Source organism: Ostrea edulis, chromosome 8 (assembly GCF_947568905.1).
Source record: "Ostrea edulis chromosome 8, xbOstEdul1.1, whole genome shotgun sequence".
Classification (NCBI taxonomy): domain Eukaryota; kingdom Metazoa; phylum Mollusca; class Bivalvia; order Ostreida; family Ostreidae; genus Ostrea; species Ostrea edulis.
This window is the reverse complement of record NC_079171.1, coordinates 28,801,691-28,853,192: the sequence shown is the minus strand read 5'-3', so window position 1 is coordinate 28,853,192 and position 51,502 is coordinate 28,801,691. Positions and strand designations below refer to the sequence as shown.

Here is a 51,502-nt window from a genome sequence, read left to right as displayed (position 1 = left end):
TCATTTTTACACATACGAGGGACAAAATGGCGTTCAGTAACAGTCAGACTGCTAGCCTTGAGTTTGACAAAAACTATCATGAAGTTAATAAGTTTTAACTACGGAACAATCAGGCACCTACCGTTAGGTTGTTTGGAAACAATTTGCCTATACAATTAATTTTTTCTTCAAAGATATTATTGATTTCTTCTGTAAAATGTATTAAAAATATTGAATCGTGGTGTACAAGTATTGCAATACGTATCTTATCGTGAAGGTGGTGTACTGTCTCAGTCCTGATAAATTGCAATTTGTATTTCACAACGTTGAATTATCACCACACCTTGTATTGTAACCAATTTTGTGACGTCAGAAATCATTTAAAGTGCTGATTAAGTCCGCTACAAGTTAAATCACAACAAAACAAATTCTGGTTTTAGATACATGTACCCTTTATATGTTGGTTTACACACACATTTTCATTTTGTATATACATGTACTGTACCAATAGGTGTACATGTACATTTACTCGGCGTCCTGAAATGCACTTGAACGTCTAGTCAGGTATTGTTATGTCTTAATTTAAACCTTCTCAATGAAACGAGACGGGCACCCCGGATTGTTACCTTTGCACGAGTATCTAGTTGCAAATATGCAATTATTGTGCACATGTAGGTCAAATCCGGCGAGATTTTAATAACATGTCGTTTCTCCAGTTGTTGTGCGTTTTTGAAAAATTGGTGTTTGGGATGTGCTACAGACAAATAAGTAAGGAATACTTTAAGTATTAAATATTGACAATCTGCCCTACTTGATTAATTTTACTGTGCACGAACAAGTACAGGTTATATGTAAGATTTAAACGCATAACATTGTATGCATTTACTGTAGTAGGAGTTCTTTGTAAGGTCGACGTTGATGTGCATACCATATATTTTGGAGTCTACATGTATATTTGTATATATTTCTATGACTATGTAATTAAGATGGGACTTTGGAATACACAATCATGATTAATTGTACCATTTCTCTTTAAGCACAATTGTCACATAGCTTTGTTTCAACCGTACTTTCCATTCAGACGCTGTGAAAGATGTCGAATCCACCCATTTATTTTATTTTAATCGTTATGTGTATTATCTTATTTTTACAGATGAGTGACGCCGCACGTACCCAGAGCAATGCTATCCAGGTATATTTAACAAGGGTCGAATTTAACTTTACATTGGTGAATGAAAAGATAACTGTTTGGAGTAGTATTGATTTATCATTTGAAATACTTTAGGAAGTTTGCTGATATGGTTTAAATACTAAGTGCTTATGTAGGAAAAGCAGACAAGGTATGTCCAAAATTGTGAATTTAGCAAACTCAGAGTATTGCCTCTAGGGCAGGTCCAAATTAGGCATATTGTATTAATGCTACATTTATTATATTACCTAAAGCCCTTCATCACTAAAGTTACTTTCGAGGCCATTTTAAAGAAACGTGTTCTTAAACCTTATGCATGTACCTTTATGTTAAATAAATTTCAAAGGCCTTGGAACTAGTGATACATATAATTAATACTCAGGTGAAATCAGGTCTGTGTATTCCTGTGAACCTCTTGATTTATCCATTGTTTTACACTACGGATGTTAGTCAGAAAATATCTCTCGTCTTTATGAACCCGGTTTTCCCGTATTTGCTTTTTACGGTACGGCCAAGAGAGCTCAAAGGTGCCCGGATGTCGAAAGTATATAAAGTATGAAAACAAATTTATAGTTGTGAGTTTTTGTTCCTTAGGACCTACTACTCATCAATTGTGGAAAAGACCTTAAGTGTCGCCCATGACCTTACAGCCATCCTAAATCAGACCGACTTTTCACTGGATCTGCAACAATATCTGTCAAAAACTCACCCTCAGTATCACAATGTCTTGGAAGAGATACAGAGGGATATTTTGTCAGATGGAGTTAGTGTTCTCGTGGGCGGTAAGTCTGTTTACCCGATTTACTGGTAATGGAACATGTATTTATATGATTGATTGCATCTAGACCATAGGCCAGTAACACATTACCTCCCCCTCTAGGGATTTTTCTATGCTATGATTTTTTTGAAAGTGTGTATAAAGTAAAGGTAAATGAATGTTGTTTGATAAATTTATGTTGGAGCGTTTTCAAGATATGGGTATTTGAATTTATAATTTTTTTGGCAAATTCAACATGACTGTTAAGGTGTTCCATACCGCATTAAAGACGACACATTGTAAACACAAACAACGGGATAGGGACTTCCCAGAGAGGACATTTGTGAAAAATATGTATTAGAAATAGAAGACAGTGTATTATGGAAAGTGCTACATATTTTTAAATGTCTACAAATTCATGTCTTACGAAATTATACAGTGTATACTACATTCCCAAAATAACATGTACCAATTAACATGTTCAATACTAAATAAACAGTATGAAAAACGGTTCATTCCTAGATACTAGAATCCACAGACCTTATCTTTATATGATAAATATGCAATCTTGAGTTAGTAAATATAACTTCCAACATAAAAATCGTTGTCCACATTTCCAAGTCTCACACGATATATCTAATTATGGAAGCCCATAAATATATATAATCAATAAAAAGGAAGCATATGGATTACTTTTGAGTATACAATGCAAAAATGGGGGAAACCCTGATAAATAATGCCTCGACTATTGAGAATATGACATATTACAAACAATAAACTAATTGATGAATAATTTAGATTAATGAATTGTATTAATCTACAATTGTAAAATACATAAATATATTGTCATATGTAATATTGATCACCTTTTCAATTTTCAGCTTACTTATAAAGATGTCACATAAAACAGAGTCCCATGAATAATAAAGGCATAGGTTGTTTACTAGCTTCAAATTGTGCCTTGCATGGTTTCTATCGCTGGTGTTATAATAATTTACAAATATTAAGAGCCATTCTCTGTAAGCATCAAAACATGTGGAAAACGACTGACTCGGAGTTTGACGAAATTTTACACAAAGTATACATACTTCAGTCCTTTAATCATGACACTTTTAAAAATGGGCTTTGACTCGTGTTTCCATGGCAACAAGACATCCGATTTTGTGCAAAGACGTGAGCCTCAGTAAATATTGAATTTTCCTTCATAAAAATGTGTATGTTCATTTTTCATTTAATTTCCATTGTTATTTAATTAAGCTATGTTGTGTGTAATTTTTAAAAATAAAATTGATTTGCTGCAACGCCATAACATGAAATATATGCCCTCAAATACCCCAAAATCCCACTGAAAATGAGAGAAAATTGTTTCAATTTTGTTCAGAAACACAACCACTGGTGGATTGTTCTTACATTGATAAATGTGTATCGCATCTACTAGAATAACATATCAAAAAATTACAGATATCATATTTCATTTAAGAAAATAAATTGATTTTAAAATTTGCGCGATTGCGAAAATATGCGAGTTTTTCCGAAATCTAAATCACCTCGACTCTTGACTGCAATGCGTATTCCAAGTATATTCATGATCAAGACAAGTTACGTCCCTTTTCTGAAGTGAAAGTAGAAATTCGTGAGTGATGATTTGGATATTTTGAGCTGGTTTAAGTCTTTAAATCAACTAGAATTTTATATTTGATACTTAAGTGTTTGTCGGAGACCGTTATGCTTTCGATGGGTAGCTTTCAATGATGATGTATCAGTGGATTTACGCTGCGATCGTGATTACAACAGGGAGAACTTGTATGCAAAAACTTCCGAGAAGATTAGCCGAAAAAGAAACGCACAGGTGGCATTGAATGTGCTCAATGCTGTTGTCATAACAATTCAGATCCGTAAGTACTTTGCTATCATTCATTTTGCCCCAGTTTGTAAAATAACTAGACAATAAACAAATATAGATCTATCCAATTCCATATGCAATTCTGATTCACCGTTGAATATAAACTTCAAGCAAAATCTTGTACATGAGAAATGCCTGTGCCGATAGGTGTTTGTGAATAAGATTTATCACATTAACTCTAACGTTTGTAAATATTCATAAATCTGTCAATTTAATTTCATTTTGAAGTTCTGATGTTATTTAAACTTATTAATCAGCAAAAAATATTTATTATTGTTAATATACATTTGTAGCTCTGACAGTCAGGGGTGCAGATTCAAGATTGGATGTTCTAAATGAAATTAAGACAGAAATATTTTCTGTGAGGAATGTACAAGACTCAGCATCATCATTATGACAATACAGTTGTGGGTCATTAAAATTTAAGTGGATCCAATATGGCTGGAACTTGTTTAAAGATTGTTAAGCTGGAATGTGTCCACTGAGAAAATCACAGAGGCTGAAGCTGTTGGAGAATATTTGAAGACCTGTTTTTGAATTTCTCATCCCCTTTCATGGAAGGAACTGTACTCAGATGAACAATGCAACTGTATATGTCCATAGTGTACAGAAAAATACTGATATATATGCAAAAACAAATATAGTGTGTTAGACATTGTTTACAAACTCATATTTAGATAAAGCTTGAACATATAATTGAAGATTGTTTAATTTATTTTCTGCACTGACTGAGAGCTTCACAGACTGCAATTTAAAATGTACAATTTCAGTCTGATAGAAAACAATCAGGATAAGTCTGACAGAAACAGGACAACTTTAAATTCATATTCTTAATATAACCAAGATGGACACAACATTTCTTTTAAAAACAAAATAATACCCCACCCCCACCCCGAATTGGAATTTGGGCAGTATTTTTGTAATGCATGCATCTTATAAGTCATTCATCTACATGTATGACACATAAACCCATATTATAATTTTGATACAAAACCAAAACCTGTTTTTAACAACAGCAATCCCCCACCCCTGTAAATTGTGTTGTTATAAACAATGGATGTTTTGGGAATTTTAATGGGCATTGATTTTGCATTGCAAATCTTTTTTAATGCCATCATCACAGAATCTAGTATTCATGGAAATGAGTGAAATTATTTGCAACAAAGTAATAGAAAAGTGCACTAATGTACTTATGGAGAAAGTACTGACACAAGCCAAACTGCCATCCATATTCAGTTGTTTTTCCCCCTACTAAAGTTGGATTAATCGAGAAATAAAGAAATGAAATGAAAGGGTGGTGTACTGGTGTAAGTAGATTATGACCTATGCAACATCATCTTTCTGGTACCTTGCAGCTTTAGTTGACACACAAAACAATTTAGAAATCGTTAGTACATATGTATGTGGGTAGCTTATAAAAATCAGTGTCAAGAAAATGTTCGGAAAATAATGCATACCCAATCATTAATATACAACAGTTACATGTAGCTGTTACAGTTCCTATTTATTGTTTCCATGGAGACAAAACAGACAGATTACCAACATTTTCATAACAGGACTTTTGGACTAACTATCTCTGGTCAAAACTGACTCAACTGAGTATAAGTAGGTAAAATACTTGTAGTTTAAAATGAAAAGAAATCTAAATCGCCAACATAATGTTTCCATGGAAGTAGGTTTCCATAGCAACTAAACTACAAATTGAATTCCTTCTTAATTAGTATATTTTAACCAGCCTATGAATACAAAGATAAAGTTATGATATTATAGAATAAATCTACTGAAGTACACGTACATTAAATTGTTTTCAATGATTATGGTTGCTGGCCCTATCATTTCCATAGTAACACATTTTTCTTCATATTTTCCCCTTTGTAATAATTAAATTCAAATGATTAAACAGAGTCATATAATGCTTTTACAGGAAATACCTAGAGATAAATATGTAATTTTATCTTGTAAAAAGTAAAAATTCTATTCAATACAAAGTAATTCAAAAACATTAAAAAAAAATTAATTTTCATTTTAAATGTAATAATCTTCTACCAATGCCTTTTGACTTCAAGATTTTTTTTAAATGTTTGCTACACCAACTAATCCAACTTATGACTAATCCATGGAAATTATGAAATTGTACTTTATAACAATTATTAAGATTATGACAGAACACTTTCACTTAATAATAGGCACACACATTTCTGCTTCCTGACACAAATCAGTTTTATAGTCAGCACTTTTCTTCAAAACTTAAAGGAACCATATATATGTATCTTATAATGGTTGCTATGGTAACAAAAGAATTAATCATTTATATTGCTAATTTAAGCAGACTTTTACATAAATTTATATGTTCAAATATAATATGACAATAAGTTTACACTATCACATGGTAATAAGCAGAGCTGTAATGCTTTCTGATACAAATTAGCATACTAGTTTACTTATTAAAACCTTGTTATAAAATACTGAAATATGGTTCATATGGCAACTGAAATATTTCATAACATGAGAATTCATGATATTTATCATTGTTTATGCCAAATTTAATAGATTTTAAGGATGTTATATTGATAAATTATTAAAATTTCACTCATATATTCATATTAGGAAATTTTTCATATTACCATGGCAACATATTTTTCAAGCTATATAATTTTATTTAGCAAAATAAGACATTTGTCGTGTTTTTTTTAATATTTTACACATAATGGGATGAATTAAATAATATATAACTTTCATTGATGTGTGTTGTTGCGTTTTCTTGTAAATAATGTCATAAAATGGCTTAAAAATGATTTTTTTTTCAAAAATAGTCAAAATGCTAAAACATTGATTTTTCAACCTCAGGAACAATAGGTAATCCAATATTGATTTATTGATGTTTTATTAAGAATTTATTATGCTGAACATAATCTTTAAACAAGCAATAGAGAAATTTGTGCATCACTAAAATTAATTTATGTTTAATCAAAAATAGGCCAAAATTGAGCATTTTTAAGAATCTTGGGAGCTGTTTTCACAGTGTTCTTGTTACCATGACAACCGTACCTCAATTTCGAATTTTGATACCAAATTCTATGAGAGGGTATCAAATAATCACTATATGCCAAATTTCAGCAAAATCGGTGAGGGTACCTTTCCACCCCTATAATAAAAATTTTGATGCTTACAGAGAATGGCTCTTAATCAGTTACTAGAAGTAAAACTTGAGCATTGACGAAGTTGCGCCGAGTCAAGTGAACTGTAAGACTAAGAGACGTTCCCCCAACCTGTGTTCACTATCGACACTTTCCCCCGTCCATAAATGTCTGTTCTGTAATGAAGAAACTCAAGTACAAGAGAAAACCACAAACTTGTTAAGTGTGTGACAAAAACAGTAGAAGCCATTTTGAAAAAAAAAACTCTGCATACAATAAAAGTGACTATAACACAATAAATTAGTTGGTTGGTTGTATATTGTTTAACGTACTGCTCTAGAATTTTTCGCTCATATGGAAGCGTCACCATTGCCGATGAAGGGCTGCAAAATTTAGGCCTATATACTTGGCGCTTACGGCCATTGAGCAGGGAGGGATCTTTATCATGCCACACCTGCTGTGAAACGAGACCTCGGTTTTTGCGATCTCATCCAAAGGACCGCCCAATTTAGTCACCTGTTACGATAAGCAAAGGGGTACTGAGGACCTATTATAACCTGGATTCCCACGGGACAATGGTTTTCTTGCCCCATTATTTGCCTCTTACGGAAAACAAAAGGTACCGAGGACCTATCCCTTCTAACCCAGATACCCAAGGGACAACTATAAGTAAAGTTCAGTATATTGATTTGGTTGCTAAAGGGGGAAATGTTTTATCCAACCTGTAGAAAAACATACACTAAGTCCGATGATCTAAACAAGTCAGAACCTAAAATTTATATAATTCTTGAGCAACATGGAAAGGCATTTGATTTTATCCGAATATGTGGAGATAAATATCGTGTAGAATTATGTGGTTGAAAGTATGACAAAGCTCAAAGAGAGATACTTGTCATTTATCCCGATTCATATAACAATGATTACAAAACTTGAAACCTAAATAAAAAACACAAAGAAAATTTGGTAGCAAAATTGAATTTCGGAAAACTCCAAAGGCGAACTTATACAATCTGCATATGTTGCTACTAAATTGAGTCTACATTTGCGTTAGCTCTTTCAAGTCAAATAAACTGCTATGATCATCAACAGGCAGATTTCTGACTGCCACAAAATTGTCATGCAATAACTTACCATGGCCACCTTTCCATCATCTCTGAATACATGTGTATATAATATCTCATTGCATGTCTCTCTCAAGTCGTATCAGACAACCCATCTTATTTTCAACGGCAAAAAGGTTTCCCAAATCGTACTCTCATGACATATGTGTCTCAGCTGTGGTTGTCAAATGGATATTACCTAAGCACCTCACGTCTAAAATGACTATGCACCATCTGACGAGAAGTACTAAGTTAATTACACTATCAAACATGTTATGTCACTGTAGATTGATTGGTTGATTGTATCTTGCTTAACATCCCTCTCAAGAATTGCTCACTCATACGGAGACGTCACCAAGACCGGTGAAGGGCTTCAAATTTAGGCCTTTACTCGGCGCTTACGGCCATCAAACAGTGAGGGTTCTTTAGCATGCCACACCTACTGCGACACGGGGCATCCGTTTTTAAGGTCATCTCCGAGGACTCGTGACATTCACACCTGATGGCGAGCGTTTGGCAATGGAACTGTCACTACCTGTTTTAACAACTTGGGTTTGTCGCGGCCGGTTGTAGAAGTTACTCACAGACTCAAGAGTTTGAAACTACCATTTGCAATGCGATTACAAATTCTGGATTAATATTGCATGCAAGAATATCTCTTACTAATATCTCAGTAATCCATATACCCCGCTTTAATGTCAAACAACTTGATATATAAACAAGGGGTTAAGTTCTTTAATGCAAAATATATTTTTGCTAATGTCCATATGGAGTTTGTAAAATTCCCGAAGTTTTTCCATTTTTAAACAATACTTTAATTACAAATTTCATGAGTTTGCCCCAAAACTTGAAAAGGTCCCCTTGCATTAATGTCAAACAATCTTTTTCACAATACAAGGGTTACATACTTTCAAAAAATAATTGTTTTCAAGGGTCCATATTATTTATAAATGATCTGAAGAACTTTTCCTTTTTGAGGCGATTTATAAAGAAAAAATCATGTTTTATTTAGCCCCAGAAGTCGTAAACGTCCCCAATTATTTATGCCAAACATCTTGTCAATCATCGGGTTACGTAAGTTTACATAATACTTGTGTGTAAATGTCAATGACATCTATATCGGATGTGAAGAGGTTTTTTTTTTTTAGTTTTTGGCTATTGTTTTTACAAATTTTTGCTTTTTGCCCCCAAAATATAAAGATCTCAATGTTAACAATGTAAAACTTATACGGTACCAATTTTCATGCACCAGATGCGCATTTCGACAAATAGTGTCTCTTCAGTGATGTCCAACCGAAATGTTTGAAATCTGATTTATAGTTAAAGGGTTACAAACTTTCAGAAAACAATTTCTTTCAAATGTCCATGTCATCTATATAGGATCTGAAGGATTTCATTATGTTTCGTCGTTTTAAAAAAAAAATCATGTTTTAGCCCTAAAACGCGTAAATGCCCTCACTTATTTATGTCAAACAACTTTACATATAAACCAAGGGTTATATTCGTTCAAAAAATACTTGTTTGCAAATGCCAATGACATCTATATCGGATCTGAAGAGTTTTTCCAGTTTTTGGCTATCAATGTTACAAATTTTATGTTTTTTGCCGCAAAAACTCGTAAACGCCCCGACGTAGAAATGTCAAACAACCTGAATTATAATCTACGGACTATGTACTTTCAAAAAATACTTGTTTGCAAAAATATCTAGGGGGTTCCCCATTACCTTTACTAGCCCATGGTCTAATCTTGCTTAACGTCTCGCTCGAGAATTTTTCACTCATATGGAGACGTATTTATATGAAAAGGTGAAGACAACGAACAATGATGAATCTCATAACTCCCAAAAGGAATACAAAATATATAGGGCTCACGGCGGGTGTGACCTGCTGGGCAAACACGGACCCTGAATATACTGGAGGTGGGATCACATGCCTAGGAGGAGTAAGCATCCTTTGCAGACCGGTCATGTATATGTAATACCTTACTAGAATCCTCACCCAGGGGCCAAACATTTAAGAATTTCGGTAGAATTTTCGTTGAGAACATTTTGTATCATAACAACATGAAAAACATGCGCTTCCGTATGACGTCATTGCATGACTGTTATAAATAGATCATGGAGCTACTTTAATAAAAAATGTAAAAGTAACACATTATCCCAATATTTAGATATTGGTCTAACTGGCGATAATGACGGTAAAATACCCATATTAAATCAGAATTACTGATAGAATCCTACCACTTTCAATAAGAAATAATTATTGAACATTTAAACACGAAACCATCTAGCCCATGCGCCCATATTTTACATTTTGCACTAATACTATGCAGTTTTCTCTTAAAGTTTTCTTGACAGAGGAGTCTATCAGTAATTGCCGTGTACATTAGTTTATGACCTTTCAAACGGTGTATAAAAAGTCTCTAAAAATATGAGGCCTGATGTGCTACTTTTGCAGTTTTATTTCAGTCTGTGACAGAGGAAAATCGGATCGACATGCTAATTGGAATGTTTTCTCCGTTAAACAAAATTGTCAATGAATGATATGAACATACCTTCTTAATATCAATAAATTATCAGCGTTTCACATATATATTCCATATACAGGGATTTCAACAGTCTCGATTGAAGTCAGCATTTCGCAAATTCTATGGTCGTTATAACGATCTAGTTCGTCAATACAACCTCGCATTGGGTCAAATGCTGTCTGACGTGTTTCATACCGATTGTTAAGCCGTTCTTGGCACACTGATTTTGACTGCGGATAACTCCGTTTACCTGATCAGGATATGGGGCTCACGGCGGGTGTGACCGGTCAACAGGGGATGCTTACTCCTCCTAGGCACCTGATCCCACCTCTGCTGTGTCCAGGGGTCCGTGTTTGCCCAACTATCTAATTTGTATTGCTTGTAGGAGTTATGAGATTGATCACTGTTCGTTATCTTCACCTTGCATCCCATGTCATATATTTCAAATACTCCATATTTTGTCGATATTTGCATGCACACATAAACAAATTCCTTGCATGTGTCAACATCATTCGATATATAGTCATGACGTCATCAGTTTACTTTCATATCGATTAGACGGAAATTACACAACAGCAGTATAGCATTTCCAATTTCGTTGGATTTTAGTAGCTGCATGGTTTATTTTATGCATAAATAAAACTTAAATAAAAAATAAAATCGGAATTTAATATATACTTAGTGATATTATGACGTCACATTGTTTCGTGGATTTTATCCCAGTAAAACTTTTCATAACCTGCCTTAACGTACCCGCGTAGTTAGTGTTTAAAATTGAAACATGGACTCCTGAAAGGGCAAACCTACCATAAACAGGAAAACTTACCGCATATTTTGTTTTATAAACAAGTGAGCGATGCGAGGCTAAACATCAACTTTTATCCAGATTTTGTGGTGATTTGATCACAATAGACTCCTACAGAAAAATGAGAAACGCCGATATTGTGATTAAAGCTGGAGACGCCCCTGGGGTCAAAGTTTTCAAACGAGGAAAACAGGTTCATGTCCTGTCCTGTAGGATTGAAAATACTCAAAAGGATGAGCATAAGGCAATTAAAGAACATTTAAATTGCGTAGCGGATGATGTATCAATTCTTCGAGGCTGCTATGTTGAAATTTTGAAAACAGAAAAGTCAAAAGTACGTATAGTATTTAATAATTATGATGATTCACAAACTGCTAAACAAAAAAGTGATTAAATACAGTCTGTAGATACACAAAAATAGACCGTGCTGCATGTACCTAATATTTATCCTCTGTGATTCCAGGTGAATGCGACGTTTCTAGATGTTCCTGATGATTTAGGCGGATTTGCAATTATAAAGGATTATTTGAGGCTAACAACCTGTTTCATTTTCGTCGTGGATATCAACAATATTAACGATATTCAGGTGAATCTTTATTGGTACACATTTAAAAATATCTAAATATGGATTCAAATGATGTTTCAAAATTAGAAACTAGATTTATTGATGAAGTTTCTCTGCAAATTTCACTGTTACACTATTGGAGCTTCTAGAATAAATTTAAATTTGCAGCAGTTGAAAATTTAATGATGTTCCTATGCTTCACGTTTTACAAGCATCTGTTAATGTTCCCAAAAATCCATGCCTCAATGCGAATATTCATTAGTTAAACGGTTATGAATATTTAGTATATCAGATAGGATATCTCGTTTTAGAGTCACATGATCATATCAGTCACGTGACTTGATATTCAGTGCAGGACAGATCAATCGTTCTAAAATTTACTGACAAAGATGACGGGAATGACCTTAATATTTCGGAGATAACGATGACCAACACATATTACTTATTGTTAAAATTATAAGACTTTGTATGTTCCTCTTTAAAAATCAAACATGACATATTTCTCCTTAGCTGGTCTTACACCTGTGTCAAGTTGTTGTATACCTACGATGAGTTCTTTGAATTTTGTATAGATGCGCATCCATCACGATTTCCGAGTATATTATCAAAATCACCTTAGTGCAGATTTTTGAAAAGTGAAGATAACGAACAGTGATCAATATCATAACTCCTATGAGCAATATAAAATAGAGAGTTGGACAAACATGGACCCCTCGACACACCAGATTTGGGGTCAAGTGTCCAGGAGGAGTAAGAATTCCCTGTCGACCGGTCACACCCGCCGTGAGCCCAATATTTTCATCAGGTAAACGGAGTTATTCGTAGTTAAAATCAGTGTGTCAAATCCGTCTAACAAGCGGCATGAAACACGTCAAACAGCATTGGACCCATTGTTGGGTTGTATTGGCAAATTAAATCGTTATAACGACCATAAGATTTGCAAAATGCTGTCTTTAAACGAGACTGTTGAAATCCCTACACCATTAACTTTGTCAGTCGCCTGCCTCGATTTAAAAACTGATCATACGCAGAACAAGCTCTTGCGTATCGAATCCGTTGAGAGATAAAAACACCACATGTAGGTGATAATGGAATTTTGCTATATAACTATGAGAAGTTCATGATGGAGAAGTTGAAATCATCCCGTTTGTCATGAATTAAAACCATAGACTTACACGATATCGGTATAAGCAGAAAACAGCCATTTGACAAGCCGACTTAAACATTGATAACGGTAGTGAATAGCGACAGAATAATTGGACATTTTATCCGCAGTACAGTTATAAAGGCTTGTATTTTGACATCGCATTGTGTTAACTGCACTTGGGAAATTTTCTGTATCTTTCTATGATTTTTGTTCGGAGAACTTTATCTACACTGCAATTCCTAAAGTTGCTGATTCATAAAAGGATTGTTTATATCTGCTTTTCATAAATCTCCAGAAATCAAATAAGGTCCTAGGCAATATTATATGGAAACTGAACAACATTACGCCATTTCATGCTGACAAAGTCATAGTTGTTCCGAAGAAACAATGGAGTAGAAAATGTGAAACGCTTCCTAATACAATCCGCCCACCGCGTCCCAGAACTGAAATATCTACCCTGGCTATCACAGACGTGATGCCTTTCATCAAAGTGGAAAATGTATTTGATCTACATTTCCTCAAGGTTTGTAAATGAAAGAAATAGTGATGTATGAATACATATAATGCCATGTAATTGGATTCATTTAATTCATCTGTTTAAATTATATTATCATCCAATGTTTTTTTTCAGGACATTACTCAGTTTGATAATTTTGCCGATCGAATCAAGAGAGAGGTTCTATTTGGTGAAGACGAACAAATGAAGATCCATCTTCAGTAAAGTGGTTCATTATTATTACAGTGATATTTCAGACTGAGAATGGGATTGAAACTTGAAATTATGCCATCTTGTTGACTGTAAATTGACTTTACGAGTTATCGTTCGTAAGTCAACAACATATATCACAGAAAATTCTCCAAGACAAAGTAAGAATACAAAAATATTATGTATTGTTAGATTCCTGCGTGGACTGGCATGCAAAGCTATCAAAAGCATATGTGTAAAGGAAGGACTCCTTCAAGCAGACAACTCGATATATGAAGAGAAAATACAGAAAGTCTCCAAGACATTGTCTGATATTCAGCAAGTATATTCTAAAGTAGGTTTTGATAACACTAATTCAATTCAACATATTACATTTCAATACAGTTATAGATAATTCAAGGAACTTAATCTATTCTAAAGAAGGCCTTTGATAAAGTTACATGTAAAACCAATCCACATCACTAACTTGCAGTTCATTAAGGTTATACAAAATGGAAGGAACGCGTAGAACAGAAATAAAAACAAAACATACATGTAGTAGGTCACTTGAATTAGTTAGTCTGCGTCCGTCGTCGTGCGTCATCTGTTAACAATCGGACATTAACAACTCCTCCTTGTTAACTATCCTTCCAGGTATGCAAAATGAAGGGAACGGAAAGCAGAAATGAAAACAAAACTTAGTAAATCACCTGAGTGACTTAGATGATGTATTGTTATTGGTCTGCGTCAGTCGTCGTCCGTTAGCAATTCAACATCATTAACTTCTTGGCAACTACCCTTTCATTTTTTTTTTCAAATTGAGTATGAAGCATCTTTCGGACATAGTGGACGTCAATTGTAAATTTCAGGATTCCTGCCCCAAGGAGCTCAGAGGTGATACAAAAACTGTCCAAAATTTCTGAATTCATTTTCTTTACATCTGCACATCTATTTAAAAAAGAATAAATGTATAGTCATGTAGAATAGGAAGGCATCTACCAAAATTGTATTTCATGATCCCTGCATAGAGGCTCTGACTAGAGAACAGGGCCAAATATGGCATATAGTGTGTATATGTAAAAGGTATATGGTACCAATTTTGATGCACCAGATGCGCATTTTGACAAATAATGTCTCTTCAGTGATGCTCAACCGAAATGTTTGAAATCCAAAATAACTATGAAGTTTTGGAGCTAAATATAGCCAAAAACAGCGTGCCAAAAAACATCGTAAACCCAATTTATACTAAATTGAAACCAAATGGGCATCTAGAAGGAACAGGTAGTCGTTTATTAAAACTGTAAATTTTATGATCCCAAGAGTAGGGGTTTTGGTACAATTGTTGGGCCATATTGAACTTTCCGATAACTACCCTTCCAATTCTTTTATAAGTAGTAATGACACATCTTTGGGACAAGGGAATATCAATTTCAGGAAACATGTATCCTAAAGCCTTAGAGGTAAGGGTTTGGTCTCCAGGGTAGAATTAGAATAGTCAAAGTAATTATTGATTTTATTATTTCAAAGACCTCTTTAATTTTACTGATACTGCATAAAAATCAAATGTATATTGAAAACTGTACCAAAATTGTGCATTTTGTGACCCGAGGTTTCTAAATCTTGGGTGATGCCCAAAATAATGCTATAGTGTAAACACATTCACTGACACGTTCTACTTGAATGGTGAGTGAACGGTGAATGCAACTTAGTGAACAGTGAGCAAACGGAGCGTAGAGTGAACGGTGAACACAAGATGAACTGGATAAAAAGTTAAGTATGCGTTTTTTATTTGAAGCTCAGCAGGAGATCAACTGCAGATATTCAAAATGTTCTTATTGAGGTGACAAAAATGGTGAGGTAAGAAAAGATAAATGGTTTTTAAGCGTACCTTATTCTGATCGACGGCGTCTGTTGCTGTCAGCATAAACTTGTCATATTTTCATCTTTTTCTCCAGAATCACTAAGCCAATTTCTATTCAGAAATAAGATATCATTTTTCAGTCTGAAGGGCGTCATAGTAAATTTGATCACTTACCAACTTCATGTCATGTCCCAATAACACTCAAAAATGATATTTTATTTCAAATCATTATATTTCTATATTGATTTGTGTTCTTACCTAGCTTCCATGGTTATCAAAATAACGATCGTACAACCCAAAATATATGATTCGTTAGATTTTTATCGAAAAAATAATGAGGAACATTATCTAAGAGAATATAAGATATAAATATTTAGTTTAGAAGGTGTTACACCTCAAATCGTCGCCCGTCCCAAATCTTCGCTGGCGACGATTTTTGGGTTTCTTATGAAACACCTCAAATTGTCGTCAATCGTAAATCGTCCCCTCACATCTCAAATCATTATCCTTTTCACCTACCGTCACCATATCATACATATGGACTACCCATGGGATGAAGATGTTCCCTATCGATTTTGGGGTCAAAAGGTCAAAGGTCAAGCGCACTGGACATTGAAGTAGTAATATGGTTTCCGGGCTCTAAAGCGTTATCCTTTCCACCTACAGTCACCATATCATAGATATGGACTACCCATGGGATGAAGATGCGCCCTATCGATTTTGGGGTCAAAAGGTAAAGGTCACGTGTACTGAACATCAAAGTGGCAATATGGTTTCCATTTAAATTTGTTAACGGCTTTTTTCATCGCATGGAGATGCTGTGTTCCTAGATACCTTTTGGATCGTAATACTGAGGTTTTACCTATTACCAACACCCTTTGGGAGATTGGGGTAGGCGGGGGGTGTTCTTAGTGAGCATTGCTCACAGTACCTCTTGTTTTTTTTAAAATGATTTATTATGATCGCAGTATTTGTTATTGTTGTTTTGGTTGGTAGTGGTGTTGTTACTAAATTGGAAGAGTTGTATTTGTTGGTGGTGGTGGTATCATTGTTTTTTATATGATATTTTTAGTCCAGTCCTCCAGAGAGAGAGAGAGAGAGAGAGAGAGAGAGAGAGAGAGAACAGTAATCAATCTCATAATATGTCATGTCATATAAGGAAATACATTGGGAAATGTATGATTTATTGATTGTATCTTGTTTAACGTCCCTCTCGAGAACTTATCACTCATTTTATGGAGACGTCACCAAGACCGGTGGGCTTCAAATTTAGGCATTTGCTCGGCGCCTAGGCCTTTGAGCAGTGAGGATTCTTTAGAGTGACAGGAAACATCCATTTTAAGGTCATTTCCGTGGACTCGTGACATTCACACCTGATGCCGAGCGTTTAGCGATGGAACTGTTACTACCTGTTTTAACGACTTAAGTATGTCGCGGCCGGCATTCGAACCCCGACCATCCGCATGTCGAAGGACTGTTCTACCTCTAGACCACCGCTGCAGTCTTCACAAATGTATATAAAAATCATCCTTGGGTGAAGAGGATCCAAGTTTATTCAATTGAATAGCCATGTCCTCTTCAATGGGAGGATAATAAAGGAATGCTAAAATAGACCGGTGTGATTTAAAGCTTTTCTCAAGAACTACTGGGTCTGAAAAGTTGAAATATATATGAAAGTTCCTGATATAGAGTAGATTCAAGTTGTTCATTTTGTAATACCCTAGGTTAGGCCACAATTGGGTGTCGCAGTTTTTCATAAACAGGTGAAGATAACGAACAGTGATCAATCTCATAACTCCAGCAATGAACTGAAAAAATAAGAGTGAGCAATCATTGGCATCTGGACATACATGTACAAGTAGTGGGATCAGGTACATGTACCCATGAGGAGCAAGCACCTCCTGTCGACTGATCACACCCATAGTGAGCACCAATTCGTCATCAGGTAAACGATTGATAAATAGGAAAAACTACTATGGAATCACTGGGCCAAAAAAGCGGAATTTTCGTACATAAATCAGAGTTTGAATCCTGGTCCACGGTGATAGGATGGGCCTTAAAAGAGATTAAAATTTTATCTCCTGATATGTATGCATAGGAAACATTTCAAAAACCACTGGGCTAGAAAAGTGGAAATACTGACATATAGTAGATTTAAGTTTGTTCAAATTATAGTCACGTGGGTAGAGAGGGGTCACCATAGGGAATCAAAATTTTACATGCTGATATATTGGAAAACATTTTATTCTTAAGAACTAGTAAGTCAAAAAAGTCTAAATTTACGTGAAAGCTTTCTAAAATAGAGTAATTCACTGTTGTTCAAATTATGGTTCCCAGCATAGGGCTTGGCCACATTAGGGGATGAAAGTTTGATAAGAAAATATACAGGAAATTACTAAAAAATTTTAAAAGAAATAGCAAGGCGACACTAATTCAAATGCAAATATCCCCAAGTTATATGGATTTAAGTTTCTAAAATTCTAAAGAATATTTTAGGCAGGACTTTCATAGGTATTTGACCTTGTGACCCCACCTCTAGTATATCCATGTAATCGGTTTGCCCAACTCTTTGTTTTGTATTCCTTATAGGATTTACGAGATTGATCAATTTTCGTTATCTTCACCTTTCATCTAGACAAGTGAACAGTTTTCGAATTTGACGTAGAACAATATATATGTAGCCAGGGGATGCTTACTCCTCCTAGACACCTGATCCAGTCACTGGTGTGACAGTGTTTGCCCAACTATCTATTTTGTATTGCTTGTAGGAGATTGGTCACTGTTTGTTATCTTCACCTTTCATGTACAAACTACAAATTTATTAACACCCATTTTATATCATCTGCATGTAATTGACACTTTATGTTTACAGATATATTGGACGAATACATATTAATGTTCGCTTTGCATCTTACGAAATGTGAATAAAGATGTTCCGCCAAATAATGTCATATTTTATATTTGGTATATGTGTTTATAGTACAGCAGAGGATTATGACGTGACAGAACCGGAAGACCAGTCGATAGATATTCAGATTCCTCCAGAAAGGACTGTAAAATCCCCTGAAGGAAGGCGGGAAATATCATCAAACAGAGTTGTGGACTCTGCGTCTTTGGATGAGTTATCAGCATTAGATCTTTCAGTCGTCGTTGATTCAGATTTCGTAGACCCCGTTGAAGACAAAGCAGACGTAATCCTGAACCCAGAGAGAAAACAATCTAGCGATACCATGGAAGAATGGAACGACTCTGTAGAAAATGTTGCAGATGCAGTATCGCAATCAGTGCTGGATCTGAAGCAGGCCGTGGAACTAAGCGAGACAATGACGCAGTAAATATTAAATGATTTTCATATGCCGCTATTACAACCTCTGTGCAATGATTTTTTAAAAATGTTTTAATTTATGATTTATTTAGAGAGGGGACTCCTAATGAAAAGTTTCAATTACTTTCGGCTTTTGTAAACCAAAATTACTAATGCGACTTATTGCAATCTGTCCATCGTACGTTAACAATTGCACATTCTTCACTTCTCAATAACTGTTTATGTAAATGTTTAGAAATTTTTTAAAGCCTCTTTTGAGGAAGAGGAACCCAGATTGTTAATTTCATGATGTTTACTTTTCGGGGCCCAAAGAAGCTGGACGGAAATTGTTTAGAATTTCATATTTCTCAAAGTAGAGGAATTCTGACCTCCAGTCCATAAATGATAATATAATCAAGTCCAAATTTTGATTACGTATATCATAAGATTAACTTAGCACATATGTTTTTTTTAAGGACTGGTTTATAAAAAATAAAAACGCAAACATATTCTATTTGTTGATGGAAATTATTACAAACTCAGTGGGATTCGAAATTTCAACTTTCGTCTATTCTCAGTTTCCGGTTTTAAGGCCAGGCCTTGAAAAAGGCAAAACTATTTTATAAAGGTACAACTACATTTCTTAGAAAAGCGTTTGATTTGATTTGCATTTTTGCAATAAAGAAAGATAATACTTTGCTACCAGGCCTTATTGTGTCATGCACGGTAAAAGGTCCCTGCAACCGACTTGTATGATAATGTCGTTTTTCGATGTGTATTACATTCATAGAAAATTACAAGAGGTCCATGGACTACATTGCTCACGTGAGTCACTCTGGCTCTCTCAGTGTTTGCCCAACTATCTATTTTGTATTGCTTGTAGGAGATTGGTCACTGTTTGTTATCTTCACTTTCCATGTACAAACTACGAATTTATTAACACCCATTTTATATCATCTGCATGTAATTGACACTTTATGTTTACAGATATATTGGACGAATAAATATTAATGTTCGCTTTGCATCTTACGAATTGTGTATAAAGATGTTCCGCCAAATAATGTCATATTTTATATTTGGTATATGTGTTTATAGTACAGCAGAGGATTATGACGTGACAGAACCGGAAGACCAGTCGATAGATATTCAGATTCCTCCAGAAAGGACTGTAAAATCCCCTGAAGGAAGGCGGGAAATATCATCAAACAGAGTTGTGGACTCTGCGACTTTGGATGAGTTATCAGCATTAGATCTTTCAGTCGTCGTTGATTCAGATTTCGTAGACCCCGTTGAAGACAAAGCAGACGTAAACCTGAACCCAGAGAGAAAACAATCTAGCGATACCATGGAAGAATGGAACGATTCTGTAGAAAATGTTGCAGATGCAGTATCACAATCAGTGCTGGATCTGAAGCAGGCCGTGGAACTAAGCGAGACAATGGCACAGTAAATATTGAATGATTTTCATATGCCGCTATTACAACCTCTGTGCAATGATTTTTTTAAAAACTGTCTTTATTTGTGATTTATTTAGAGAGGGGACTCCTAATGAAAAGTTTCAATTACTTTCGGCTTTTGTGAATCAACTCTTGACCATTGAGGACATTGAGAAGGAGCTTGAAGGCGTTCAAGATAAAGCGGAAGTACTTCCTGACATAGAAAGGTAGTAGTACAAACGTTAATGTAAATTATCAGAGGTTCAGTAAGGGTTATGAAATATTTTTCTTCCATGTGTGTGTGTTACTGCTGTGCTTCTAAATCACCCGAATTACTAATGCAACTTATTGCAATATGTCCATCGTACGTTAACAATTGCACATTCTTCACTTCGCAATAACTGTTTATGTAAATGTTTAGAAATTTTTAAAGCCTCTTTTGAGGAAGAGGAACCCAGATTGTTAATTTCATGATGTTTGTTTTTCAGGGCCCAAAGAAGCTGGACGGAAATTGTTTAAAATTTCATATTTCTCAAAGTAGAGGAATTCTGTCCTCAAGTCCATAAATGATAATATAATCAAGTCCAAATTTTGATTACTTATATCGTAAGATTAACTTAGCACATATGTTTCTTTTGAAGGACTGGTTTATAAAAAATAAAAACGCAAACATATTCTATTTGTTGATGAAAATTATTACAAAAGTCAGTGGGATTCGAAATTTCAACTTTCCTCTATTCTCAGTTTCCGGTTTTGAGGCCAGGCCTTGAAAAACGCAAACTTATTTTATAATGGTACAACTACATTTCTTAGAAAAGCGTTTGATTTGATTTGCATTTTTGCAATAAAGAAATATAATACTTTGCTACCAGGCCTTATTGTGTCATGCACGGTAAAAGGTCCCTGCAACCGACTTGTATGATAATGTCGTTTTTCGATGTGTATTTATTACATTCAAAGAAAATTACAAGAAGTCCATGGACTACATTGCTCACGTGAGTCACTTTGGCTCTCTCGTTTTTCAGCTTTTTTATTTTCAAAAGATTGCTTTGAACAATTTGTATTCTCATAAAATTTTGAATCTATATTGTGGCCTAATCGAAGGCCCAAAGGATCACAACATAACTGAAAATGAATTCATGAAAAGTGAAGATAACGAACAGTGACCAATCTCATAACTCTACAAGCAATACAAAATAGATAGTTGGGCAAACACGGAACCCTGGACATTCCAAAGGTGGGATTAGTTGCCTAGGAGGAGTAAGCATGAAAGGTGAAAATAACGAACAGTGATCAATCTCATAACTCCTATAAGCAATACGAAATTTATATTTGTTCAAACACGGACCGTCCCCTGGACTCACCAGAGGTCGGATCAGGTGCCTAGGAAGAGTAAGCATCCCCTGTCGACCGGTCACACCCGCCGTGAGCCCTATATCTTGTTCAGGTAACCGGAATTATCCGCAGTGAAAATCAGTGTGCCAAGAACGGCTTAACAATCGGCGCGAAAAACGTCAGAAAGCATTTGACCCAATGATAGGTTGTATTTGCAAAGTAGATCGTTATAATGACCATAGAATTTGCGAAATGCTGACTTCAATCAAGACTGTTGAAACCCCTGTACCATCAACTTGTTTGTCAGTAGCTTACCTCGATTTAAAAACTGACTATACGCAGAACAAGCTCTTGCATATCGAATCAGTTGAGATATATAAACACCATATGCAGGTGATAATGGAATATTGCTACATAAATATGGGAAGTTGACGATGGAGAAGCTGAAATCATCCCTTTTTCATACAGTTGAGTTGTGAATTTTCCGTTAATGTCTATTTTCAAGAAAATATCGAAGTATGAGGCAGAAGTGGACGACTCTGTGGTGTCCTTTATTTCGAGCTCACAGGGATATATCAAATCGGCATATGAATGAAAATTATTATTGTTAATAGACAAAACGTCATCGATATATCGAAATGTTGAATTGAAGGCTACAGCGAGATATTTTTTCTTCTCATGTAGAAGGTTTTGAATAAATTCTGCTTCAAACTAATATAGAAACAGTTCAGCTAAAAAAGGAGCACAATTCGTGCCCATGGGAATTCCAACAGACTGTAACATATAACAAGAGATGCCCCAATACCAATATGACTAACACGATCATGCTGTTCTTGATAAGACCAAGGGCAAAAGCTAATGGTATGATATCTTGCCATACGAAATCTATATACATGTGCCATATATGAAAGCTCTATATCTTAGATAGTTCAGGAGATATTGAATAGATCATCCAGGTCAAGGTAATATACCAAAGTATAACAAGGTCGTCCCACAAAGAATATATACACATACTATGACAGATTTACCTTAAATTGTTAGGTTATATTATGTTTCTAAGAAATGTGGGTCAACATCAGAAGATAAGATACAATTGTATCACAATTTTGTCTTAAAGAATCCATATACAAAATATGAATTATCTACCTTGAATAGTTCCGAAGATAAGGACAGCAGAAATTATTCCACATTTGCTTCGTGCATAGATATTGTGTTGAAAATAAATATTAACGGCAAATGAACAATTCAACTTTATGTTGAACGGGATGATTTCAGCTTCTCGATTGTCAACTTTCCATATTTATGTAGCAATATTCCATTAGCACCGGCATAATATTGACGATGGAGAAGGTGAAATCATCACGTTTGTCATTAGTTTCGCAATCGCCGTTAACATCTAATTTCAATAAAATATCTAAGTATAAAGCAGAAGTGGACGACTATGTGGTGTCTTTTATTTCCAGTTCACTGGAATATATCGAATCGACATATGAATGAAAATTATTGTTAATAGATAATACCGTATAGTGGGTTTATTCCGCGGGTCTAAAATTTGGCGATTTGCTAGCTGAAAAGGTACGCTAATAATTTTAGTGGAATAAATTTTGGTGGACAAGGAAGAGTTTTCTCTCTTTCAAATACTGAAGCCGCAATTGAAAGCATATCTGGCGATTAAAATTTTGACGGAAAGCTATCTAACCGCTAAAATAAGCCCAAATTATAACCCCGCCGAAAAAACTCAGGTATACGGTACGTCGTTGATATATCTATGTCGAATTGAAGGCCACAGCAAGAGGTTTTTTCTTCTCACGTAGAAGTTTTTAAATAAATTCTACTTCATAGGAATATAAAAACAGATCAGCTAACAAAGGAGCACAATTCGTGCCCATGGGGATTCCAACAGACTGTTGGAAGACCTGATCACCAAAGATCACGAGGATATTGTCAGTGAGGAACTCCAGCATATTTTTTATTTCAACTTCAGAGTACTTGTGCGTGGAATCAGAGTGGCGTTTATCAAAGTAATTTTTGGAATACCGATCACTACATATGATGTAAAACTTATACGGTACCAATTTTGATGCACCAGATGCGCATTTCGACAAATACTGTCTCTTCAGTGATGCTCAAGCCGAAATATTGGAAATCCGAAATAACAATTATTTTGTTAGAACTAAAAAGAAAAACAGAGTACCAAAGACTGGAGTCTTGAGATTGATCACTGATCGTTATCTTCGCTAGTTCATATTAACGATGAGTACAACATGAAACGGAATTATGTACTTTAATGACGTTTTGTCATCGGGTGGGAGGATATGAAGTACTTGTGTTCTTTCCATTCTCAACCCATGTTGATGTCACTGCTCGTTATCACATCTGTCAATGCCGACATTTCAAAATTCTTAAAGAACGCTTTGGAAATTCTTTTAAAAAGTTTAACTTTGCTTTAAAAATGTATGATGAATTGTTTTTTACCGCTTGTAAAAAAAAATTCAAAGTTAACAAAGTATTTTCTTCTGATTTTTAGTGTTATCGTAGCTACATTAATCATTCTAATTCTTAAATTCTGTTCTGTTTTCCTTTCTACGTTTTAGCAAGAACATGCGGTATGATATGATTCTTTGGAGCCCTTTCTGACATTGATTTGAGGCAAAAATAGATGTCAATAAGTAATTTTATATTTCAGTACCCTTTTCATTACAATATTAAAATATTGAAACATCATCTTTACCATTATAGTTATTGTCTATTCTATATTTTATGAAAGCTTTGTCGAATCCAAAATCACCTTCTCAGAGGGACAAGAAAGACTTAGCCGTGTATACGAATCATTGGAAAAGATCATTTCGTTAAAGGAATATGACACTGCCCTGAAGCAAGAACTGGAACTTGTGTGCCCTAATCACAGAACGGTTCTATCGACAAGAGCTAAAGATCTCAAAAGAACAGACTCGTCTATAGTTGTTGCAGGTATGACAAAATGTCAGGATACTTTATCACACACTGTCATATGTCACAGGTTTGAGAAAACATTAGATCAGTGAACATGAAAGATAATCGGGGGGTGGGGGTGGACGGAATTATTTTTATCTGGAGACGATTTGATATAATAGAATGCAAGTTGTGCATCCCTGGTATTTGCTGTAAATATTGCTACCTGACAAGGAAGTCGTGTAGAGAATACATCATTAATCACTACAACAAGTACATGTACCTTTACATCAACGTTGGAACTATCGGTGAAGAATTCAGAAGTAGAATCTTGAAATAGTTTTATTTGGTTACGGTTACGTTGTATTTATGATATGATTTTGCTCAGGATAATATCCACAACTGGTTCGAAGATAAGACGAACTGGAGAGAATTTTCACAAAAGTTGGGACAATCGCACGGCAAATGATCATTTGCTTCTGTACACAGTTCATTTGTTGACACAGGGCTTGTAGTATAAAGAATCGATAGATAAACATATATTGAAGTTGTATTTAACCAAAGAGTATTTAATATCAACACAAGGATATGTTTGATATGTTTATTTGAACTCTTGTATTAAAGGTGAGACAAATGCAGGGAAAACGACTCTTCTCAATAAAATCATGGGGCGGCCTATACTCACCTCAGACCACTTATCGAACACAGGGCGAGTGTGTCGTGTTCGAAATTCACAGAAGAAGGGGATCCGTCTTTACACAAAAGATAACCAAATGATTCAAGAAATCTTGATTGACAAAGCGACGGAACTAAAAAAAACATTAAGGAAGTACTGTGAGAAGAATGAAGAAATGTCCCAGGAAAATTTTTATTACGTCGATCTTCTATTCCCAGTGGATGTTCTGAAAGTAAGTATATGTCAGAATGTTGGTACAGTTTTCACTTTTCATTTCATGTCTATCACATTGACCTACTGGTATACACTTTTACTTCGTTAAAACGTAACATGTCATGGTAAGCATATTATTGTGAAGAACATGAATGAAGGAAACACATATTCATAATGTGACAAGTTACTCCTCTTAGTAACAAGATCCCTGGTATGTCCAGGGATCCGTGTTTACCAAACGCTTTATTTTGTATTCTTTATAGGAGTTCTGAGATTGACCACTGTTCATTATATTCACCTTTCATTGATCACTGTTCGTTATCTTTACTTTTCATTGATCAGTTTGTTATCTTCACCTTTCATTGATCACTGTTTGTTATATTCACCTTTCATTGATCACTGTTCGTTATCTTCACCTTTCATTGATCACTGTTCGTTATCTTCACCTTTCATTGATCACTGTTCATTATCTTCACCTTTCATTGATCACTGTTTCTTATCTTCACTTTTCATCTGACCTTGGATAACCTTCAAAAGCGTTTAAGAATTATCTTTAGGACCCACTTAAACACAACCAAGGTGATTCGGGTCAACATAGTGACCCCCTAAAGCCCATGTTGAAAGTGTCTAATGATGTTTTTTTTTTTTTTTTTAAATATTTCAGGAAGTTAAAATCATATTTTTTGGATAATATTATCCAATCAATTCAACATTTCCGTATAAATATTTGCGGGGTACAACGTGATTTCTATTTTACACTGTTGTTTAAAAGTATAAAATCTTCTGAACATAAGTGAGATACATCATACTTGTTCATAGTATCTTCACTGAAATTTTCGCATGGATTCGTCCTCCTTGAAACACCTCAGAAATGAAATCATGATATATTCACTCGAAAAATACCTTGTAGGGGGACGTTGTGATCGTTGACACGCCGGGAATGAATGAAGAAGAGAAGGTTAAATCCATGCTGGAGGAATACCTACCAAACGCCCTGTCCTTTATATTTGTACTGAATGTGGCGAATGATGGCGGCGTGCAATGTGATCGGGTACAAATGAAGATTTTAACCTGAATCTAATCAACTCGTTTTACTCAATGAATAAATATAATCAATTTATTTCAAGTAAGACTTTGAATGGTTAAGAAAAATAGTTGAAGTTAAGTTGCGGTCGACTTCGTGACTAAAGAAGCGATTTGCTAGGATTATTATGTATTTTGTAATTCTCTCTCTCGTTGAAAGATTCCCAAACTACTGCAACTTATTCAAGAACACAAAAAGGACATGTCGTGCTTTGAAGAACAGGATGTGTTATTCTTGATCAACAAATGGGACACAGTTGCCATCTCTGATCTTTTAGTGGACTCAGATGACGAAGAGGACGAGCAAGAATTGCAAATGAAGAACGAAGTACATAGAAATGAGGAACTAGACAGAATCTGGAGGACTGTTCTGCGGAAATTAAAGGACGTCTGGCCTCTAAAGGACGACTGAAATGCATTTCGAATGTCACTTAAAGAACAGGTAAACAAATAAAAGACATCTGGACTCTAAAGGATGACAGGAATGCATTTCGAATGTCCCTTAAACAACAGGTACAACGTGCTATCTCTAGTCGATTGCTACGGTAATTACCTTAGTAAAACCAATGCAATTTCTCACATTTAGCAATATTCAAATTTGACCTTCATAATAATGGTTTCATATCTCGGAAATGATTCAGATTGCAAGTACATTTTCTGCATATGATCATCGCATCAGGTGTGGCTTGTTAACAGCCAGTTTTAAAGTTGGAACAGCCTATTGAAAAAAAAAACGGTTGCTTTTACAGGGGTTTGAACAATCTCGTTTACAGCTTATATTTTGCAAATTCTATGGTCGAGATAACAATATAATTTACAAATGGAGCATGCCGCTTGGTAGAATGGTGCCTGACGTGCTTCATACCAATTGCTAGACCGTTCTTGAAACACTGATTTTGACTACGGATAACTCCGTTTACATGATCAAGATATAGGGCCCACGGCGGGTGTGATAAGTCAACAGGGGGTGCTTACTTCTCTTAGGCATCTGATCCTAAATCTGGTGTTCCCAGGGATATGTGTTTTCTCCTACTCTTAACATTGTATTCTTTATAGGATTTATGAGAGTGATCACTCTTCGTGATCTTCACTTGTTCATCGATATAAAATATTTATTTTGCAAATCTTTTGTAATCTTGAAGATATATTGTTATGGCATATCAATGGTAAAACCAAACATAATTTCCCCTTCTCTGATTGGGTTTAAGGTAAATTTAAGGAATTCCCCATACCACATCTTAATATTGAAAAACCTTCAGATTTATATCAAAATTTGCATGTATTTTGTCGAGGATGTATATTGACCGAATTCTCTCTTAGCGGCCTTTCCCAGAGTACAGCTACTTCTAAAAATAGAACACATCACTTTAAAAGAAGCAGTGTGAACATAATTACATTTTAAGACACTGTCTTTATTTAGACATATTTATAAAAATATGTTTCTTTCATATAAATTGAAGAAAATGTATTGCATTTGACTGTTTTCAATAATGTTTCATCTACTGAACCATACTCTTGGTTTCAAAGTGATGAAAATGCACTATAGTAGTATAACTACGAGTAATCATAGCCTACCATATCCGGAAAATTATGTTTTCAAAAACCTACATATTTTTGAAACTTTTCAATATGTTTTACCTTTACACTCCACCAATCATTTGACATAAGAAGCTGAGTATCGGATACTTTGAGAGTCCAATGACCCCTCTAGGTTAAAAACCTTGAACAAACACATATTGGAAAATGGTGTCTAAAATTCCTATCTCTGCAAACATGTTTCATTCATCATTTACATTATAAATTACCATTTCGAGAAATATGACAGGGTAGTTTTTGAAAAACAGTTTAAAACATTAAAGCTTCAAATAACTAAACACCGCTTTCATTGATTGTCATAAGCTTTAGGGATCGGGCAAATCCTAACTTTACTATGGAGCTTACTAAATCATAAGCTTTAGGGATCGGGCAAATCCTAACTTTACTATGGAGCTTACTAAATCCATAGCCTACGTGACATGAACAATGACATGACGTCACAATAGATGACAAAATAAAAGTATGTCGTCAGATCTTGTTGGAACAAAGTGATGTAGATCAGAATGATTTTTATATTTTTAACGCTCATTTAGAGAATGTTGACTTATGCTCAAGTTACAAATTTTGTGAAATTCGAATATTTTAAAACACCCGAATTATGCATTCCTCCCCCCTTGGTAATTGTGTCGCCTGCGTTACACGCAGTGGCGACATATAGGGATCACTATCCGTCGTCTTGCGTCGTCCTGCGTCGTCGTCTGGCGTCGTCGTCACAAAAAATTTCTGTCACAGTTTTCTCAAGAACCACATGGGGCAACTCCCTGATATTTGGCACAGAGCATCAGTGTGGCCAACTGTATTGTGTAAGACATTTTCGAATCTGTCGCTTATCAACTTCCTGTTTGCCGGGACTTAGAATTTTTTACAGCAAAAACATTTCTGTCACACTTTTCTCAAGAACCACATGGGACAACTCCCTGATATTTGGCACAGAGCATCAGTGTGGCCAACTGTATTGTGTAAGACATTTTCGAATTTGTCGCTTATCAACTTCCTGTTTGCCGGGACTTAGAATTTTTTACAGCAAAAAAATTTCTGTCACACTTTTCTCAAGAATCACATGGGGCAACTCCCTGATATTTGGCACAGATCATCAGTGTGGCCAACTGTATTGTGTAAGACATTTTCGAATCTGTCGCTTATCAACTTCCTGTTTGCCGGGACTTAGAATTTTTTACAGCAAAAACATTTTTTGCTGAAGATTTTATTTTATGATTAACTGAAGGACAGTATTTTTATGTACAAAAGGACAGTATTTGTAATTCCCATACTGAAGGACAGTATATGTGATTTCAGAACAGCACTAATTATGATTTCTCTTGAGAAACAGTAAATTGGATATATAAAAAGACAACAAAACTAAGCAGTAAACCCAACAGATAATTACTTATGGTTATTACCATTGCCTTGAAGAGCACAGTAACAGGTTGATACATATTTTCAAACATATGTTTTCATTCAGTCTACATTTAATAAATGTCTTAATTTCAAACAGATTCTCCCACAAATTCCATTGCATAATAATGTCTCATCTTTCAATTTCAATTAAGTTATCGTTAAAGAATGTTTAGTAATTCTCAAAACCTTTAAAAGGAGTATTAAACTGACAAAAACCATTTGAATAATTTACTTTTTCAACATTATACGATATATATTACATATAGAATGAACTAGCAGGCGACACATGTCTTCCGGGGAAGACTTAATACTGCGTTTTTAGTTCCTGGTAGGTTTTAACAATATGATACAGCCATGCGATGTGAGTGTTAACGACATGTAACTACCGCGTGCATTCTGATATGTTTTAATAAAACATCAGTGAAGGTCATGTCCGGCCAGAAAAGTGTTTTAGATAAAAGAAAATTACATTACAACATCTATGATCCATACTGTACGGACAAGAACACAAACGTACGACACCTAGTCCTAGAGATAGGGTCTAAATATGTGACAAACCTGTCAGCGTATGATCTAAATTTAACACCCTGAAATCATTAGACACAACAGAGATATGCACATACATGTACATGTATATGCACATTTATTATGGATTCGGAAGGCCTCGAAAGCGATGTTTGTCGTGTTTACAAATACTTGAAACATACGAACTTTGCAATGGGGGTTATAATGTCATATAGCTTTAAATTATGCATATATGTTTTTTTTAGATCGTGACGACATATGTATCGATCGTATTCTTTCAGGTTTAAATAAATTACAAAGAAAACATAACAAAATATGTGACTGTCAGTACATGCAAGGTGAAGAAAACGAACAGTGATCAATGTAGCAAACACAAATATGCATTTTGTTGTAGGAGATTCGACATTTCTCCACCTCATTAATGATCAGAAATCACACAAAAGAAATGGCCTACAAAAGATACATTAAAAGTTTGAACACGATTTAACATCATAATATGTAATATTGGCAGAAATCTCACGGGGATTACTAAACGACTGTGTGTCATAGCGCAATGTGTTGAAGAGTTAACGACTTATCAATGTATATAACTATAACCATCTTTTCCCGAGCGTTGTTTTGTACAGAACCGACTAGTTTGTATTATTGCGATTCGTATGTTGTGTTTTAACAATCAGTCCTAAAACGGTCTACAAAATTTACCAAATTGCCATGTGGTTCGTTGAACGTGTGATAACGTTCGTGACTCGTGAATAACGTTTCTAACGTTATTTGACGTATGGGGAATTACCTTAAGAATTGCTAATGAGTCACATTTAGTATTAATATTTATGAATCTTCTTATTTAGGGTCCAAGTGATGAATACAGTCGATTTAAAACGAGGCTTACTGATATGGTAACAAAGACCGCAAACAAAAGGATGAAGGAACATTTATGGTGAGAGAAACACTGCACTGAACTTTCTGACATTTTGAAGTTTTCAATTTACGGTCCATACTATATATGTTGCCTTAGATTTACATATTATTGCATTATCATCAGACGATACCTAAAGAAATTATCAAATTTGTTGACAATGTCAGGCTACTTCTGCTAAATTAGTTTTCGCATTTTTATAAGAAGAAATCAATCACATAATTGTTGTTTTATATCGTAATGTCAATGATATGTTTTTTTCTTTCAGTTTCCTAATTGAATTTGCTCATAATGCAGAAAGAGGAATTAAAGCTAGGCTGAGGATATTTGACCTTTCGGAAGAAGATTGCCAGGCTAAAATATCTCGTATGGAAAAACAAATTATAGGAGTGGAGGGAAAATGTAAACAGGTATATGTATAATCGAGGGAAACTACTGACAAACAAGTTGATTTTACAGGTATTTCAAGAGAGATACTATGGTCGTTATGACGGATCTAATTTACAAATATAACCTTTCATTGGGTCAAACAAGTATGTACATCCTGACGTGTTTCATACCGATTGTTAAACTGTTCTTTACATACTGGTTTTCACTTCGGAGTACACCGTTTATCTGATCAAGATATAGGATTCATGGTAGGTGTTACTTATCGATATGGGATGCTTACTCCTCATATGTACCTGATCCCACCTCTGGTATAGTCAAGGGTCTGTTTGCCCAACTCTATTTCGCAAAATACCAATATTGTATGGTTTAGAAGGACTAATCGCGGAACTTGTAATAGAGATAAAGTAATGCGTAACTCTATGTTAAGATATCTATATATTTACATTTCAGATTCAGGAAGATCTGAAGCAAAAATTGAAAGCAAAACTAAAACTCTTAAGCGCTGAACTTGTGAAGGATATGAATAGTAGTGTGTGGAAAGACAAAGCTCTGAATCCACCAGACAAAAAACCGATCAAAGAAATGCGATTCAGAGATCTGGCAACAGAAATCCCAGCTAGGATTGCGGAAATGATTAAGAAGTGGATGACTGATGGGGAATGTCGAAAACAAATTGAAGAAACCGAAAAAGAAATGATAAGAAACTTTCTAACAATGCAGAAACAATTGAGTAAAGTTGAGGAAGATTTGATGGGCGAGTGTGCCGAAAGAGAGTCGGATTCCAACGTACCGTTGGTGGTAGGAATCACTGCCATTTCCCCGCTTTGGGTACAACTCCTTATAATTCTACTTCCACTGATTATTACCAAAGCGTATAAATATAGCCGTGAGGAAAAGAAAGAGAAAGTTATAGATATGATTTACGGTAGATGCATTCAAAATCTTGATGAGAAAGCGATTAAAAAATCTATGAAATTCGTCGTAAAACCCGTGATAGACCAGATAAAAAAATGTTTTGTGGAATATATCCCTGGTCATTTGAAAAGTATCAGGGAAACGATTGAAACCCTGAAAAAGGAAAAGGGTTACCTTAAAGAAAGAAAGTATTTCTTCATGTTCTTGAACGATGTCTTCGTAGATGTCAGAAAGAATATACATGATCTTAGAAAAGACCTCATTATGACATGATGCTGGTTGGTTTCTATCATATGTTATGTGTTGATGTGTGTTGGATCACCCAAAGAACAACATTCTAATATGATAATTCTAATACTTTTTCGTAGCGTGTCTTTATGGTTTCCAAACGATTTCTGTTAACAAAACTATCTATTGTCAAATTTAATCTAGATGTGGTATTGAAATGAGGACAATTCGGAAATATAAAAACATGCGGTAGAGACTCTCGAGGATTATCAAAAATAGGAAACCGGAAAATAGAGTTCCTAGACTTTAACCCTTTTTGAGCATGCATATTATTTTATCTCATTGCATTATACGTAATGTTATGTTAATTAATACCGTAGATATTGAGATGAATTGTGCTTCCTTGTAGTATTTAATTCTCAATACATCTTTATTACAAATGATATTATCTCAGCTTCTCTTTCATCAACTTCCAATATCTGTGCAGCAACATTTCATTAATTCATGCACTATGGTGTTTATGTCTCTGAAATACGAGCATGTTCGGCATGTGATTATTTTTATTGAGACTGGTTACTGACAAATACGTGAATGTTACAGGGGTGTCAACAGTCTCGTTTAAAGTCAACATTCGTAAATTGTATGTTCGTGATAATGATTTAATTTGCAAATACAAGCCATTATTCTTAATGGGATCAATGAAATTGATCAATGTTATCTTCATTTCATTGTTTGAGGCCACATATACATTTTTACGTTTACTACAAATGTATGATATGTAACCTTAAAATGCAAGCCAACAAGTACAAACGTGCGAAATCCAATTTCAGAAATTTCGGCTAAATTATCCAAAGTTTTTAAATTTTCTACATTTCAATACGTTTATTTGTTTAGCGTTTTATAATATTTCTTCTTGTGTTATTATTCCAAAAGCATTACTGTCGAAAATGAGCACAGTTCAAGTCAAAATAAACAATCAGTCAAGTGTGACAAATGATACATGTATCTGAGATATATATTGTCATCGTACTGGTCATAGGTATGTAATGGTTATCTTCTAGCATCCGAGTAATATTCATATCAAATAGATGGGCGGTCCTTCTGTCACGAGTGCGCGGAGCTAGACACATCAGAGGTGGGATCAGGTGACTAGGAGAAGTAAGCATCCCCTGTCGACCGGTCACACCCGCTGTGAGCCCTATATCCTGATCAGAATCTATATTATCGAAATCAACTATCTAACCCGAGACGAAATCTTCCAATTGCCCTATTGCAAATACCATCAACAATTGGCCACACGAAAAAAAAAAGAATAGCATTAATCACAAAGATGGGCGAAGTCCAAGGCGTTGCACCTGGCCAAAGAGGCCATATTTTTATGATAATTGGTCAAGGCAGTTGTGGAAAGACTTCAGCTTGCATATGCCGAAATATAATTAAATGCTCCAGAGCCTTTCTCGGTCTGTTTGGTAACTTTTCATGGAGAAAACCATGAAAGCACGATCCATTTATTGTATATTGTTGAACGTCCCTTTCGAGAATCTTTCACTCGTATGGAGACGTCACCAATGATGGTGAAGGGCTGCAATATTTAGATCTATGATAACCGCTTATGGTCATTAAGCAGGGAGGGATCTTTATTATACCACACCCACTATGACAAAGGACCACGGTTTTTGTGATTTCATCCAAAGAACTGCCCCATTTTGTCGCATCTTACGACAAGCAATGGATACTGATGACCTAGTATAACCCGGAAAGAACAATTGACACTGTTATGATCATGTGCAGGATTGGACAAAACAAACTGGCAGAAGGCAGTTCGAAACAAAGGTAGCCTCTTAAAACTCTTTGTTTACTGACTTATTAGATTACGATCTTTTAAAATTTAAAACACTGCCTGACCAGGGAGATATCACAAAGTTGATTGGTTGTTGTAATTCTTACTCGAGTACATGCACAACTGTAAATTCAATTATCGAAGTTGACGATGATGAAAACTTTATCTGCTGTAGTTTGTTCTTTAAATTGTCTAAGTTACATAAATATCTTGACTTAAACATTTGGTTATGTGCAGGATTGGAATATGGTAGTTTCCACAATAAACGCGCCGTAGTGGACCTCGATTTTGGTTTCTGGATTGGACCCTCTCTTAAATGGATGCATAGTTTCTTACAGATCCAGTCAGGAGCGGACTTCCTTATACTTAAAAGTTGCAAATGAATGAAGTGTGTTTTATTCGAGGTTTCCTTGTAAGACGATGGTTTTGACAAATCTTAAAGAGCACGTGGAGCAAGGAACTATCAGTGTGATGTTCACGGTTTTATTAGATTGTGTTATGCACCTAATTGTAAACACTAGAAAAATATAATTATAACATATATTGGTTCAAGGTCGGTAACATACGCACAAGTACTCTGAAGTTGAAATAAAAAATATGCTAGAGTTCCTCATTGACAATATCTTCGTGGTCTTTGGTGATCAGGTCTTCCAACAGTCTGTTGGAATGCCCATGGGCACGAATTGTGCTCCTTTGTTAGCTGACCTGTTTTTATATTCATATGAAGCAGAATTTATTCAAAAACTTCTACGTGAGAAAAGAAATCTCTCACTGTGACCTTCAATTCGACTTATAGATATATCGATGACGTTTTGTCTATTAACAATGATAGCTTTCATTCATATGTCGATTTGATATATCCCTGTGAGCTCGAAATAAAGGACACCACAGAGTCGTCCACTTCTGCTTCATACTTAGATATTTTATTGAAAGTAGACATTAACGGCAAACTAACAACTCAACTGTATGACAAACGGGATGATTTCAGCTTCTCCATCGTCAACTTCCCACATTTATGTAGCAATATTCCATTATCACCTGCATATGGTGTTTATATATCTCAACTGATTCGATATGCAAGAGCTTGTTCTGGGTATACTCAGTTTTTAAATCGAGGTAAGCTACTGACAAACAAGTTGATGGTACAGGGATTTCAACAGTCTCGATTGAAGTCAGCATTTCGCAAATTCTATGGTCGTTATAACGATCTAGTTCGTCAATACAACCTCGCATGGGGTCAAATGCTGTCTGACGTGTTTCATACCGATTGTTAAGCCGTTCTTGGCACACTGATTTGACTGAGGATAACTCCGTTTACCTGATCAGGATATGGGGCTCACGGCGGGTGTGACCGGTCAACAGGGGATGCTTACTCCTCCTAGGCACCTGATCCCAGCTCTGGTGTGTCCAGGGGTCCGTGTTTGCCCAACTATCTATTTTGTATTGCTTGTAGGAGTTATGAGATTGATCACTGTTCGTTATTTTCACCTTGTATAAGGCTTCCAACAGGGTCCGCCAACCAGCTATGTCCTTTGCCTTTCTTTCTAATTCACCCCAACCGTATCCCAACTCTTTCATCTCCCTTTCAAGCGTCCTCCTCCATGTACCCTTTGGCCTTCCTGGTTTCCTCTTGCCAGCTGGTGTCCACTTCAGTGCTCTTTGTACATGTCTGGTGTTATCCATTCTTAGTATATGTCCTGTAAATCTCCACCTTCTCTTCTTAATTTCATCATTGATGTTGTTCATTCCTGTTTTTTGTTGTTGTTTTTTTTAAACATTACAGTGCCTTTAAAGGGAAAGGCAACCCTAACCACATTGTTGCCTTTATGAATAAAGTATTATTTAACGATATCGTATATGACAGTCTTTAACAACAAAAATCCTTGCTTAACAATTAGATCAATATTAATCTATCTTATATTTCAAATTACCCGCCGCTAAGAGAGCGGCCATTGAAGTTTAATTTATTACGTCACACCGTCGGTTCCAGTTTATTTCATCAGCTGCACTGTAAACGTGACAAGTCACGTACAGTTAAGTTTGGAACCGTATAGATTTGAGTCCGTTCTTTCGCAAGAAGAATTTAAGAAAAGAAGACGTTCAGTCGAGTCGCAGACCAGGCAGATGGTACATTTGTACTCGTTTCTTCCTACATGTACATGTCTCAAACCTCAACTTGTTATTACGCAAATGATGGATCCACAGTTTACATAGTATTTTCTTTGCAAATAACTTTGTTGGTTCAGAAATTTCCGGGGGGGGGGGGGCTTTTTTCACATCTCCCCTTCGCATTAGTGTAATTAACTGCTTGACAGGAAGGCATCCACCTATTTACAATGTATTCGTAAAATCTACCACATGCACATCTTTGATGATTTTAAAATCTTTCATATCACGTGACGTTTATATTTCATATATCCCATGGCGTAATAATTAATACACAACTAGCCTGCAACTTACCTTGATTGACGAACACTGGTGTCCGCAAAGCTCGTGTACAAAAAATAACACATTGCAATGTCCCTGATAATATCCAGGTGTATGTGACCGGAGACAAAATACACATTCCTTGAACAACTACCGCACACAAATTCCTCATATCGAAAATGCTGTCGAGTACATCTATGTCATCCGGTACATTATGCCAGTTCACAGAAATCCAGCCCACAAGGTCTACCTCCACATTCACTCTGCTAACGTCTACTGCCCCTATATGTGTCTCAGGTGAAACAATTGCCTCCAATGTCCATGAGACTTGCATGTGTGGAAAACGAAAGTCTATCCAAGCCCATATCCACCTACAAAAACCACTTGGGATCTCTCTTCACACACTCGTCATTAAATTATTGCTCAACCAATATCAATATCAATGCTCCTTTCAGAAGAAAGCGTGTAGTTGTGGATTCAGATTCTGATTAGGCTGTCAAAATGTTTTGTGCTGATGGACTTTAATTTTCTGATTCCAAATTCCAACCGGCATAAGGTAATCAATAAAACTTAAATCGATGCTAAGTTGTACGATGAGTTGAAAACATTTTCTCCTAGAGAAGATTTCACTGTGTCTGACTTTTTTCTACTGTTCGAGTCTTTAGTTCAAGTAATTATTGATTCATAAGTAAAAATGAATACGCCACCATATTATTGCGGTGGATGAAAAGAGTGGATACACCTGTAATTAATTGCAGTAAACACATCCGAGCCCGAGTGTCCAGTTGACGTCCTTGTCAGTCAAGACCAAATCCAGAGGATTTGTACAAGATATCATTGATGATAGCAAGCTTCTTAAAGACTCTCGGAAACTGCTGCACTGCTGAAGAATAAAAGGTGAAGAGAACGAAAAGTGGTCGATCTCATAACTCCTATAAGCAATACAAAATAAAGAGTTGGGCAAACACGGAGCCCTGGTTATACCAGAGGTAGGATCAGGTGTCTAGGAGGAGTAAGCACCCCTGTCGACCGTCCACACCACCGTGAGCCCTATACCTTTGACTATGATTGAATGGTAACAGCTTATTTCGATGTAGTGTTGTGAAATCCGTCTCCTTTGTTCCTTAAACCTTACACACCGAGATGTCTGGATCAGATATACTAAGAACTAAGTTGCTTTATGAAAAGCATTTTAAAAAACTCTAACATAATCATGCCATTGTATAGCGAAAACGCCTTTGACATTCAACAATTGACAACTGCACAAAATATCAACTATCAATAAAACTTTGATGAATATTCTCACCATTTAAAATGGCTGGAATACAAAAAATGAAAATCGCCGTGCATTTGCTTTTGAAAGCCAATATTGTTTTCACAAACCTGCACAGACAAACACACACACTAAGTGATTTTCACAGTCTGTCACTCAGTATTAACACAAGTCTTTGTCTGATGCTCAGGTTAGATAACGTGCAAATAGATTGTTAATGACAGATGGAAAATCATTACACAATAATCGAGCTAAATGAAAGGCGAGTATCTTTAGACTTCAAATGTAAACACAGATTTTTCAACGAACATTGAATTGACAAAATAAATTAAATTGATTGAACAAATGTTGCTGATCTAGAACTGATCAATTAGGACGATAGCCTAGAGTCGCTCGAGTAAAGACCTCTTGAAAAAAAATCTAATAGATACATGTACACCATTCTTACAAAAATCTACGTAAAAGAAAAACACAAAATAGTGAAAGTAAGAATACACAAATTAACAACTGATTCAAGCTTCCGGTAAACTAAATTTCCTCCGTGTGACGTCACTGACTTCGTATATACATACCAAAAATAGACTATATATGCATGTATGATACACACGATATACACAAAATGACAATACAATCTACAACATTACTAATTCTTCGTGTTAGGTAACACATAAGGCTTCCAACAGGGTCCGCCAACCAGCTATGTCCTTTGCGTTTCTTTCTAATTCACCCCAACTGTATCCCAACTCTTTCATCTCCCTTTCAAGTGTCCTCTTCCATGTACCCTTTGACCTTCCTGGTTTCCTCTTGCCAGCCGGTGTCCACTTCAGTGCTCTTTTTACATGCCTGGTGTTATCCATTCTTAGTATATGTCCTGTAAATATCCACCTTCTCTTCTTAATTTCATCATTGATGTTGTTGATTCCTGTTTTTTGTTGGGTTTTTTTTTTAAACATTACAGTGCCTTTAAAGAGAAAGGCAACCCTAACCACATTGTTGCCTTTATGAATAAAGTATTATTTACTGATATCGTATATGACAGTCTTTAACAACAAAAATCCTTGCTTAACAATTAGATCAATATTAATGCAAGGTGAAGATAACGAACAGTGATCAATCTCATAACTCCTACAAGCAATACAAAATAGATAGTTGGGCAAACACGGACCCCTGGACACACCAGAGCTGGGATCAGGTGCCTAGGAGGAGTAAGCATCCCCTGTTGACCGGTCACACCCGCCGTGAGCCCCATATCCTGATCAGGTAAACGGAGTTATCCTCAGTCAAATCAGTGTGCCAAGAACGGCTTAACAATCGGTATGAAACACGTCAGACAGCATTTGACCCCATGCGAGGTTGTATTAACGAACTAGATCGTTATAACGACCATAGAATTTGCGAAATGCTGACTTCAATCGAGACTGTTGAAATCCCTGTACCATCAACTTGTTTGTCAGTAGCTTACCTCGATTTAAAAACTGAGTATACCCAGAACAAGCTCTTGCATATCGAATCAGTTGAGATATATAAACACCATATGCAGGTGATAATGGAATATTGCTACATAAATGTGGGAAGTTGACGATGGAGAAGCTGAAATCATCCCGTTTGTCATACAGTTGAGTTGTTAGTTTGCCGTTAATGTCTACTTTCAATAAAATATCTAAGTATGAAGCAGAAGTGGACGACTCTGTGGTGTCCTTTATTTCGAGCTCACAGGGATATATCAAATCGACATATGAATGAAAGCTATCATTGTTAATAGACAAAACGTCATCGATATATCTAAAAGTCGAATTGAAGGTCACAGCGAGAGATTGTTTCTTCTCACGCAGAAGTTTTTGAATAAATTCTGCTTCATATGAATATAAAAACAGGTCAGCTAACAAAGGAGCACAATTCGTGCCCATGGGAATTCCAACAGACTGTTGGAAGACCTGGACCCAGTTGCTCAAAACCTTGGTTAAATTTAACCACTGGTTAAGCTAACCAGTGGGTAAATTTACTATCCACTGGGTATCTAAACACTGGTCAAAATTATGTTGCTCAAAGTGAGTTTAGCCCTAGGACTTACTAACCAACGGTTTAGTACTTTAACCAGTGGTTAGTATCCCACAATGCAACATCTGTCGTCTGTATATGTAAACAATAATGGCTACCAATACAAACAAAAAACGAAGTGAGAATTTCTCACCAGAGGAGACACTATTTCTAGTGGAACTAGTTGAAGAACATTTAAGTTTGCTCAAGTCTAAACAGACAAACCAAGTTACTAATGCTAAAAAAGCTGCTGTGTGGCGACATATTACGGACGCTGTCAATTCCAGAGGGTCGGGGGTAGTGCGTTCGATAGACCAGGTAAAGGAAAAATATAGAAAGGCCTGCTCGAAGGCAAAAGTGGAGAAACACCTCCAGAAGACTCACCGTGTCAAAACCGGGGGCGGTCCGCCTCCTCAGCCAATTGATCCGGTGTCGCAAAAACTCTTAGATATCCACCACGATTCCCCCAACTTTATTGGGATCGGGGGAGGAGTTGAGGTCGGAGGCCTCGTAATCCAAGGTAAGATTATTATTCGCTTAACCACTCTTTTGTAATTTGCCCAAGAACATTATCCAAGAACATTGAGTAACTATGGCAGAGGAAATTCGTAACTTGTGTTCGTCTGCAATACATGTCTTCCATGGGCTATCCGACGATAGACCGAACTTCAGAGTTGTAATTCACTGATAATATTCAGGAAAAAACTCATCATTAACAACAGTTGAAGTATATTCCATACACGTACATCCTATCTAATTTTAAAACTGAAATTTACAGTCCATATAACCGACTGCTGCCGAGTAATCGTACTTGATGCATTAGCAATGTGAAGGTCACGGAAACTTCTTTTTTCGCCCCATGAGTGTTTTGCACCTAGTATCATAATTTCCTATAATGTATAAACTACAATATCCCAACGAACAATGTTCAAATATAGTACTTCGTGTAAATTTAATTTAGAAACATACACACGAAATATATTTCAATCAGATATTTAAATGTTTTGTTATTTACACACTTTTGTTTTTTATTTAATCCAGAAGTACCAGCTATACCTACATGTATGTTAGAGAAAGCTGAGAGTTCAGGTAAGATTTTTACTCTGAAATGGCTTTTTTGAGTTATAAGTAATTTAATTGTTCCTTTTGACAAAGGAAAGCGGGGGTGGGGGGGGCACATTTTTAAAACGTGTTCAACAATTGACCCTTATTGTGGCCCCTAAACTTTGAACAGCATGAAAAAGGGCCAACAAATAGGTGATTCAAACATGTAAACTTGTGACTCCTTCCCATTGACTTCACCTATTTCTCTTGTTTATTGTCAGTTTCTGTTATAACATACCAATTGCTTGTAAAGTTATGCATTGATGATGTAAAAGTTTCTTTATGATGGTAATAAATGTTCTTTATCAATTTCACACAATCTAGGTTTTCAAACCATCAATGAAGAGACAATCACCTTTGAAGGTAATGCAATATGTTTACAACAAGTTTATTTTAGCATATAACATTTTAACAAGACCAATGGTGATATAAATATAATAAAAACATTGTACATCTATATATATATATATATATATATATATATATATATATATATATTAAATTATTAAACATAATTACAAATTAACAATATTTATATAGTAATTAGCAATATTTGAAATTCATAGGCCAAGGTAGTACAGAGACAATTCTTCAACTCCCAGAAAATTTGGAAGGTAAGTTTAACAATGATAAATATGTAAGATCATATGACATACATAATACTTAATACATGAATGTAGTGCATAATACCAGATCTATATTTACTTTTCTGTAAGAATGGAGGTTAAAGATTTATAGCACTGGGGCAATTGGGAGAGGTTACTAAGGGCGCTCTCAAGTGTGCATGTATTGCAAAGCAAAGGTTATAACTGTCAAATAATTCAGTATTTAAAATTGAATTTTATTTTAGGGACATCTGTAACATATGATGTTACATTATCAAGTTCTGGGACCTTGATCAGCTCAAAGAATAATGAAACAGGTATTGTATATAAAGCAATGTCTAATGTTAAAGACATCAATAGTGCAAGTCTAACACTACTTACAAAAATGGTTCACTGTATCCCAAAATTATTTTATAGTGAAAAAATGCAAATCAAATTGTCTCACTGCAAAGAATTAAGTGAAAACAAATTTGAATTATACAATAATAAAAAAAAAACTACATAATGTAATAAGTATATTTAACAAAAACGAAATTTGGAAACTCGAAAACATATTTCAAATATAAACAATTAATGAACATCTAAGTATACTATTGGATTGATGTACATTGATTTTTTTAGGTAAAACAAAGAAGAGGAAAATTGGTCAGGAAAGTCTGCAAGATCTTCAGAAAAGTGTATTGAGAGAGGATAGGGAGAGGATCTTGCTAATGAAAGAACTTATTATATTGCAGAAAGAAAAAGTTGCATTAGAAATTAAAAAACTGCAGATGGAATTACCATCTAAGCCAACAGAAAATGAGATGTAGTATATTAAGTGGCTCGACACACAGTAAAATTCACCTGTAGTAAGCTATTCTGATCATGTTGTCTGTCATCTGTTTGTCTGTAAAATGTCCACATGTATATATATATGTTAGTCATATTGGTGTTGCTGGATCTCTTTGTTATGTGAATTCATTTTCAGTTATGTTGTGATCCTCTGGGGCTAGGTTAAGGGCACAATATGGGGGTAAAAATGTTATGGGAATAAATATTGATGAAAAAAAGTTTTTTGAAAATCACAACAGGTAAACAATGACAGGTTGAAGGTGAATCAGGTGAGCAATGAGGCCCATGGGATACCTCACTTGGGGGTGGAGTTAAAAGTAGCAATTATACTGACTATAATTAAAAATAATTTTGAACAATGAACTGTCTGACATTGTTGTTTCTTGGTTCCACTACAATATTATCTGAAACATGTGGCTCATCTGAATGTTCACACTCCAAATCATCCATACAATCTTTCCTCTCTAAAGCAATGTTGTGCAGCACAGCACAAGCTACAATTATTTTTGCATCACGATCCGGTTTACACTAGAAAAGAGAACACATGAAAATCTAACATGTAAAAATGCACAATTTCATAATACAATGTAAATTAATTTAAAACATTGATCTCTCAACTTTTAAATAAATTCGAAATTGAATGCAGTTCCAAATAGTTTGTGAAGCAAGCATTTGGAAAAAATAGTAAATTTTATTTACAATTTGATTTATCATTGAAGAGTTGTCAAACAAATAAAGTACATAGCATGTGCATATCGAAATACTCTAATTTCTCCATGAAGGACCATAAATCGTCGCTTCAGCCACCCGAAACTTCGCTCAATCACTGCCCTTGTGTGTGTATGTGCATCATTGTATTTCATCTGAGACCTACATAATACATTTGACGACAAATACAACTTTTCTGGTGAGGTAATTGTATTGAAATATGAAATCGATAATTTGAATTGAGGAATTGACTCCATAACATTTCCTCTCTTGAATTAGGAAATCTCAGCATCTGATTCTGGTTTGGTCTTAAATTAACAACCCCCCCCCCCCCACCGGAACTTGAATCACTTACTCAGTCGTGGGTCGTAGAAAGGGAGTCACCAGATATTTGCTGCATGCATATCCACTGTCACCAATCAGTAGTCCATCCACATCAATCCCTTTATGATGCGCTTCGAAATATGTTCCAATATTTGATTCTCGAAAAATAAAAGAATCATGGTTGGACCCTGGCCACTTGGCAACAATGTTGATAAATCGGCCTGTAAGTAAGGAAAAGGAGTAAAGGTGGGGCTTGCATGAAGTTTCATTATTTTACTACCAGCAGGACAGAAAGTTGGGTTTTGTTGTTGTTGTTTTGTTTTGTTTTTTAAAAATATATATTTATGTAATTATGATATATATGCATAAAATTAAGTCAAGTGCAAGCCAAAATTTTCAGCCAATTTGGGTGTCCAAAGGGGTAAGGGGGACTGCATGGCTCCTCTCAAAATCTGCCACCACTGATAATGACCGTATGTGGTTTTTCATATGTAAACAAAGGTATATTGGGTGACCCACTATTTTTTATAGTTGCTAGTAGGTATGAATGAGAACAAGAATATATGCTTGAAAGTTCTAAATTGTAATGTCAGTAATGAAGGAGCCCACCCACCCACCCACCCAAAAATTAGACAGTATAAGTTGATGAAATATTCACCCCCCACCCACCCACCCCCCTAGATTTTATAAGGCTTCAAATATGTCTCCTAATTAGTCATTTGTACTATTTTCTATCATTTCTGATAAGGTGAGTTTAATAAAATGACGCACATTTTAAGGGTTTTTTTGGAAAAAATTAAGTTCTCCCAATGAAGTAATTCAAGAAATCAAAAGATTTTGCCCCGCCCCCTTAAATCCGCCACTGGTTTAGGCACGTTAACATTCCTCATACGATGCTACTACATGTACGTGCCGAAAATACAAGTAATGCAATTATTCAGTGATGATACTATCGCCAACTATATAGTACACATGTGACAAATTATGTATTTACATATATAAGTAAGTGAAGTAAAGTGGGGGGGGATTTACAGTTGGAGTGAAAGCTCATTTTTTACCGGAAGTGGGAAACACTATTCTCTCTTTCATAGGCCTACAATTTGTCGACACGGATAGACTGTGTTTCTCCACTGTTAAAGGTTTATGTGAGTCATTGTGTATTTTTGAATATTATGTTGGTGAATATGAATTTTTATATCAATGTTTAGTGGTGATATACCGGTATATTAACTTCAAAAGTTATTATGAATGACATAATTGATATTCAAATTCAATATCATGAAATGTATGACCTGTCTTCATTATCTCATGAACATTTAATTATTTATTTTAGGAATACTAAATACAATATATTGAAGAAAGATAAAAACTTGGATAAACTATAATCACCTTCATGATTACATATGGCCTGTGTGTTTATTGAATGGAAGCCTTTCCGGTTCACATACACGGGCTCATGCTCACTGGGGCCCATGATGCGGACGTGGGTACCATCGATAGCACCAATCACACCAGGGAATTTGGCAATGGCATAAAAGCCCTTCTTGATGTTGGACTTCTCTCCTTCTGTGGATGGCCACTTTATAAAACGTGAGGCCAAATCGGTCAGGGCTTGGGATACATCCTGGATACTTCGAGAAACACTTGACTTGTGGAAACCCATTGTATCGCCTATAGTTTTCATGTTATCACCTGTAGCGTAATATCGTAGAGCCATCTCGACCTGACTGAGAGCTGACAAGGAATATGAGCGCAATGTTGGACGGCACAACTCGGGTTCTAGTAGATCAGTGATGAACTTAACTGACTCTTTACTAAACCTATACCTTTCTTTGTATTCACTGTCATTGAAATCGTGATTAAAATGTCTGTAAACTCTTGTTTTCTTGTGTCGTCTGCCAAGGTTAACATCAAACAGCAAACGGGCAGCCATGTTTAACCACTGGTTAAAAGACTTAACCCACCTCTGCAGAATGGCTAACTTTGGCCAAAACTTAACCACTGGTTAGGCAACTTAACCACTGGCTAACTTTTGAGCAACTGAATTTAACCATTGGCTAAAAGTTAACCGGTGGACAAGGGATTTAACCACTGGTTAAGCTTAACCAAGGTTTTGAGCAACCCAGTCCTGATCACCAAAGACCACGAAGATATTGTCAATGAGGAACTCTAGCATATTTTTTATTTCAACTTCAATCTATCTTATATTTCAAATTACTCGCCGCTAAGAGAGCGGCCATTGAAGTTTAATTTATTACGTCACACCGTCGGTTCCAGTTTATTTCATCAGCTGCACTGTAAACGTGACAAGTCACGTACAGTTAAGTTTGGAGCCGTATAGATAAGAAAAGAAAACGTTCAGTCGAGTCGCAGACCAGGCAGATGGTACATGTATATTTGTACTCGTTTCTTCCTACATGCACATGTCTCAAACCTCAACTTGTCATTACGCAAATGATGGATCCCCAGTTTACATAGTATTTTCTTTTCAAATAACTTTGTTGGTTTAGAAATTTCGGGGGGGGGGGGCTTTTTTCACATCTCCCCTTCGCATTAGTGTAATTAACTGCTTGACAGGAAGGCATCCACCTATTTACAATGTATTCGTAAAATCTACCACATGCACATCTTTGATTATCTTAAAATCTCATCAAAACTGAAATGTGCGGTGTGACGTCAAAATTATTGATTTTTGTGGTCTTGAATACAAAAGAGTTCCGCATCATGGCAATCTCTATAGATGGCGGGAATATCAATTTTTAACGTTTTAAAATTAGTAATGAAGCTTATCTAGGCTGTATATCAAAAGAATAGTATGGGAAATTTTTATCATATAATTAATCCTATCATTTATCATGTAAACAATTTTTGGGTTGCCTTTCCCTTTAAGCTCAAATGCTAAATTCACAGCCTTGTGACTCGTCGTCCTATGCATGGAGAATGATGGAAATTTTCCGGCAAACTCGTTCGTTGTAAGCGCCTGGTATTGTTCCATAGGTGGCTCAAACGCACGAACTTCACTTCAGGAATATTTCGCTCCAGGTGTTGCGAAAACAGTATACACTCCTTGGAATATCCCCTAGAAAGAGAATACAAGAAACACTTTGCATGGATACTGTACCACTTGTCGTTCAGTTGACGGAATTTCCCTCGCTGAGTTGTACTATCTGCACATTTGGCGTGTCTCGGATTCGTCATCTGGGTGTTTCGGTCTCCATGAGTTTCTGACTCACCACTGCTATCATCTCCGCTTACAGACTCTTCACAGCTATAATCTCCGCTTACAGACTCTCCACAGCTATCATCTCCACTATCGACTTTGTCCCGGTTGAATCTTAACAGCAACGTGAGCGACATTTCCAGCCAGTGTGAACACCAAACAATTCAGGTTCCAGCTTGACATATTATTTATTAAGTATGGTTCGACGTAAAAATCAGACAGAATCACATTTTTTGTGATAAATCCATGTTCACGATATGAACCCAAACTTAACAAACTACCTCACCGTAATATGTTTAACAAATATACAAAGTAGTTTTGATTTATTTCGCCTTGTTCCAAAATGATGGACAGATAATTATGAACATGGAGAATGCACCCTTAGTGCAAATCTATACAAAACACTACTTATAATCTCTTTGAAATCTAAAAACAGTAAAGCGGGTATGAAAATATATCATTATAGAACATTAAACAAATGAAAAAGGCATGCTCTGAAATAATGTTGTTTTTTTAAAAGTTTCAATATAACATTTTTAAAACCTATCTGAATGTTTCGATTTTAATGCAATTTCGGTTATCGTTCTTGAATTGAACCTCGATGATCGCTAGGGGTGCTGCGTTTTCAACCATGCTAAGATATGGCAGATCCAAAACTTAATGCAGTGTAGGACAATATTCCGACAGAGTGTGATCTACCCTCAAGCCTTATCTAAAGGAAACGAATATATTTACCTTCGGAGAGTGTCAGAAATACATTGATGCATATGGCGTCACTGAAGATAGACCGTGTGTGGAGCAGCCGACAACGAAGACCGAGCAACATATCTTTTGGCATGTCACCAAGTCGGCGCATTCTGGTAATTTCAAATGCCGTGATTTACATATTTGATAAGTCAAAATTGGCTATAGTTTTTATTACTAGCATAATAATAATAACGAATGTTGTATTTTACAATGTAACATTGTTTACGACGACTGTGTACAGATGACACCCCCTCCCGTGTTTCAAACAGTCTCATACTTTCAACAGTTACGCTATGATATGTTTTAGGCCTAACTGGGGATCAGTAGGAGTAGGTATCATCTCAAAAGAGTGTAGTTTTATGTACTACATGTAGATTTCAGTCGAATTTGCATATAAAAACGTAAGACATAATATGACTTTGTGAGATGTAATGTTAAGTATATAATATAATCCTATACATATGCTAATCACTGACAGCGTAGTGGTTAGATAATCGGATTAGCATGCTGGAGATACCTGGTTCAAATCTCACAGATACTGGGAGGTTTTCTTCAATTTATTTTATATACACATCATTTCTTTCCTTCAAGGTATTATATATACACACAATTTTTTAAATATCATTTCATATGCACAAAATCATTTGTTTTAGTGGTCACCATCCAGCTCTTGACAAATCAGAATTCATATTTTAAGAGTATATGCATACTATTAGACATATCAAAGAAAATATTTAGGGTCTGTAGTTTTGAAAGAATTCCATTTTGCTGTCCAACAATTTATAATGTTAATTATAAATCTTCCTTTCAATTAATAATACTAAGTTGAGTCTTCTTGGCATTTTTATTAAATATCTATTATATTACTATGTAAAGTCTGCCTCAATTTGACATGGTCATGGGAACTGGTCGATGCATGGGTTCTTGAATGTATATTTCTAATAATAATATAAAAATATCACAAAGATGAAGTCATTTAGCAAATGTATATTTCTTTAAAGTTTTCAAACCAGCATCATGGACTGTCATTACCATCACTACATGCATTGGAAACCTCTGTGGTAAATACATAACTGTAAATACATGTAGCACATATATACCAATGAATCTACAGTGTAATTTTTTTTATAAACCTCAAACTTGGTAGAGTAGCTTTACATAAATAGTCCTGATATGCAAGCACTGTATGACCCCTTCTGATAATGTGGTCAAAGTCCCCCCCCCCATTATAGGAAAATATTGGTCACTCAGAAACCAGACTCAAAACATGATACAGTTGTTGCCCTGACTAGTATTTGAACTTACTTGTCAATGATTTAGAATATTTGGAACACCTTCTCAATGCCATATACAAGTTTCTTTAAGCATTTCTTGTTTTCAAAAGTTTTATATGCCGTTTTAGTATTTTTATTCTTTCTAACTACATGTATAATTTAAATACCAATGTGTAATATGATTACTAGGCTCTGAGGTGTGTACTGTAATTGAAGTTTTATGATATAACAAAAACTAAAGAAAAATACATAGATATGTTCTTGAATTCGAAAGGGAAACAACGTATGAACAAATTAAACACCAATGGGTTGAACTGTGTAATGAAGTTGTGTTGACATGCAAAAATACATGTATAATGTGATGCATCATAGAATAGTTCAAACGGTCTATTTAATGCAATTTTTGGGCTCTTCAACCACTCCTTTCTGGATGGAGAAGGTACAGACATGAGTCACAACCCCTCCATTTCCACTCTTATATTTTTTTTCTGGATCTGCCTCTGCTTTGTAAATATGTTCGTAACAAATATATCTCTTTGCTCATTTGTTCCTTTATCATGTTTATGCCTTGTTCGAGGTTACACTTTAAAACGGTATGATTTTGAAATAAAAAATTTAAGCTTCAAAGAACTCTTCCGTGTATATTTATCAGTATACAGTTTATAAAGGATCTAAACTTACAAGTTGCAACTGTTAAAAAATCTTATAGATAATGGAATGTATTGATGAAATAATTAAGAATTCATTTTCAATTCTCTTTACAGACACTAATATCTGCATGGATTATGTAAAACACAGTTGTTTTGTCATCTGAAAGCAACCTGTAATCAAACTTGGTAAACGATTGTGCCATAAACATGATAAATGAGTCAATTTACATTTTTTAAACTACATAATTTAATTTTAAAACAATCTCGTTTCTACATTATTTTCATACAATTGTCTGAAGTCAATATAAATTGTCCAACTTTTACAATATTAATGACACAAATGTCTGCAGTTTCTGTTCTCATTTTATTTTTCTGAACAACCATATATATTATACGACTGTAAAAACGCACATTTCACTAAAGGTTTTTGTTCCACTCTTAGGAAAGGATTCATAAGGAAATCAAGTGCTAAACAGTCTATTTTAAAATTTGAGCCATATCATGTTTCTAGAATTGTTAGCCAAAGTTTTAAATGTCCATATGCTTTGTAATAAATGTTTTGAATTTCATATTGAATAGAGCAAAAGTGAATTCAAAATGATTTTTCAAATAAAAGTTATTTTCAATGAATTATTTAAGGTAAAACACAAAAGTTTATAAATTATCTCTTTGTTTTATCATAAAGGATTCCCTTGAACATGTTGAATGTATTTTCAGTTTTGTTTTTCTGAAGATATACGTTTTAAAAGAGCATGGGCATTCATTATCGTTATACTCGGGACTATAATGCCAATCTCTTGTCATTCGAGCAACCTGCAACGTACGTCGTTGCAAGCCTCACAAGAGTTGTTGATAGTTGAATTTCAAAATGAAAAACAATTGTCAACCAAGCATTTTTTCTTTAATCTGTTAATTACCCACCCACTACAACCTATCCAGCCAAAATACTTGCAAGTTAACCTCGTCATTCAGTGCAAAATATCGTATAAAGGCCGGTCTAATAAGTTGTTTACAATAAGTTGAATAACCTGAGGAAATCTGAAAGAAATGGGTTAATAATAAACGTACTTTTGATCCCAAATCAAAATGCCATGCATCGGTTCTCGCATTTACATCTATAGACATATCATTATGGTATGTAAATACATAAAGAAGATCATTTTAGATATAAATATATATGATAATTACTAGAACATGACAGAAAAGTGTACTTGTTGAATAGTTTGCAAGTAGAGGAAAACTTAAAAAATGAAAATATATTATTTTCCCACCAATTTTCCCAATCTTCATATATTTTTTTCCGAGCACAGTCACCAAAAAAGAAATTATTCAATAACACTTTTTTTGAAAGTGTTTGCTGTTTCGAGAAAAATGGTCTTAAAGTTGGAATGTTTTTCCGTTAGAAAATCCTTTCGTCAACTACAGCAACGGTTACCATGGTAACACATAACAAATACTCACTTTGACAACAGAAATTTGTAAACAGTGGCCTTCTTCATTTTATATAAGTCATTTGAAAATATATGATCTTTTCATTTAAGGTGGGTCCTTAGTCCTGAATTTTTGGGGTTTAGGTAGCATTTTTTTGTTTGGAATCAATAGATTAACATTCAGACTAATGAAAAAAGGCAAATTAGTTAAGGATTTCCATATTAATTTCCATTACAGTCAACACTGAAGTCATGTACCCCTATGTAGATTTTTACGAAATTGATTGGAAACAGTTATCTGTTGTTATTTTAAAATGAAAAAAAATAATAATAATTTAAATTGTATTTATTTATCAGGAAACATGTCAATAACTAAAACACATGTCATTTTCAATATGTTCATCAAGTTTTAGTATAATAAGTGCAAAATT

General features: G+C 35.2%; 4 protein-coding genes and 1 long non-coding RNA gene across 6 annotated transcripts; 4 read left to right on the top strand and 1 right to left on the bottom strand.

Annotated features, from left to right (window-relative positions):
• The first annotated feature begins 624 nt into the window (after positions 1-624).
• On the top strand, positions 625-4,666 carry LOC130049531 (uncharacterized). The gene is made up of 5 exons (XR_008798073.1): positions 625-747; positions 1,133-1,171; positions 1,763-1,950; positions 2,807-3,820; positions 4,122-4,666. It is a non-coding gene; the product is annotated as an uncharacterized LOC130049531 (long non-coding RNA).
• A 7,198-nt stretch (positions 4,667-11,864) lies between these two features.
• LOC130049530 (uncharacterized) lies at positions 11,865-14,258 on the top strand. The gene is made up of 4 exons (XM_056147317.1): positions 11,865-11,983; positions 13,405-13,632; positions 13,741-13,826; positions 14,008-14,258. Exons 2-4 carry the CDS (start codon positions 13,585-13,587, stop codon positions 14,207-14,209), a joined length of 336 nt encoding a protein of 111 aa, XP_056003292.1. The 5' UTR covers positions 11,865-11,983; positions 13,405-13,584; the 3' UTR covers positions 14,210-14,258.
• Positions 14,259-15,536: 1,278 nt separating this feature from the next.
• LOC130049529 (uncharacterized) lies at positions 15,537-32,186 on the top strand. 2 transcript variants are annotated; one of them, XM_056147316.1, is made up of 11 exons: positions 15,537-15,651; positions 18,636-18,986; positions 20,055-20,405; positions 20,494-20,622; positions 24,498-24,700; positions 25,286-25,569; positions 26,461-26,601; positions 26,794-27,075; positions 31,001-31,089; positions 31,337-31,478; positions 31,909-32,186. In XM_056147316.1, exons 1-8 carry the CDS (start codon positions 15,644-15,646, stop codon positions 27,043-27,045), a joined length of 1,719 nt encoding a protein of 572 aa, XP_056003291.1. In that variant the 5' UTR covers positions 15,537-15,643; the 3' UTR covers positions 27,046-27,075; positions 31,001-31,089; positions 31,337-31,478; positions 31,909-32,186. The 2 variants fall into 2 exon arrangements, with proteins under 2 accessions (XP_056003291.1, XP_056003290.1); XM_056147315.1 differs by lacking the exon at positions 15,537-15,651 and having other exon boundaries at positions 18,360-18,986.
• An 8,103-nt stretch (positions 32,187-40,289) lies between these two features.
• On the top strand, positions 40,290-43,081 carry LOC125652791 (uncharacterized). The gene is made up of 6 exons (XM_048882191.2): positions 40,290-40,698; positions 41,220-41,267; positions 41,607-41,645; positions 41,849-41,896; positions 42,133-42,204; positions 42,509-43,081. The coding sequence occupies exons 1-6, from the start codon at positions 40,290-40,292 to the stop codon at positions 42,694-42,696; spliced, it is 804 nt and encodes a 267-aa protein (XP_048738148.2). The 3' UTR covers positions 42,697-43,081.
• On the bottom strand, positions 43,058-45,683 carry LOC125652790 (putative nuclease HARBI1). The gene is made up of 4 exons (XM_048882190.2): positions 45,140-45,683; positions 43,782-43,971; positions 43,483-43,588; positions 43,058-43,246 (listed from the first exon to the last, which is right to left on the bottom strand). Exons 1-4 carry the CDS (start codon positions 45,681-45,683, stop codon positions 43,058-43,060), a joined length of 1,029 nt encoding a protein of 342 aa, XP_048738147.2.
• Between the last annotated feature and the right edge of the window lie 5,819 nt (positions 45,684-51,502).

Coding starts and splice junctions, on each gene's coding strand:
- LOC130049530 (XM_056147317.1), top strand. CDS start 13,585: ATGCCTTTCATCAAAGTGGAAAATGTATTTGATCTACATTTCCTCAAG. Junction 13,633..13,740: donor TTGATCTACATTTCCTCAAG/GTTTGTAAATGA, acceptor GTTTTTTTTCAG/GACATTACTCAGTTTGATAA. Junction 13,827..14,007: donor CAAATGAAGATCCATCTTCA/GTAAAGTGGTTC, acceptor ATGTATTGTTAG/ATTCCTGCGTGGACTGGCAT.
- LOC130049529 (XM_056147315.1), top strand. CDS start 18,586: ATGTTCCGCCAAATAATGTCATATTTTATATTTGGTATATGTGTTTAT. Junction 20,623..24,497: donor GTACTTCCTGACATAGAAAG/GTAGTAGTACAA, acceptor ATTTTATGAAAG/CTTTGTCGAATCCAAAATCA. Junction 24,701..25,285: donor CTCGTCTATAGTTGTTGCAG/GTATGACAAAAT, acceptor CTTGTATTAAAG/GTGAGACAAATGCAGGGAAA.
- LOC125652791 (XM_048882191.2), top strand. CDS start 40,290: ATGGCTACCAATACAAACAAAAAACGAAGTGAGAATTTCTCACCAGAG. Junction 40,699..41,219: donor CGGAGGCCTCGTAATCCAAG/GTAAGATTATTA, acceptor TATTTAATCCAG/AAGTACCAGCTATACCTACA. Junction 41,268..41,606: donor AGAGAAAGCTGAGAGTTCAG/GTAAGATTTTTA, acceptor CACACAATCTAG/GTTTTCAAACCATCAATGAA.
- LOC125652790 (XM_048882190.2), bottom strand. CDS start 45,683: ATGGCTGCCCGTTTGCTGTTTGATGTTAACCTTGGCAGACGACACAAG. Junction 43,589..43,781: donor TTTCTACGACCCACGACTGA/GTAAGTGATTCA, acceptor TGTATTATGTAG/GTCTCAGATGAAATACAATG. Junction 43,247..43,482: donor TCCTTCATGGAGAAATTAGA/GTATTTCGATAT, acceptor TCTCTTTTCTAG/TGTAAACCGGATCGTGATGC.